A 71,508-nucleotide genomic window follows, 5' to 3' on the forward strand; every position below is an offset into this window, starting at 1 on the left:
AACCAACTGGAGTGCTTGATTGTGAACACAAGTGCCAACAAACAATTAACAAACCAGGATGCCTGGTAGTTAAGTAATTTTTAGTGATTTTTCTTTTTTCCATTAGTCAAACACGTAAGAATTTAATACAGCTGAACAAATTTTCTTTACATTACAGAGGGGAATGAATGTAAGAATGCTCATTAGAAACATGGTTAACTTTTTTTTTTGTTGCTTATGACTGGACTTAGATGGTAAACCAGATATCCTGAGATGTTAATATTTCTTAAATGTACTAAATAAAATTAAGCATATATTTGAGTGTGAGTCTCTTCCTTTCAGTACTGGGTTTGTGTGGCTGGCATGTTTGTGGGACTGGAAATAAATAATACAATTGTGACAATATGCATTTAATGTTTCATTCTCTCTGCCATGTGTATAGTGCATGTTTTTATAGCTGCTGGGAGCAAGACATAAGCGCTAGAAGAGCAATGTCACAGGCGTAGCGTGTTACTTCTGCAGTGAGGATACTCAGCCCTCGCTGTATGATGCAAGTAGAAATAACCAGCTGCGGAGGTGGTTTTGCTGTTGGCTACAACACTTCTTCCCATCCTCACAACCAGGAGGTTTCAAGCAGTTTTTAAGACGTGAACAATTCCTCTGCTCTCGTATTAAGGTTGTGGCTATAGCTGTGAGTGTGCCCTGTTTTACACGTCAACCTGAAAAATACCTTTGGATTAGAGACAGTCTAGAGGAACAAAAATGCTCTGGAGGTGGATGGGGAGAGGTCAGCCAGGGGAGCAGTGTGTGGCTGCGCTGTGGGAGTTACTCCTCTCCTCACTCGTTGCAACTTCATCCCGGAACAGGGATGTTGGCTTGGGCCAAGCGACACTTTGTGTCCTGGAACGCGGTAAACTCCTCTTAAATCGTACAAATTGAAATTCAGAGGAGACTGAGCAGCGATGTGATGTCTTTAGATATGTAGAAGGCTGTTTAGAAAAAGGGAGCGAATTACTCTGTTTGCTAGAGATAGAACAAAAAGAGACCTGTAAGTTGTAGCTGGAGGATTTATGGCAACTTTCTAATGACAAGGGTGGTTCAGCTCTAAATGGACCTTCCCTGGTAGTTACCAATGCATGCCCGTAAATCTGATTTGGAAGGGTTCCTCCTGCCCGGAGGCAGGGCTCTGGAAGTGCAGGGTGCTTCTCGCCCCATCAAAAGAACCCGATGTCCCTCCGGGGCTGCGGGGGGGTGAGGAGCGGGACTGCCTGTGGGGACGACTTGTCCACTCAGACCCCCTGAGCACCTCGGTGCCCAGGGAGGGCTGTACAAATCGGGCCTGGAGCCGGAGGGCATAAACAGGTTAAATATCTCTTGGTCAATACATCACCCGTGGCCTCGGAGATGACACTTCTCCCTGAGGAATGCCGTGAAGACATTGGCCCAGGGCTGCCAAAAAGCACCACCCGGCAGTGCAGGTCCCCCCCCGCCCGCCGCCGCCATGCTTTCCCTGCTAACCCAGGGAACAGCCACCCACAGGAAACTTTATTGCATCTGGTACGGATGAACCCAACCTCCAGACGCGCCGCGCAGTCCTCCCTCCCGGAGTGAGAGCGGGGCCGCCATGGCCGCCCCTCGGTCTCGCCGCCGGTGGGCAGACACCGCCTCTCCCGCCCTGCCCGCCATTTTCCCTCCCGCCGCCGCCGCCCGGGCCTACACTGTGCCCATAGCAACCCCTCCGCGGCGGCGGGTGTCGGGAAGGAGGAGGAGGAGGAGGAGGGTGCGGCGAATGAGGCAGGTTCCCCGGTGAAAGCGGCGGGCTCCCGGCCGCTTCTGCTGTGAGAGGCCGCCATACCGACGGCCGCCGCCACCGCGCCGCCTCCCCCTCCGGCCGGTGAGACTGGTTCGCCCGCGCTCCTTCTTCCCTCTTTCCCTCCCCTGGGGGCTGTGAGCAGCTCCGGCTGCCCCCCGAGCCCCGCCGTGGCGGCAGCGGGCCGTCGTTTCGCCCCCACAGCGGCACTTCTCCCGCCTGGGCCGCGAGGGGGAAAAAGCGCCGCGGGGCGGCGCCGCCATGGCGCGGAGCGGGACGGGGCCTTCCCGCGGCAGCGCTCCCTCAGCTTCGTATCTCTTGATTTATTCTGCCCGAATATTCTGTGACATTGGGCTCCGTCGGGATCCCCGCAAAATACCGAGATTGCTCAGTATTCGCCAACCATGCGGGAAAAAAGCGGCATAACGGCGGCAGGCGCCCCCAGCGTTGGCCAGCCGGGCCGGCGCTTCCCGAGCCGGCGGTCTGAGCCCTCAGGGCCCGGCAGCTCGGCCTCGGCCGGCAGCGGGACGTGGTGGGGGCTGACAGCCCTCCCTCGGCCCCAGGGGCCGCTGCCAAGGCGTCCTGCGCAGGACTGGGTTTGTCTGTTACAAAAAAAAAAAAAACAAACAACTAAGATTGCCCCTTTTCCCCTATTCTGAGCCACGTTCTTCTTCACTTGGAATCACAGAACGGTTAGAGTTGGAAGGGGCCTTCAAGATCAAATATTTCAACCCCCGTACCGTGGGCAGCGACACCTTCCACTAGACCAGGTTACTTAATTTCTTTAATTCAATCCTGGGTGGGTACTCATGTCAAAAGAGTCATCTCCTTTCTACAAATGAGTTTTCTCTTTGAACTTCCAATAAGCATTTGATAACAGTTTTGATTAAAAAAATTGCACTAAAATGATGGAACCCGTCCTTCACTGTCAAAAATCAACGTATTTTGTACAGAATTCATGTTAACAGCTGTTTACTGAACTTCAGCCCCAGGACAGCTGCCTTCGGCTTGTTTGTGGTGGCCTGCGCCAGGAAGCCGTGCAGCAGCACTCGGCATCGGCCTCGTGCAGTTGTAGGTCTCCAGAGGGAGAAAGGAGACAAAATTCACTCTGCTGGTGGGCCTTGTGTTTGCTTTTCTTCTGGATAAGAAAAAAAAAAAATATTACCTTGAACTTGCTGCACTGGAACATTGTGTTAAACACGTTAGTACTTTGGCAAGTGGTGTAATTGGCCAGATCTTCCTCTGATGTAAGTCTGTATAATTGTGCTGAAGTCTGTAACCCTCACTTGGCATAATGAGAAATGGCTCCCTTGTGGGAAAATTATGTCCTGGCGATATTGTCTCCTTAAAAAAACAACTCAAACCACAAAACATGGTTAAATATTCTTTGGAGACATGAACTAGATGACCTCCTGAGGCCCCTTCCAACCTGAGTTATTCTGTGCTTCTATGCTGCTGCTGTTTGTTCATACAGTATTTTGCAGGATGGAGTCCCAGTTCCTGACTGAGGCTGCATTGTGCAGGGCAGCGATACAGCCTGCTGAGCTGGGGGAGGTGGAACTGTGATACACAGCCACAAGATGAAGTGGAGTGTTAGAGCATAGGGTGTGTTACTGTCAGCCTGGATTATTGAAACAGCTTCAGCCTTCTTTTCCCCTCTGTGGCAACCCCAAATCTGCCAGAGCACTGCTATCACGCTACAGATTACATGGAACTGGACACTGGTAAGCTGTGAAGGCTGTTTTTCATCATATTTAGTGCTTTTTTTTTTTTTACACATATCACAAAGATTTTCATGGAACTTCTCATTTATATTCTTTAATATTTTTTATCTCAAATTGCTTAACAATTCTAACTACTACCATTTCTTCTCCACAGGCGGAGAAGCTGAAACACTAATACCTTAAGACCTACATTTTCCTGCTTGTTTGACTTGCAAAACAGCAGCCCACCTCTTATGAAACAGTGTTAGTGTATTTTGGTACTGGAATGATGACTACTCTAGAAGGTAATTACTAATTGTTTTAGATTCCTCTTATGCTTGACTATCTGAAGTTAGCCCCCTCAGCCATTAGATCTACTTGCATCACATATTTCTGTTTACAAGTTCTGGCAAGATACCAAGATGTAAGTCCCATTGTTTCCAGTCTCATAGTTAATTGGTGGAAAGGCCTGAAGGAGAACACAGGTTATTTGATCCCATGGCCTGGTGGTGGATTTTTTGGTTTTTGACCCCATTGCTTCTACATGAAGAGTTTGATTCTGTGCCACTGAGGTCAGTGAAAATATTATTGACTTTGGTGGGAGCAAAATATCAGGCTGCTAACAGTGAGCTGTGACAGAGCAATGCCATAGTTCTAGCAAGAGAACAGCACAGCATGAGTAACACATTGTATAAAGAACTGCTTTTCTACAGCAGCTTTAATTTTGACATCAGCTTGTCCTGAAACCGGTCTGTGTAGCTCAGTCAAGAACAATTGCATGATATGCTCACTTGGTAGAGGCTCTGGTGCCCTCCAGCGTGGTATGCCGTGCTATGCCAAGTCCTTAGGCAGCAGCAGCAGGAGCACAGCCATGTGGAGCACCTGGGAAGTGATGGCTGAGAGCTTGTTTGCTGAAGTGAGAAGACTCACTGGTGGTGTACTTGAAAATGTGATTAATGTAAGAGTTTGTGGTGCCCACATTTTGGAAGAGAGCCAGCGTTGGGGTGGACCTGCTCCTGCATTTGCATCCATAGATGGAGTAGCTGTGCTTCCTGCTCTTGCTGTGCTTCTTATCTTTCTTGTGGGTGTTACTGTTTTGGGCCCTTTTCTTGGGCTGGAGGGGGCATGGCTGTCTCAGGTTTTTGCATATTGCTCTGTTTCTGACAAACAGAAGTGACTTAGGATTCCTGCCGATATCAATCTCAATTTCATAGGTTACTCTGAACATTTTTGGTTGGCTCCTGTGAAGCTGACACCCTGATGTTTCTTTGATTCATCACTTATTTTCTAGCTCTTAAATGTTGCTGAACTGACTAATGCCCTTTAATTATTCCTCCCTAGCTGTCAAGAAGAAACAGAACTATACTAGTGTACATGAGGCAGTGAAAGCTGGTGATGTAGAACAGCTTGCGTCAATGATAAAAAGCGGAGCCAGTATTAATGAGGTGGATTTAGTTGACAAATTCACACCGTTGCACTGTGCTGCACACTCTGGAAGTCTGGAGGTAAAACATTATGTTAGTGTTCAGACACAGCAAGGTTTTTCTAGGTTAATATTTTTGTACTTTGGGAGAAGCTGGACACAAAATTGCTAGCTTTGATCAAGCTAAATCAATAATCTCTGCCTGTTTTTCTCATTAAATATATTCACCAAAAACAGAAGTACAAGATTTTAGGTTTTCATTTTTAGCATATTACACGTATCTTTCTGAAGCCCCAGGCAGTTTATTTAGTAAACATTGCCAGATTTTACAAAATCAGTGATTTTCTTACTCTGAGCAAAGTGTGCCCTATGGTCTCCTTTCCAGACTCATGACGTTCTTTTGTCCCTATTGTGTTTTTCCCTTCTCTTGGGACATCTAGAAAATCCTGTAAGATGTGTAAAATGTTCTGCAGGTGATTGAAACAGGTGAGAAGTGACATGAAAACATGTTCAGTCTATTTACCAATGTCCTGTCCTATGCCCCATTCTCTACATAAATAGTCATAATACATTTTATTTTAATAAATAAAACCATTGAATATTGATGGAGAAATCAGCAGGGGCTTGCATGAATATTTTGAACTTCCAGGAGGACCGAGCTGCTGTATTCAGCACATTCACCTTCTTGTCACAACGTCTTTGTACAATCTTTATAGCAATCTAACCTTGCAGCAACGAGGCCACGAGTAACCATATAAAAATTCATGTCCCAAAGGAAAGAATGTAAACTTCTTGCTAAACTCAAGAAATAATGAGTGCAGCGCTGTTACTGGAATGTACAGAAACTGTCAAGAAAATGCTGATCATCATGTTGTCCTAAAAACAGATTGCTTACCCACCTTTTTCTGCCTCTATCAATTCTGCCATTTTTCATTTGACTCTCCTACTTGGCAATCAGTGAATTAGACTTTATTGAATTATCTGTTATCTATTTGTCGCTCAGCTCCTTCGTGGAAACAGTGGAGGAACCAGAGCTGTAGGCTGGCCTAAAAGAAGATAATAAATCATAACAATATATAATAAAAAGTTTTAACTGGTCCTCTAGCTGTTTTTTGATAGTCCATAGAGCTTTCCATTGCAAGCAATAATATCTGCTGAAAGAAGGTGAATAAACCAAACAAAGCTGTGGAAGGATGAGAAGAGAGATGGGATTGTGTACACCTAAGGAGCCTAATAAATTAAATGAGGCTTTAAATTTGGTTCATTGTATTTTTCCTGACAGTAATTTTAGCTGGAATTCAAGTGAGCATGTTGGCATTGTTTTTTCCAACGCTTTCACATCATGCCACATGAATACTCTCACAGATTACTTTTTAAATCTGGAAGAGTAAAATTAAGAAGCCGTGCTGTAAAAATCAGTGCTAAGGTCTGAATTAGTAGATTATTTGCACTTTTTGTACTCTTGGGTGAAACCTGGAAAGTATAACTTACCTGTAACTTCCTAACGCATAAGCATCTTGCTAAGGCATGCTCTGGGGTGCCGTATTTCCATAATGAAGTATTCTAATACTGTTTTGAAATGTAACATTGACTGATAGATTATAGTTAAAATGTGCCTCAGACACATGATAAGAATAATTAAATAAAAAACTTTGGTTTTGGTTGAGCAGTGCCTTCACTGGTTGCTCTGGCATGGAGCTGATACAACACACGTAACTGTCAGAGGCTGGACAGCAGCTCACCTTGCGGCTATCCGAGGTCAGGATGCCTGCATGCAGGTACGTATAAATATTCACTCTCAAGCAAAAGTAAGTAGGGCAGACCTTCAGTTTCAACAAATTCATTATGAAGATCAGCTGAGCAAGCTCCAAATGGAGCTGTGAGTATTTCATCTTGATATCTTTACATCTGGAATCACGTCACTCTTGTTAAAACCAGTGCGCTGTCTGTGCAAACAGATTTATTTTGCGTAGAGTCATTGCCTTGAGGTCAGCCCAGAGTTGATCATCTGCTGATCATCTGAGGTCATCCTGCATCGTGGTTTAACCCCAGCCAGCAGCTAGGACCATGCAGTTGCTCGTGCAGTTTTCCCCCTTCCCCAAGAAGGGCAAGGAGAAGAGCGAGAAAAGGAGGGGAAAGAGAAAAGGAAAACAAACTTGTGGGTTGAAATAAAGACAATTTAATACAGCAATAACAGAAAAGGAATAATAATAATAGTGATAATAATATTAATAATAATGGTAAAAGAATATACAAGACACAAGTCACTCTCACCACCCGATAAATTGGTGAATTGGCAATGTCCCAAGCAGTGATTGCAAGTACCCCTTTTCCCCCCGGCTGACCCCATTTATGTACTGAGCATGACGTCTATGGTACAGAATATTCCATTGGCCGTTTCATTGTTCTATCTATGCTCCTTACCAGCTTCCATGGGAAGTTGAAAAAAGTCCTTGAAAAATATAAGCATCATCTGGCAACAACTCAAATGATATGCATTATTGACATTCCTTTCATACCAAATCTGAAACAGAGCAACCACTAGAAAAAAAATTAACTCTATCCCAGCTGCAGCCAGGACATCCTGCTAGGCAATGTTTGCTTTTTCAGCTTATGAACTGAACTTCTGCTTTGCATTTCTTTTAGGCTTTGTTAATAAATGGAGCAAACGCAGAAGCTCAAGATGATCGTGGGTGCACTCCGTCCCACTTAGCTGCAGCCCATGGGCAGTCTTACACCTTACAAACCATATTGCGAAGTGGAGCGGTGAGAGACTTTTACCCGCAGTTCCCTAGCACAGAGCCAAAGTCTGGTATCTTTTTCCAAACAAAACTCTCCCTAGATTAAACAGAGATTTAGGACTGTAGGTTGTTGGTATGTTCTTGTTGGTGAATTTATTTTTAGGGTAACTTTCCATTTTTTTATTGTAAGATACATTAGAGAAATGATCCAAAAATCTAGAGAGAATGAGTAATGTAGGTAAACCACATTCCACTGAGGATGTCATTAAATGAAGATCAGGTGCTGGGGCGGTTGTGATTTTTTGCAGTTGTACAAATCTTCCATAGAAAAGGAGACATAAAAAAATAATTCAGTTGCATATTTAAGGAATAATAACCAATGAAGTGAATTCTATGATTCTATGATTCTATGAATTAACCTGCTGCTTTCATTTTAGAATGTAAATGTTTCAGACAGGAATGACTGGAAGCCTGTTCATTATGCTGCGTTTCATGGTCGCTTGGGGTGTTTGCAGCTTCTTGTTAGATGGGGAGCATGTATAGATGATGTGGATAACAATGGAAACCTTCCAGGTATACCAGTATAAATCATATGTTTTTTTTAACTTTTGATTTACAGTTGTTTTGTGATATTATAATTGTAGAAAATTCTAAGTAATGCAGACCAGCAGCACTTCCTATTTGATTCCATGCAATCAACATAGTTATTCCATTTTTATAATGATGGGGGAATTTATAAAATCCAAAGTATTTATCTGTCGGTGACAGTATCCTATTCATCTGCTGCTGCTGCTGGCAAGGATCTGAGCTTATGGGTGCTGGCTGAGCCTGGTTGAGAGCGCTGTGTAGGTGGGCAGCGTATCATATGCATGTGATGGAGTGCATGTGCCAATGGAGGTCACAGGAGGAGAAAGGTAGGTGGAGCAGGAGGCAGTTTCAGCTGCGATATGCTCCTTTTTGAATTTGTGCCAGGCTTTAATGGCTGTGCCAGTGTGATCAGATTCTGGCACGTTCATATCGGTTTTTTGTATCCCACTATTTCTTAACTGATTTGGTAAAACCCTTGCTCTCAATTACTTGTGATTTCTTCATCTTGATTTCTGAAATACCGGTATTCTGTATTATCTGTAATCTGTACTCTTTGTAATCACGAGCATAGTTGCTTCAGCACAAAAAATGGGCAGTGTTTATTCCTTGCTCTTCATAGTTTCTCCAGTGTCCCTCTGCCTACCATGGCACTGCCTCAGTATCCTCTGTAAGTTGAATGGTATTGTTCATACCCCATGTTCACATTGGATCCTTTCCCTTTTAGCATTTTCCCTCTTATTTGTTCCAAATAGCATATTTCTTTTTCTCTATAACTTGTTTAGACTTATCTTTTTAAATCCCTTCTTAAAATTTTTTAACCTCTGTTAAGCATCACTTACCTAGTGAACCGATATCTATGTTCTGTTTTGCAAACCTGGGTCTTGTTAAAGGATGTGAGGCTCTTGCATCCCAGCAGGATGTCTGGTGTGTTAGCAATAAGGGGTCATAATGCTAGGCACCCTGGTGGCAGTGTAGAAGGTAGCTTTATTTGCATTTGGGAACACTTCCCTGATAACAGGCTTTTATGGAGAGGTGGCAAATGCCAGCGCAGTTCTACTTAAATGCTCTCTATATACTGGTTAGTAGAAAATTGTTTTTCTTGTTATTTTGACATCTACAGAAGCTCAATTCTTTAGTCTTCGTTCTGTTTCATTTGGTCATATTATCATCCAAAGGAAAGACAATGCTTTGGAACATTGCTAGTAAAAGATTGATAAAGTGGTGTGATGTACAGACCAGCTTTTCCTCAGCTTCTGAAACAGCGAAGTGAACTTAAATCATCTTTATGTATTTCAGCTTCAAGATTAGCTGGACAGTGCTATCATTTTTCCTAACAGTATACTGAAAGAAATTTACTGAGGTTGTGATGCCATACACCTAAAACTTGGCAGCACCTTTTGCATGTGTGTGTTATAGTAGAGGCTTTAATTACCTATAACATGCTAATTTTTGGGGAGAACTGTGGCTCATTCAGCGTACAGAATAGGCTGTGCTTATTAATTCAACATTTTGTTTTCTCTCTGTGTTTGGTTTTTGGCCATATCCATGTTTCATTTCTTGCTCGCTAGTTAAACCTGTTCTAAATGTAATATTAATTTAATCATAGCACAACATCTGAATTTTTCACAGTGTTTTTTCACTTGCCACTTTGAGAAGAGCAAATAGTGTTTGCCTGATTTTATAAAAGGCAAGATGAAACACAGAGAAGTTGGGATACCAACACCAACTATTCACTGCCTATTTGTGGTGCCTGAGACAAGGTTTTTCAAAGTTCTCAGCATTAAGCTGTGTATTTTGTGTTAACATCACAGTACCCTTTGGCTCAACTGCGAGTGCTCAGCATGCCTGCGGCTCACACGGCACAGTTATATGTTGGGCAGTAGCTACTGAGAAACACAGGTTCAAAGCCACCTATGAAAAGTTCCTTTATGTGTCTTCCACAGCATCCCACTGAAACTGCAAAAAGACATGGACAGAATACAACTCTTTTAATCTATTTTTCCCTTGCCATCTTTGCAGAAAACGTTGACCTTATCTTACCACTTTCTGCACTGGACAGACATCTGGTTCAAAAAAAAATTAATCCCTACTTTTCACTTCTCCCTGAGTAACTAACTCACTGAATAAAATTAAAACAATGGGAAAAACTGCCCTGATTGCAGTGAAGCTCAGATATTGTCACATTAAATTTTAGAAACTGTCTGTACCTAAGTGTTGTCATCTTGCCATAAAACCAGTATCCATCCCTTTTAGTGCAATTACGCCCTGGAAAGCTGTGGATGGTTTGTCATAGCGAACTTGCATGTGCCAAAAATTAAATTGGCTTTTTTTTTAGGTCCTGGGTATGTTGTTTATTAACTATGAAGATAATGAGATTCTTACCTGGAAACAAACTAATCTTTTTGCCTATAGAACATCAGCCAACTTTTACAGAGCATTTTCATGGAGTGATAACACATAATAAGCATTTATTTGACAACTTCTTCCTATTAATGGGACTGGAGAATTCTAATAATTTCAAAATAATAAGCGTGTGTTTTGTGCCTCTTACTTTGGTATAGGCCCAGCACTCTAGTAATATTAAATAACTAAACGTCAGCATAGCCTAAAGAACAGGGAGGAAACACTTGACCCCCACAGGGAAGCAGTCACTGCCATGGTGAGGTGGAGCAGCTCCCCCACACAGCAACTATCTGCAACAGCTGAAGGAAAGACATGTACGACAGAAGTTCTGTGAATAGAAGCCTCTGCCATGGGATATACCTTCAAATACCGTACCCAGTAAAGCAAATGTCACTGTCCTCATTTTATAGGTGGGGTAACTGAGGTGCAGATGTATGACAAAACTTGTTTGTGGTGGTACAGTAGAAGTGGGACTAAAGCAGAAATAGCCTCAACTCCTAATCGAGGACACCCCTTGCAGGCCTTATGTAATGAGTATCCCTAGGACAGCGAAGTCAGACAGCTACTGAGGAGTGAGATTTCTGTTTGTGGGGAAGATGAGACCACAGTGTCACACTCTCCTAGCTAGTGCTCAAAGGTCTTTTGGCAGCATTGTGTTGTCTCCTGCAATCAGCTCTGCCAGGGAATCTTCTTTGCAGATCCTATCCTTGACTATTTTACCTCCCTTCCATAGAGCTGGACTCTGTCCTGTGTAGGAGCTGAGCATCCCCTGTCCAACTGAGGCTGCTCCTACTTGTTGTGCCGTGTTGGATGGCTCAAGTGCTGGTAGGCGAGCTAGATCTAACTAGTGGTGGGAGCACTGCTTTCTTGGTATGCAGCAGTGCTCTGTTCTAACATACTTTGTTTCACCTTGTGCTATAGCTCATCTGGCAGCTGTGGAAGGACACCTGCATTGTTTTAAGTTCTTGGTCAGTAAGATGGCCAGTGTCATGCATGCACTGAAAGCCAGGAATGACCAAGGAGAGACTCCAAGGGACTTGGCTGAACGGTTCTATAAAGATAACATTCTGCAATATATTGACAGTGTGGAAAAAGAGGAGGAGCATCCAGAGACACAGGAGGGTGAGTACAGATCAAGATACTGTTAAAACAGGCGGTGTAATTCTATAGAAATGCTTGATTCTGAAAACTTATATGAGCAGAAGTGTAACATTTAAATTATCAATATAAGGAAGAGCTGTTCCTTTCAATAGTCACTACACTTACTGATACCTGAGACTGGGGCACTCAATGTGATCTTATAAATGTCTTGCCCATGATTGAAATAAAACCTGTCCAACTATGTTGCACTATGAATACCAAGTTATCCATGTTCTCGGACTCCAGTAGACATCCAGACGAGCTGTATAATTTTCATGAGTTTTCAGATTTGCCTGCTCAGAATCCCTTACTTGCACTGAATAGCAACTTAGCCTGAAAATGTTCCACTGAAATTAAGGTTACTTGATAACAAGCAATACTACTGCAGTCAGAACAGAAAAGGATGCAAGTATGGCAAGGTCTGTAAGGAGAACCTTCATCAGAGCAAGGATACGAGAACTGCACCTTCACCTCTCTACTTCTTCCAGCCACTTACTGTCCTTATCTGCTAGTCTTTTGTCATTATACATATATGTATCTATGTCAGCACTTCCTGTCTATAAAAAATAACTAGAAAAATCAATTTGTCTGTATGGGTAGTTTTTAAGCAAGAAGCAAAATAGTTTATATATTTGGTTAGACTATGGAACTCAAAATAGGCAAATGTCTCCAGTTACCACCAGTAATACATCATCAACCATAAAACAAAGGTATACTTGTTATTTCAGGTTTATGAAATTAATCTTTTAACTGTGTAAGATGCCTGTAGCCATAACCAAGACATGTTTAATAAGTCTATGATGAACAGTGCTAGTTATGCAGCTGCATTTTAACTGATTAAGGGTGCATTAACCTGGCTAACTACAGCTATGCAGTGCCCATGCATAAGTTGCTATGAGAGGGGCAGCCAGTGAGAGACAAATATGAGCATGTTTAGTGGAACTATTGGCAACTGTTTGGAAATGTGTGCGTTTCGTTTTCAGTTTTAGCTTTCCCAGCTCATGGCGCTGCTTTCAAAGGGGACTTGTTAGTGCTTAGAAGATTAGTGAGAAGTGGAGTAATCAATATTAATGAGCGGGATGATAAGGGATCCACTCTCATGCACAAAGGTCAGTAATTATGATCCGTGTTTCAGCTTGTTACTGTTTGTTGCTGACATGTTTACTTAGTTTTTCAAGTGGCTGCTCATCAGATAAACTTCATGAAAAATAGCATCTTGTTTCCCGAGGGTTTGAAAGGGCAACCCTGAAAAACAGATTTTGTGATATATGTGTATGTAGGTGTCACTTTAAAAACAAAATAACTAAGCTGAAGTCAAGAAAGAAGAGTTTATATTAAAGAGAAAACAACATCTAAACTTAAAACTAAATAGTTGTGGTGGTGGCTTTTTTTTTTTTTTTAATCAGGTAAGATGTGACTTTTAGAAACATTGGCTAGCTGGGTATAAGAATTACCTGTATTGTGGATTTACTGAACATATCAGCACTGCGGAGATGTGTTGTAAAAACCACAACAAAGTAATTTGCTCATACACTGTGAAGGAAGGTAAACTTCTGGTGTCTAACACCTTGATACGTAGCAGAGTGCTATCATTACAGATGAATGGTTCTTTTGTGTTTGAAGGTTTCATAGTAATGTCTGAAAGGATAGGAGAGGAAAGAAAGAGGGAGGTATTCTTGTAATATGCTTTTAACAGTATTTTCAACATTTCTTTTTGCGTGCATACAGATTGTAGAATTTTTAAAAACATAATTAAAGTTCTCATTATGAAAACTGATGTGTTTTGATTTTAAAAATGTTTTCTACATTCTTTCCCACCCTCTTCTCTTGGAATGGTGCTAACCTACAATTCTTTCATCCCCAATCTTTGCATGCAATGTTGGTGTTACGAAGAGATACTATGTCTCATTGTAATTTCATTTCCTTATCTCGGTAAGAAAACAAATATGGCAGACATCCAAAGGGAGTGCTATCAAGAAATGGATTTATTCTTCCTTGAGGAAAACAGCTTACAGGTTTCGGCTAGACATGCCAAATACCGTCTTCCATATGTGAGACATCATTCCTGGCACTACGTGGTATGAGCAGTAGCTGTGCTGGATCATATGACTAGGCAAAGCTGCAGCGGAGAAGTGTTGCCTTGGGTGTCTGGCCCAAGAAATGATGTACCTATAGCTCCAGCACAAAGCCCTGGCTTCTCTCCTTCTCCATGAGACAGCACCACACACCACAGCAACCAGCTGTGTCTGATGTCTGGGAGCCCAGAGCTGGAAGGAGGTGACACTGCTTTGCTGCACGTCTGTGACATACAGGCCTTACAGCAACAGAGTGCGAGGCAGTGTTATCAGTGTGTCTCATGCTCAGCACATGAGACTGGGCAAGTTTAGTTTAACTCGTGTCCAGGAAGAGTTGCCAGTAAATTTCTGGAACTAGAAAGAGGCACAGAACCACGTCACATGATCATCCCCAAAACTGCATGTACCTATGTGACTTGAGCATCTTGAAATACAGACTTCTGCTGAAATACTATCTCCCCTGTGGTGTGTTAGTGAACCCAACCTCTGGCATGTCAAATAATGACAAGAGGGGGATGTTTTAGGTTTGAAACACTTCAGTTGTATATAACGGACTTGTGCGCACCTTCCTTCCCTTAGCTGCTGGACGGGGGCATATCCATTGCTTACAGTGGTTGATCGAAATGGGAGCTGACTGTGACATTACAAATGATGCTGGAGAGACTCCAAAGGATGTAGCCAAGAGGTAGCAGTACATATCCTGTAGCTTTGTAATTTATTTACTTACTATTTATATATTAAAATCATGTCAGTTTTATTGGAATTAATCCTGATTTTCAGTGATGGAGCAAGAACAGATCAGGCCCATGAATTCCAGCTCTGTGTGATAAGCAAAGCTGTATTGTAGCTATAAGTGGTTTTAATTTTCACTTAATTTAATTTTTTTTTTAACAAGGTCAGACATAAAAGATGAAAACTAGCTGATCTGCAAAAGGAAAGTTGTGAGCCAGTATGCTCCAGCTGTACAAAGTAAATGAGAACTAGTGAAGGCCAGCTGATTTTTGCATTAATAAAAATAATACAGTTTCTGATGAGATTCAATTAAGAAAACCTGCAAAGGAAAAGATACCTCTGATGTGGGAATCATTGTCATAAGATTTCACTGAGGCAGAGCTCATGCCATCAGAATACTACAAAAAGCAGATTAGCCGCTCATAGTTTGTGTACCAGTGCTTCCTGTAATCCTGAGACCCCCTCCAAATAAATGGGAATATGAAGAGTTTCAGAGAGATTCTATCACGTGCAGGGAGCGTGGCTGCATTTTTCCAAATAATGGGGATATTTCAGTATAGGTTAATTGTTCTCTGTGCAGATTTGCCCAACTGGCAGCTGTGGAACTTTTGACACAAAGAACTGGAGACAGTAACTCTAGTGATGAAGAAGTAGATGCAAACAACATAAAGTTTTTTGAAAGACATGGTGTAGAAGGGAGTACAGATAGCAAAGAAGATTTAACCCTGGATAAAGCAGAGAAAAGGAACGCACGCAGTAAGCACTGTCTTTCCATTTCTCCTTATTTGAAAAAGTTGGTTTTAAGAACTTATAGTCCTAGTTGCACAGTTTCTGCCAACTCCTGTGACTTTTTGTTGTAAGACGAGACAGTTGACAGGATATCTGTGCCAGAGCATTCACACAAATAATGGAAAATTAGAAAGCATAGCAGAGGGCAACCAGAACGTAATCGTTGCACTGTTTTAATCCATGTTGGTGAAATCCTATTGGACTGCTGCTTGCTCTTGAGATCTGTCTGCTGTGTGGGTGTCAGGCATAGCTCAGCAAATACTGAGCAGTGTGATTTCTGCTCTGTGTTTGTGAGACTTTCTTCCAGCCTATTGAATTCCCGCATGACTGTCTTCTCCATGCATTTTACCTACCTGAAGAACTCTGTCTTACAGTAAGGGCCTATCGCAAGATTCAAGAACTTCAACATCTGCTAGAGATTGCCTACAGCAACTACAGACAGCTGGGAGGAATAACTGAGGAGGAGAAGAAGATGAAAAAAGAAGAAAGGGAACTTGAGAAGTAAGGTTAACTTTCCCCACTAATGTTTAACTCTGGGAGGCCCATTTTAAAGTGTTCTTTAAGTTTAACTTACACTCAAGTTGTTTTGGCCATTCTGTCCTTTCCACTTACCAACTTTTGTGAGGCCCAAAAGAAACAGACTTCAGCACTTTGACCATTTCTAAACTTCTACCACCAGGATCATCCCCACAGCACAAGACAAGTATTTGATGGGTCCAGACTTCTTGTGCAAGATTATCTGTTTGGCCTTCAGGTTTTCCTGCAGCATAAGTGCAGTTGTTTTGATAAGTCTGATAAGTCCTTGTTGTTTTGTTTGCATTGAGGATGCCAAATACATATATGCACTTTAATAAATCTGAAAAAAAGGCATTAGTCTTAGCATGACTTGAATGGAAGTGCATATACAGCAGAAATTATTCAATGACCTGCTACATTTCTGTGTCAAGGGCAATATATTTCTATGCTCCAGAAAGCATTAGCTCATATCCAGACCACAGAAAAATGAAATCTCAGCAAACCTGCCCTTGCACGTGAAGCACTTTTCATGTCTGTCTAATTCTCATTAGTCTCCATTAAATGAAAAGGTTCTGTTAGATTGGTCATGTGATTTGATGGGCAAGCTGTCTTAACTTTCAAAGAAAAGCCTTTCTGTCTATCAGAGATTTAGAGCTTAAACAATAACGCATCATCCAAAAGACAGCCCTATCTCCACCTCTACCTGTCAAAGGTTTGGCTACCCACTTTTTTCAGTCTCTGTAGATAACCACATCCATTATGTGTTTGGGCCACCCCAAATCACTGTCTCTATTTGGTCACTGAGAGGAGACTGTATCCAGAGGGCTTGTATGCCATCAAGACAACAGCAGACTTACCAGTCTGTGTAGATCTGGAGCAGGTAATAAGTGTCACAGATTGGAATTAAATAGTTCATTTTACAACCGTATATGAGCCAAGAAACTGAGGTCAGGATTTCTCTTGGTTGCAGGTCATCCTTTGACTCAGCCCAGTCCATCTTCCTTAACTTGATATGTCTGCAATGTGGATATCTGCATCCAAGTTAGTTACCTTGAACTCCTTTTTAGACACCTTGGAGAGATGTAGCCACTTTCAGGGTATAATTAGACATGTACTTCAGGATGAGATTCATCACTTCGAGGAGTGGCTCTCCTGACTTTAAAGGAGGAGGGTTACCAGCTCAGGTGTTGATGCCTATGTTGGAAGGTCAGAGCAATCTGTTTGCAATGATGGAGAAGTTATTGTTGACTAATTGTATCGTATGCCAGAAAACCTCATTATTTTAAAATATTTAATGGCACCACCATTTTGCTAGATGAAAGGCAGGAGTTGCCACTTGGGAAGGCTACTGTAGCAGATTTTGAAGATTCCTGCTTTAGTCTGTTTTCTGGCTGTAAGAGGCCTGTTGTGAACCACTGCGCAGTGCTTTGACCAGGCTACATTATGTGGAAAAAATCGCCACCATGTGCGTGCCACACAGTTTTAGAGCTGTGTCATACTAATCTGAAGCATGCAAGAAGTCAGCCTGTCCCCCTGAGCACTGATTTCCTGGCATTCTTTCAGTGTCAGTAAGGCTGATACAGCCTGGTAGCTTTGGGCTGCGTGAGTCAGAAATACTTCAGTCCGGGAAATGTGGTGGCTCTTGCTGAGAGCTTTCCTGCTGTGCTGTTTGAATCCACGGGGCAGATATCTCCCTTTTGCCTTTACCAATCTTCCATCTTTGTAGCTGTGCTAATTCATCCTGCTACAGAGGAGAGCCAGCTCAACTCAGATGACTCAATTGCTGAGGTCAATTGCTGTTACAATAAGAATATATGTGAATTATGTCTCAGCTAACTAGTTCCAGGAATCTCAATTAATTTAGGAGCCGTTGTGGGTGTGACCGATGAGATCTTGTGCAACTGTTTATCAGACAGCGCTTCAGTTTCCCTTTAGTAAGTGTCATCCAGGCTGTCATTTGAGTATTCCTCATCTGTGGCTAAGCCAATCAATAGGAAGGATATAGAGGCACACAAAGTAAACGCAAAAACTGGCCCTGACGCCTCCAGAGTCCCAGTTTTATGCTTTTTCTCTGTTTCATACAAACGTTTTTGCTCCTTGGGTACTTCTCCCTCTTCCGCAGCTGGAGATGGACCTGGGTTACAGCCTGCCCAAGACCCTCGCGTCTAGCTCAGTGTGTGGGAAGACGTCTCCATCTCGTGGTCAGATTGCGCTGAGCACAGCTGACAGCCACGAAGGAAATAAAGCTGTTCAGAGCTCGTACGAAGGGTCTTGAGCCAGGAGCACACTATAGCTCACCCCAGCACGGCTGGTGTGAGGAGTACTGCACTGCTTTCTGTTGTGACCGACCTGTTTCTTAGCAAAGGCACAGGACCACATGGAGTAGCCAGGGCAGGTTTGCATGTGCTTCATGCTCTGCTTGTCTCCTTTGCTTTTGGCAGGGCTGTGAGGGAGCTGGAGGCCCAGCTCGAATACGAGCGAGTCAGGCGGGAGAAGCTGGAGAGCCAGCTGGATGACTACCGAGCTGAGATAAGCCACCTTAGAAAGAGCCTGGAGAAAACTTGCCTCCCCCCTGCTCTCCCCCTGGTGAGTGCCACACAAATTCCCCCAGTGTGTGGGACAGAGGCTACTGCCCATTGCTTGTGCGTCTTTGTTCTCACTAAGATTCCCAGGAGTGGTGCTAGGAAATGCTGAAGTGTGCTAACAGCTTTTAGCTTGGGACACTGAAATGAGCAGTAGCCTTTGTTGCGTCCTGACAGTGTCTCTGCTGTGAAAGGATATCAGTTTCTCTTTGTACCCTGGCAGAGAAGCACCAATATTCTTCATCTTCATACTAACAAAAGTGAATGGGCTGATCGCCGAGTACTTCCATGCTGCATATGCAGTGACTGATAGTTCATCTTGGCTGGTAGGTGATACCTGGGACTGGACTGGTGCTTCAGGAGAGGTGTTGTCACCACCTAAAGGGTTACTTGGCCTGCAGGTGTGTAGAGATTACAGCCGTGGGTGTGTAGAGATTACAGCCGTGGGTTTGTAGGATTCTGTAATACACAGTGGCTTTTATCCTCTAAATTTATCTACTTTATTACAGTTTACCACAAATACCACAAAAATCACCACCAACAAGTATAGCTATGAATTATAAACTGAATATAAATATATATCAAGCTATTACAATATAGTAGCAATCAATAGTATGGTAGCAATCAATAGTCAAGCAACAATTAATAGTCATGGTTTGGGCTGGACTGGCTACTGAAATGAATGACAGATGGTCTCCCCCAACTCTCTCTCTGGGGAGAGGAGGGAGAAAGAGAAAGACCTATGCGTTTAGAAAAAACCTAAAATACTGTAATTAAAATCTTAATAAAATAATAAAATTAAAATAATGATATATATACAGTATATAAAAAACCATATCGAGCTCCTAGGATGATGATCACGTTACCGACTGACACTGGGTCAGTCCCAGGCTGGACTCAATGACGGATGGGCACTGGATTCCGGATCTGGATTCCGCATTGGGATCAAAGGCAGACAAACAGACAGAGTCCTCCTCAGACGCCGGCCATTGAAGAAAGAGAGCTGACCCTTTGATCCCTCAGCTTTTATACTGAGCATGAGGCGGATGGGATGGAATACCCTGTTGGTCAGTTTTGGGTCACCTGTCCTGTCCACTCCTCCCTGCAGATGGGACCCCTTTATGCTTTTCCGTGTCCAACCCTCCAACGGGGCAAATAACAGTGAGCTGCCCTTGGGGGTTATTGCAATAAGTATAAGCAAGAGCGTCTATGCACACCATGCCTTGGTATTATAAACAATCAGGTCTTATCACTCCGGGAGCAGAGTAGTCTTAAAAATACACTGTTAATTTCAGAGAGTTCTGTTAGTTAGAAGAGGCTTAACTGAAAAGTAAAATTACTGAACAGAAAATTGGTTCTATTTACCTCAAACTAGGACATATAGCAATAACCAAGTAGGTATATACTATTACAGTTTACTCCAGACTTGGCATTAGTGAAGCAAACTTATCAATAATATGAGAGCTGATATACTTGATTGATTACTTAAAAGGATATATAATATCAGTATGGAGTGAATTAGACAGATTTCAGATGGGGCCAAACCATCCCAGAGCGGAGGATAAACTGATCCCGGAGGGGGACCAAGAAAATAACAGTCTCACTTCAAAGATGATCCATGTCACAGAGACTGGAGTCAGACGGGCATCCCTGGTGAGAGTCCAAGATCTCATTACAAGTTTGTGTGGAGAATTCAGCCTGTTCAGGAAAGGACAAGTATGTGCAGCACAGGAAGTTCTCAGAGAGAGAGGCCCAATTTTGGATTAAAAATTAAGCCCGTTTTATATTGTAGAGACATAAGAGGGTGGAGGACACCACCACTGCAGGCAGCGAATAGATGCTGATGTTTCTATTTCTAATTTTCTACATTTCACCTGCAACAGCCAATAGATGATGAGGTTTCTATTTTTTTCAGACCACTTTATATTTTTCCAGACTATTTTCCACCTTTTCAGACAATAAGTTGCCGTTACAGTCTCTTGGTTTTGCACTTACTGGTGGTATCGCAGGATGCCTCTGGTTCTTAGGTACCACAGCTGTACTTCAGAGAGTCCAGTTGCACTTTTCAAGTATGTTCCTGGTTCCCGGACTCACAGTTCCCATGCTGTCAGTATTTTTCAGCAGGCAGTTTCTTCTGTTCAGTAATTTTCCCCTTCTAACCTTTCCCCTTTAACCGCCTTTCTGGCTGCTCACATCAGGTATCAGGTTCACCTGATGTGTCAACCCCTCACCCTCAGCTGGCATAATTTGTAGCAATCACGGTGCACACTGTCAGATATTTCTTTTGCTGCAGAACTCTCTTTTAGATCTGGTTTGTTTTCCTGCCTTTTACACCAGGCTGGGAAGTGAGTTGGTGGAGTACTGTAGTACACTACTGTATTGCTGTTTGCAGTAGCTGATTTCAATAAGCGTTCTCATGTGTCATCTGTCATTATCTTAATTATCAAGCCTGCGGACAGCAAAGAAGATGCAGATATGAACTATCAATGGGCTTAGCAGGCAAAGACTGTAGCTTTTTTAAAAATCAAATCTTGAGGATCGATCAGAAGTTCACATGCTAACTTTGGGGACAAGAGAGCTGGGATTTCAGACCTTTCCCTGCTACATAACTCCCACAAAATGATGGGACAGTCTAGACCCTGTTTTTCAGATCTTTTCCATCCAGTCCATAGGCAGCCTTGGGTGAGGCACCTAAATTTCTCCTGCTATGGGTTGTGGGAACTGGTGTGCAGTAACACTGCTGGTTCTTCCAAGGGTGCAGCCAGTGGAAAAGGCTCGTGGCCCCGTGAGCCTGGGCTGGTCATTGCTCTTCTTGGAGCTAGGCTTGACTTCCTTGGCTATTGCTCTGCCTTGACTGTGTAACTGTTTGTAGGGCTCTGCTATAACCAGTATAAAAGTTAGACAAGGACTCTAGTCACTGGCAACATGGGCGATTCGGGTTTAGCTCCTTCCTCTGCCTAGGGGAGCTGAGAAAACCCATCCCACAGAGATGTTCTAACCAGTGTGATGTCTGCTTTTCTGAGACGGAGCCATATTCATTCCCCTGCTTGCAGCTGTGCAGTGCAACCACTATATTTCAATATTCACTGGTCTAGCTGGAGTGAGTAAGATAAAACAGCTTTATAAGCTGATTATTAGGGCAATCATGCAGCAGGGGGGAGCTGGCCTGTGCTTCATGTGAAACATTTACGTATTTCTTGGAGGCAAAATTGGATTGCTGGATAAAAAGGGCAACATTGCTGCCTTCTTCAGACAGGTTTGAATGAGGGCCAGGTGCTTGGAATGTCCCTACTAGAAAATGATCCTTTTCTGAGTGTGATGGGGAAGAATGCTTGATGGATGGTCTGAGCAGGAAACAAGCATTTAGAGCTCAATTTTGTTACCATTTAAGCCGTGTGTGGATTCAGCCATTGAAATGTCTGGGGCATGTCAGGCCCCTGGAGAGCAGAGGGGATGCCACCCTTAGGCAGCTGGGAGCAGGAGCTGCCGACTACGCTGTGCTGCACATCCTTGGAGAAGGACAGAGAAATTTCTGTCCCAAGAACTTTAGTCCTTCTATTGCCATTGTTTGATCCTGGGCTAACGCGGCATGGCTGCGTGCGCAGCATGGCCAGATGGCATTCAATTGCCGCAACTCAAAGCGGCGAGGCCTTCAGGTCGCTACGGTGCCCGTGTCACATACCTGTGCAGGGTGCTGGCTTCACAGCTTACGCTCTCATACACCCGTGTGTGCCTGAGCACACCACGTTGCACAGTTCCTTTCATCTCCCTTCTATCTCCTTCCCCGCTTTCTTCCTCCTGCATCCCCTTGAAGGATTGTCCTCCTGGGCCTTTTTTCCCTTTTCTTTAGCTGGTGCCGGCTTTGCCTGCCACCACAGACAACCTGTGATGCTCCCACAGCTGTTTGCTTCCCATTGTGCCCTTGGGACTGATCTTTTCCATGCTCCTGAGACACTCAGGCCAACCAGGTGCCTCCACCTTTGAAAGAAAAGCCACTTTCTGTTTCCACAGCTCACTTTAAAGATGTTATCCTTTCTATCCCCTGGGAGGTTTAAAAATCTAGGCATAGAGTGCCCCATTTCTAGGGTGGAAGAGTGCCTGTAGTTAGTTTTTTCACCAGTAGCAACCTAAAAAAGTCCAGATGGGCATTAGGTTTACTAGCTGGGACTGGAGACAACTTCTATTGAGGCAGGTTTGTTTTCAAAAACTTCTGCTCCGAGTGAGTGCTACAAGCCAGGGTCCTTCAAATCTTACCCTGTTGTGACTGTCAGCCCCTGCCTGGGACTACACTCTGCCCTCAGCTTCAGTCTGAACACAATATTCCGTGCTTACTCAAGGCCATGTATTTTTAAATCCCGTCTTGGGAGGTAGCAGGTTTAAGCAATTGCTATTTAATGGCTGTGATGTCCTTTGTTTCAGGAAGCTGAGACCATCTCCAAGTCTTGCAAAGAGAAAAAGAAAGTAAAGAAGAAACCAGCAGGCAGCCCTGGAGGAGTGTTTGTGAGACTGCGCTGAGGAATGAACCTCTGACGAGGGGCAGGCAGACCGAGGAGGTACAATGGCAATATTCTACACAATGCAAAATGTTTGCATACCCAGCTCCACAGAGGAGTTGTGGTTCTCCACATTTCATTGAACTATTTTTTTAGTTCTATAGCTCTCTGGGACAAAAAGTATTTTTAAATCACAGCAGCAGCATTTTTTATTAAAAAAAAAACAACCCCAAACTAGAAAGACTTCTCTTCCCATCCAGATAGTAATTTAGCACCAGCTTTGCAAATTATAAGGTGATGTTTCAAGAGTTAACTACAGCAAAGGCATAGGCACTCCTAAGTCTGAGAACAGTATCCCAATTTGACTAGTACCTTAGGAGGGGAAAAAAAAAAAGCCAAACACCACCTTAATCATCAGTTAGGACCTTCAGTGTGGAACCAGAATACAGTTCCTGGGAGAAGTACTTCTCCGCTGCAGACAGGTGCCAGGCCCCTTGATTTTCATCTTCAAGTCGTTCCTAAATAAGCCAGGAAGTGACACCTTCACAAGGTGGCAGATGAACTGCAGCGGTGTGCCTCCGCATCTAACTTGGAGCTGAAGAGTACGCTAGGTTGTGGGGCATGTTGTGGTTAGAAAGGCAATACCAACCTCCCTTCCATGCCTAAAACACATTTCATGACTTTATATGTAAAGATTTTTCTCTCCTCTGTGTGCTATTGTGAAACTGTTTTCCCTTTGAAACCCTCATTGTGCATATTTTGAGTTTTGATTTCTTATAAATCCTTGCACTATCATTTGCTAGTGCTTGAATCCTGATCTGCCCTCTCCCTAGTTACCAAAGGAAGCTTAATCTCTGAGAATTTCAAAGGCATTAAAAATAAAACCTCAATTAGTTTTTGTGTGCACAGACTGAGGGAGAGGCACGCTGAGTAACAGTGTAAGCCTTGTATCAGAGCTAAAGAGGAGAAATCAGGAGAAATCCAGACTCTAGAGCCTGCTTCACAGTGTGTAGGGGATGATGGTGGTAAGCTGCTATTAGATGAGCTATTTCCTACATCACCATTGGTGCTAAGTTCTTGTGTAGGATCAGAGCAAAAGATCAACCTGACTCACTCTGTGTCCAAAGAAGATCAACAAAGCTGGTGAGGGGTTTGGAGCACAAGTCTTCTGAGGAGCAGCTGAGGGAACTGGGGTTGTTCAGCCTGGAGAAAAGGAGGCTGAGGGGAGACCATATCACCCTCTACAACTACCTGAAAGGAGGTTTTAGAGAGATGGGAGCTGACCTCTTCTCCCTGGTGACAAGTGATAGGACAAGAGGAAATGGGTTCAAGTTATGTCAGGGCAGGTTTAGATTGGATATTAGGAAGCATTTTTTCACTGAAAGGGTTATTAAACATTGGAATAGGCTGCCCAGAGAGGTGGTGGATTCACCATCCCTGGAGGTGTTTAAGAAAGGGGTAGATGAGGTGCTTAGGGACATGGTTTAGAAGTGGTGGTGTTTTTATCAGGGTAGGTTAATGGTTGGACTTGATGATCTTAAAGGTCCCTTCCAACCTCACTAATTCTATGATTCTATGACAAGAGAAAATGGTCTCAAGTTGCACCAGCCGAGGTTTAGATTGGATATTAGGATAAATGTCTTCACTGCAAGGGTTATCAAACATTGGAACAGGCTGCCCAGGGAAGTGGTTGAGTCACCATCCCTGGACGTATTTAAAAGACATGCAGATGTGGTGCTGAGGGACATGGTTTAGTGGTGGACTTGGCAGTGCTAGGTTAACGGTTGGACTCAGCGATCTTAAGGGTCTTTTCCAACCTAAATGATTCTATGATTCAGAGAACCTCAGAAATGGTTATAGCTTACCAGAAAATGGCTTTGTACACACAACTGTTGCAACAGACTCAAGCGGCTGCCAACCACCTGCTGAGATCCTTGCTGCCCACATCCATGCCTGTATGACAAACACACAGGCAACAGAAAAAGCAGCCCCAACTCCCAATATAGTAGCACTGTGCCTGTTTACAGTCTGGTAATCTGTATTCAAGTCCTTCAGATAGGTAGAAAATATAAGAAATTAATTTTATTTTCTTAAACAAAGATGATAAATAATTTAATCCACAGAATATAGCAAGTTCAGCTGTAAACAGCATAAAACTGCAATAAAAAAAATTGCCACTAATCAGTACTTAATACTCTTTAGCCCATAAAGGGCCTACTCTTACTTAAAAGTTTAACCCAGGAATTTTTTTTTAAACAATTACTTTATTAAAAGAATCAAACCAAGCATATGCATTTATACTCAACAAGGTGTAATCGCTTCAGTTTTGGAAGGTATCCACCTGCTATGTCCCATCTCTGCAAGAAGTTGTGAAGTCCTTGCAGAAGGTAGAGGGGTCATCACCAGAACTTCGGAGGGTCAGTGCGTCCCACAGGATTACAGAACAGTCCGGAGGAGTGTGGAGATGGGAGGAAGTTGATCAGTGTCACACTGGCACCACTGAGATGCTGAGTATTTCCATGTTACAAGCCAGATCCTATGCCCAGAAAATATGTGAGGATTTACTGGAAATACTTTGCCCTACTTGGAGGAGTTAAGAGCACTTATCTGCCCCAGGGCTGTACACAGGGAATAGAGGCATTTCCCCTTGGAAAGACAGAGAAGTTCTCCCATTCTGTTGACCTCTGGGGTTACAGAAATTGCAAGACACTAAAAAAATTAAATCTCTGGAGACATTTTAGTTCTACCTGAGATTTTAAATTTAAGTAAATCAATTTTCAAGAAAAACAAGGTTTCTTTAGTAAAGGCCTTGGAGTGTGTGTTTATATATAAATAAAAAAAAACAAACCCCAAAGGGCCAGGCTTCAATCCATCAGAAAAGAGAGGAACAGACTAAAGGCGAAAATCCAGAGCCTATATTTAAGATTAATTTACTTGGATCAGAGTGGATCTTTTGGAATCTGGCATTAGTATTCCCAATAAGGGAATAGGATTCCCATTTTAAGGGCCTATCAAATGTTTAATATTTCCATTACAAGATGAGCTGAGAGTGAGAATGTTCCGTTGAGAATGTTCCAAAAGAAAACAAAACTAATTCAAAAACACATTAGGAAACACTTTCTGATTTAGCCTAAGAAGTCCTTTGAAACAAATACAGTATTCAATAGATGACAACGAAATAATATTATTTCCCTACTTTCCTCCCAAGTTACTTTGATCTTTAGTGTTAAGTATTCAGAAAACATTTTTAGTGCACAGTAAGAATATCAAAACAAAAAGGTACCAAGGTTATCTACAGCGCAACCATGATCCTCGAACTGATGTTGCTTGGGTGGCCTTTTCTCCACCTGTATTTGACGCAGTCACTCCATTTAGAGCTATTTCCAGAACCTGTAAAATCCCAGTGCTATTGCTAAGCAAGTGAATACTGAAGCTGTTAAAAAAAAGAAAGGAAATAATTAGCTGAATCCTAAATTCTATCACCTTCTACATACAGGAAATTAACTGCAAAAGGATGGAAGAATAAAAACTGTAGAGCAGAGCCTCCTAAACTTCCCGAATTGCTGCAGGTGCGACAGAATAATTTTAGAAGACAATGACTTGTCTTAGATGTAATATCCTGCAGAGTAGCACTGCCCAGGTGGTGAGATAGGAGGTCAAATTCAGCAGCCTGAGGAACTGTTTCCAGGGTCACATCTAAATAACTACAACAGGCTACAGTAACTTTTCCTATTGTCACCCATCTATTGGAAGCTGTATTGCAGCAGAGATGGCTGTACCAGGTCTTGCAATAGACATAATTAAAATGATTTCCCACTGAACAAAATTACAATGAACTACCAATACACCTATCTGACACAACGTTAAGGTACCTAGGCAGTGCCCCTGAAGCCTGATAAGCTTTCAGATCTGTTAAGCTGCTGTTTCAGTTGGTGTTAGAATAAGGCTAATTAAGTTTCCCTTTGAACTTGTTCTCACTTCCAAATATGATACGTTACTTTCTTTCTATCCAGTGCCAATACAATAAAAGTTTCACTGGTTGTGTATCTATTGAGAAGACAATCTCAAATCAGACTGAAATCTGTTCTGCTTGGCAGAAGAAAGTACCAGTACTGCCACACTGAAACCATGTGTCTGTGGAGGACTGAATGGGAGGCAGAACTGGTCACTCTCAGACTAGTCCTGAATATCAGCAAACTTTCAGGGTAACTTAAATAAGTGCAGGCGAACTGTTGGAGCAACTCTGCCACATAAATGGCTGCCCTGCAGCAAGCAGAGGCACTATCAGACTAGACAAGGTAGTTAGGCTTCTTTCCTACCCTTAAAAAAAAATAATAATCATAATAATAAAATAATAATCATAATCACAGGCTGCCCAGAGAAGTTGTGGAGTCTCCCACTCTGGAGACATTCAAAACCTGCCTGGACACTGTCCTGTGCAACCTGTTGTAGGTGACCCTGCTCTGGCAGGGGGGTTGGACTAGATGATCTCCAGAGGTCCCTTCCAACCCTGACTATTCTGTGATTCTATGTCCATGTTCCTCCTAATCTGGGTGCAATCCTAGTCCAACTGCGGCAGTGTCCCACCTCTTCTGTGTTCTCTGTCACATTCTTTCAGTTGGGGAGGATTGCCCCCTGCTCAATCCCAGCTATCTGCTGCTACACAACAGGCTTCTTGAATTCACTTTGCGTATATTCCTGAATAAAATTTTGTACATCCAAAATACAATACTGGTACTCACATCCTTGCCTGTTACATACCTGCCAAATAACGTATTGTGTCGAGTTTATTTGATTCCATGAGTGTTTTTAAGGAGGCTATTTCAGTGTCTATTTTATTACTGATTTCTGAGATAACACTGTTGGTACTTGAATCCTGAAACATTAAAAGAAAGCATAAATTTGACAATGATCTCTAGCACTTTCATCTTTGAAAAACCAAATAAAAATACCATGCTACCAGCAACCAGAAAGAGGTACCAATTTCCAACCTATCACTGAAGTAAAATATGTAACTGGTAAGAGACCTTAGAAGACCCAGAGCACCATCTATTATGATCCAGAAAGAATAAAGAGGGAGATAGAAAAAGAGAACACTCAGATCATACAGGCTTTTGTCTCTGATAATGCCAGTGCCTCCTAAAGGAGGCATTCTACAGCGCATAGGTAGTAACCCTAAATTTTTGCAAAAGTTTGAGCATTCATCAGCCATATCCAGAAAAGAGGTATGATGGCACACATCCATCCTAGCCTTCAGGGTCTGCTACCAGCTTTGAGGACTTTCAGCCCTTGAAATATCTGCTTGGCTGTAGGCACCTGAACCATCCCTCTGGTACAGCTGATCAGCTCATCTGTTAATACTGGGGAGGGCAGCACGACAGCACCCGTCCCACCTCTAACAGCCTGCACATAAGATACTCCAGAAGCCAGAGACAAAGCTTGTATGCCTCCTTCTGCTTGAACAGTGATTAGTGCAAATCCCACATTCCTCGGCAACAAACACATACAACAGATGGCAGTGATACAGCCCAGCCAGCCTTTTCAAAAATCAAAATTCTATTAACTTTCACAACAATTTGGGGTTTACGTAACACACAACATGTAACTGTATCCTGCTCAACGGAAAATGATCTTTGTTCAATGCTTACTTTTTTATGAAACTCTGTAGTTGCTTCCATCAGTTTCCTCTCCTGATCTGTAAACTGTGGATAAATGATTAATCACAGCTGTAGTAACGGAAAACAAGACACAGCACTGATAAGGGTAACTTGATAGACCAGCTTACCATATCCGTCACTCTGCTTCTTTCCAGGTTTATGTCTAGCTTGCTGTCAGCTCGGATTTTACCGGTTTCATTCTTTAAAGCAAATAAAGATTATGAAAATAACTATCTACTTTCCCCAAGAGGAGTGTGTAGGTACTTGCTGTTTACTTACCATTAGCTGCTGTTTAACTTGATCTAATTCAATTTTCATTTTCTAGGTGCAGAGGAGGAAAAGAAAAAATGATTTTACAAATTCAGAAAACTGCTGACCAAGTTAATAAGTGATTTAAGTGTTACTACCACATGCATGCAATTACTCTTCCCTAATTTTTCTCCCAATGGAGCAATTTATTCTTCATTAAATATCCTAACTACTGTCTTCAATCTGTATGGCTACATATAATCTTCTGGGAATTCTCAAAATAAAGGAATTATTTTGTAACGATGATGATTGTGTTACTCTGAGACTAAAGACAGCAGAAAAATACCAAAACGCTATCAAGCAAAAGTGAAATCTGTCTCAGTCACCAGTTTATTATTATTATTAAATTGTTGCAAAGAAACAGCTGACTACTCTCCCTGCATTGTATGGTTAACAGTCACAAGACTCTACCAGAATCCCCTTAAATAAAAATACAGAAGACAATTCTAGAATTGTAAATTTTTTTTTTTCTTTACAGAAGAACTGAGCAAGTTTTATCACATGAAATATATTTTTATGGGATCACAGAAGTTGTAATCTACAAATACTTCAACTCTGACAAAAATATCCATCATTACTTTTATATTCATATTTTGTTCCACAAAAATGTACAAGAGGTATAACCCAACATATATTACAATTTAACTGCTTAATTAAAAAATATTTATTAGTACCTCATTCTCTGCTCTCAAGTTTGCAAATTCACTTTTCTCCAGGATGACCATATCTTTTCGAATGGAGTCCAAATGTGCCATTATCTGCTGTAAAGTTATTTCCTTAGAAACAATAAAACATGTCAATGGTTAAGTTGCAGACTTCCTGGTAAGTAAAGGAAAGATTTTTAGGTCTGAAATTATGAAATCAGCTACTGCAAAGCACAAAGACAGGGAGACTCTCCAACAAGAAAGTGACAGCAACACAGAATTCTATAGCTGCAGTTTGTTTGAAAAGCTCAAGAGGGTTTGGTTTTGTGCTTTTTCTGCTGCTTTAATACATTAACTCTGAATTTAAGCAAAAACCACAGAGGTATTAGTCCAAGTAGCTATGAAATGAAACAGACCCAAAACTTCAGGTTATTCCTTTGTCCTCTTTGATTTTCAATGAGCATTCAGTGGCCTGTGAAGGATTAATTGCTGGTTTGAATCCAGTTCCTAAGGCAGCACTTCCGTTTCTCGCCCACAAAGTCATCAAAAGCAAAAGACTTAATAATACGAATATCACATCGTCCTCTCAGCATTAAGTGTGAGACAGACTAGTAAAACATTGCTGAAAAACAATGAAAAAAGCCTTCCTGGTGTTGGGACTAACAACTTTGGAATTCAACTGCTATTTATAAACTACAGAGTAAAAAAAAAAAAAAAAAAGAAAAGAAAATACAGGAAGAAACTTGTATTTTAGAACCTCAAAAGCAATAGTCCTTTAGCTAGCATAAGGAAGTTATCCTGCTATTTAGCATGGAAAATGACATATCTCTGCAGGATTCTACTTTTAAAGCCGAGATCCAGCAGAACAAAGAGCTCTCATTCAGATTACAAGCAAACAGCATTTCTCAGATCTTATGCTGAACTAAATTTGTCAAAACATGCCCTGACCCAACTTCCACTGAAGTCTGACTACTTTGTTGAACAAAATGAAGTTTTTACAATTCCTGGGAGAACTTCAGTTGCCTTTACACTGAAGAGCTAATGATTGCCTCATCTCATCTTAAAACATTCAGCTTCAACACTGACTACACTATAAAAGCCAGTGTTCCTGCCTAACACAATTCCATGCAAATTATATTTGGGGTACTGACTTTCTTTACATATAATAGGATCTCCAAAATGAAAGATTTCCATTTTAAAGAAAATCAAATTGAGAGACAAAAGTTATTTTCTTCTGAGATTTACAGAAAAAAAGTTTGATAACTTTTATTAAGAATAAATGCCAGTAAGATAAAAATCTGTTGGACATAAGGCTCAGCAGTTTAAAAAAAACAGCAATGAATGCATAATTGCATTAACTCATTGAACAAGAATGGCACGTAATTTCAGCTTGCACAGCCTTCCTGAGTAATTATTAAAACCATTACTGTGCATCAGAGCTTTATTATCCTGGTCCAGCTGTCTAGCCTACGAGAAAAACTAAAGTTCTTTTTATTTTGACAATTTGTTAAACCAAAACTTGTCACCACTTCTATTACCAACAGAAAAAGCAACCATGCTGCTTAACTGATTCACTGCCTCCAGATATGTCCACAAACATGAACCTGAATATCTAAGCGAAGGAGACACCTCGATGCTTTGCTGGAGTGCAGGCTGAGGTGCTGACACGACCAGGGCAAACAGGGGGGTTTATACCAACAGCTCAGTAATTCAGAGCCCACTTCTGTCCCTGAGGACACACGACACACTATAGATTACGTCCAGATGGCTAAAATCTCTTCCTCCTAAATCAAGGTGGCTCTGTCCATTCTGTCTGGTGAGAATGGTTCTTGGCCCTACACTTCAAATTGTGCCCAGGTCAGGGCGACAGAGCTGGCAGAGGGCAAAATCAAACCAGGGCACTGCAGTGGCTCTGGACAACCGTGCGGTGCTGTGTGCCCACACCGTAGCCATGTTTAGCTTTTACTACAGATGTAGCCTTAGAGACTGCAATACAGAATAAAATAATGGAATAGCTTTAATAGTAGGTTTTAGTTTATGAATAGGAAAATAGGACAAATACAGTGTATCTCAGAATAGAGTTGACATCTTTACTGAAGTCCACTAAAAACACTGACAAGGGGTTTTGTTATCTTTCAGGAACCCCTCCTTGAATCTCTCTTCTGCCCTCAACCGCTGTAAAGCGGTTAAAAGTTTCATTTCACCTCAGAGCTTTTGAGCAGGAAATGAAGCAATCCCTGCGTTACATTTATATATTGTGGCTGCATTTAGGAAACACTCCTGTGAGATGAAAGGTGTAATATACAACTATTCTTAATACCCCCTTGAAACTTCAGAAAACCTACCATCTGGTTCCAACCCCCCTGCCGTGGGCAGGGACACCTCCCACTAGACCAGGTTGCTCCAAGCCCCATCCAGCCTGGCCTTGAACATCTCCAGGGATGGGGCAGCCACAGCTTCCCTGGGCAACCTGTTCCAGTGCCTTGCCACCCTCACAGTAAAGAACTTCTTCCTAATATCTAATCTATATCTACCCTCTTTTAGCTTAAAACCATTACCCCTTGTCCTATCACTACAATCGCTGATGGAGAGTCCCTCCCCAGTTTCCTGTAGCCCCTTTCGGTACTGGAAGGGGCTATAAGGTCTCCCCAGAGCCTCCTCTTCTCCAGGCTGAACAACCCCAACTCTCTCAGCCTGTCCTCATAGGAGAGGTGCTCCAGCCCTCCAATCATCTTCATGGCCTCCTCTAGACTTGCTCCAACAGGTCCATTTCCTTCTTTATTGGGGGCTCCCGAGCTGAACACAGCACTACAGGTGGGGTCTCACCAGAAAGGAGGGACAGAATCACTTCCCTCATCCTGCTGGCCACGCTGCTTTTGATGCAGCCCAGGACAGAGTTGGCTTTCTGGGCTGCAAGCGCACAATTGCCAGCTCATGTTGAGTTTCTCATCCACCAACACCCAAAAGTCCTTCTCCTCAGGGCTGCTCTCGATCCATTCTCCACACAGCCATTACAGCTACACAATGAGCCACAAATATGAGCCATTATCGCTACACAGTGCTGTATACGTACATTAGAGATTACTTTTTACCTGCTGAGCCTGTGTAACCATATCCTTATAGACTGTGTCTAAGCTGACATTTGACAGGGTTATTAATGCTGATACGATGGTCTCTGCTTGTTCCTTCCCAAAGCCTAGAAGACAGTTGAAGGATGACAAGTTAAGGTAATATTAGAAAGCTGGATGAAGAGAAGAGCAAGAGGTACATAATAAACTGGGACACTCAAGTGCTGTACCCAACTACAGTGGCAAATCGGAAGTCACACAGTTACTGAAAACTGAGAGTGAGGAGCCAGTCACTGTGATTTTTAATGAGAAAAAACACAGACTTAATGCTGCAGAAATCTGAAGCACATTAATTTTCAACATACTGAAATAGCCTATGCATGCAGCTAACAGGAGGACCAAATCTCCATACATTGTTTAACTGCTGACGCATTATAAAAATAATTCAGCAAAATTTTACTTTATAATGAACTTCTGCAAATTCTGTTAAAACCAAACTTACCTTGAGCTACAAGCATGAATCCTATAGAATAAAATTAAAAGGTAAGTCTGAGTATATTGAAATTGTTCTGCACAGATATGAACACACGCAAAACTGATTTTAAAAACTGCTAAATCCATTGTTTGCAGGATAAATTCAAACTGGGATTTTTACTTTCTGATGATAAAAATTGCACTTTGTCTATAGTTTGGTGCAATTTTGAAGCATTAAAGATGATGCGTGGCAAACAGTGGGGAAAAAAAATACAGCTGTTGTATTAGCCATGTCTGATCTACTGCCAAGTGCTTTCGCCCTAAGGATTTATTTCCAGCAGTCTCACTGATGTATTGTATTTCAATGGACCCATTTTATAAAGTGGGATCAATTAACTTTGTGTTGAAAAATGCCTTCATTTATCTTATTATGTAGAGAAATAGGTCTCTGCTCCCTTCTAAAATACTGGTACCGTCAAGCTGCGCCATTGGCTTACATTACTAAAAAGATCCATGCAGGCTTCACGTCAGTTTCTTTCCACTAAGAGGTGTGACAGTACTGCTTGAGTTCCTCTGAATTTTCAGGGTTGCTTAGGTTTTCACCAATTTAATATTTTGTTCTTTCTCCATAGCAGGAACTGATCTTATTGCACTGAAGTTTAGAAAACGTGGAGAAATTCATATAAGCAAGAGAATGGAGCCTAAAAACCACCTGCTGCAAGTTTGAAAAAACCTAAATACCTCTCTCTCACTTTTGTGATTTCTATAGGTCTTATCTACAGAGGCCTGTCACTTTAGAACTGAAGTATTTGCAGAAGTTATGGAACAAATTAAACTGAATAACAACACAGTATATCACTACCAGACAGACTTCACCCCATGAGTTCTAAAGGAACTCAAAGAAGAAATAGCTGAATTAGTACTGGGGACAAGTAATGTCTCACAAACTACCTCAGTTACCCAAGGACTGGGAAATGGCAAATGCAATGCCACTTTTTAATAACAGTTCCAGAAGAGATGTAGGGAACTACTGGCAGACAAGTCTGACATGCATGAAAAAAAAAAAACCAACATTGTTAGTACACTATTAGGAGTCTTCTAACTACTAATAAATATTATTATTGGATTCAAACAGTGGAAAAAATCGTAACCTCAGATTGTATAAAGTTCCTACTGCCATTCAGGAGAAAGACCTTGGTATTTCAAAAGCTAGTTGCTAGTCTGATGAAGCTCTCAGGTCAATGCTTAGTAAGGATCAATAAAGCTAACCAAACCCTTAGGAATTACTAAGAAAAGGAGCAGAGAACAAAACAGATGCAACATTATGTCACTGTTGATATCCATGGGACATTCAGTTGTCAAATAGTGCCAGCAGCTCTGTTCCCTCCCCTTTGAAACGGGAAAAGATTCATAGGAGGGCATCAGGAATGATCAAAAGTATGGGAAAGCTACTGGTCAAGGAAAAATTCAACAAGCTAGGACTCTTCTGTTTGGAAGAGAATGATGGAGGAATATAACAGAAGTTTACATAATCACGACTGACATGAGAGATCAAGTGGTCATTCCCTTTTCCCACAGAAGAGCTGAGTGGGCATCAAATTAAGACAGAAGCCAGGGTCTGAAACCCCATGAGAAAGGATGTTTTGGGTACTCATCAGTTTATAGTGGTTTAGGGACTGAATAAGCTTGTGAAAACAATTCCACTGAAAGTTACTAAAACTCACACCTGACCCAAAATACCTCCAGTGTGAAAACAGTTGGAGGCTTAGAAAGTACAAGAGGAGGTGTTACGTGCCCTGTTTTAACACTCATCTGCAGGCGCTGACTCACAGCTGCTGCCAGGAGACAGAACCCAGGGCTACATGGACCTTTCATCTGACTTCAGACAGCCACTCACAAAATGAAAGTGCAGGTATTAATAGTGTATCACAACACTATGCTGCTGCAAATATTTCTAGTTGGAGAAAAAACTCTTAATTTACTATTAGCAGGCTAGCAGAAGGAACTTCTATTAAAGCTTCATTTTTGCTAGCAAACAGTTCTTTAACTGGTATCGTTACTTTAAATTTGTTGAGTGAATTACATTCCTTGGCTGGAAGACACTATACCTTATTTGTAAGGCAAGTTTGTAAGTCTAATGTAACAGTTTATTTGTACTGTTACAGAAGGCATCAAACAGTATCAGATGCCTCTCCTTCACCAACCGCCTCAAGAGGCTGCCGGAACATTTTATACCACAAAGTATTGGTACTTCGGGAAAATGGATAGCACTCAAAGTTTTAGTACTTAAACTAAAAGTTTTTCTTTGAATTATTTATCAGATATCACTTACCATGGGTTTCCAGATCCTGCACTAAAGCATGGGTATCAAAAGTTACCTTCCTCTGCTCCAGGGGAGTGATATCAACTCTTCTGACATCATAGGACTTCTTAATGAGTGTGGCAGCAAAACCTGGAAGTGTTAACACGTGATTTAAACTTAACCTGAGTAGTTTATTATGCAATAAGATAATTTAAATTTCTTTCATTGTAGCAAAGCTGCATGGAATTTGCAACAAAAAGCCGTGTCCTTTTGATAGCTTGGTTACAGCAAATGTCAGGAACCATCAATCCCTTGTCCACAGGAAATCTATACTAACTAGGACTTGTATACTGATCATTCATGTACATTTGTGTAAATAGGAAGCCATGCATCCTGATATGCTAAAATTAAAACCACCACAAGTAATTGTTTTGTAATATTTGAGAAACATCATTTTGATCATGTTCCTACTTTTAAAACATCATTAGTTCTAACACACTGCTAACTTCTGCTGGTTACAATTATCATTCACAGAATCTCTCAACCATATTCGTTTTACACTTTCTTCTATTGCTATCCTTTCCAGCAAGGAGACTGCCATGTGTAAAGATAAAGCTACAATATTTTTGTTTTAGAAAGTTATGCAAACATAAGGTTCAGAATGAATTTGTTGGTTCACCAGGAAAGTAACGGGGAAACAAGACGATACAATGTTTGTACCCAGTACCTTAGAGAGCGGTATTAGTTAACGATCTACCCTATTTACTACGTGAATGCCTTCCCACAAGAAGCTTCACTGCTTCTCCTACTTGATTTCAAGTATATTTTTCCCTTCATCATGTTTTTGTGGGGCCTTGCATGCTATAGATTCTGTTCTGATAGATTCTTTATTATCTAAAAAGCCTTGCTACTTCTAAATCCATGCTTATTCAAAACCTTTCTCACTGCTGGCTCTCTGCTTTAACCAAAATGTGGTTCTGTATCTTATCTAGACCTTTACACAAAAGCTTTTTATCACTTAAACAGGGAAGTTAGATCATGCCACTGCTAGATAAATCAAGTCACGTGCTACCTTGTATCTACGCTAAAGAAGTGACTATAACTAAGCCAGGTGTAGTATCCAAACCACAGTCTGTCTAAGAGTTAAGATTAAAGAAACAAAGGAAAGATTTGTGTTTAAGTGCATGAGCACTAAATATTACACAGAAATAATTTAAATAACTCTAAAATTTACTGTGGAATAAATGTTCTTTTTTTCACTGAGCCATAACAGCTTTTAAACACACAGCTCTTTGCCCTCTAAATGCTTTAATGATTTTTTTTTTTCATTGGATTGAACATACATATTGTAGAGACATTCTCTCAGAAAAGCCAATATTACAACATGAATCTTTCAGTTGTCTAGACACGCTACTCTTTCTCCTATCACTTCATCCCTATATCCACTCAATCATAATTTTTTTAGGTTAGAAAAGACCTTTAAGATTACCAAGTCCAAATGTAAACCTAACACTGCCAAGTCAACCACTAAACCATGTCCCTCAGCACCATATCTACATGTCTTTTGAATGGTGACTCAACCACTTCCCTGGGCAGCCTGTTCCAATGCTTGAGAATGCTTTCGGTGAAGAAATTTCTCCTAATATCCAATGTAAACCTCCCCTAGGACAACTTGAGGCCATTCCCTCTCATCCTCTCGCCTGTCACTTGGAAGAAGAAACTGACCCCCATCTTGCTACAACCTCCTTTCAGGTAGTTGTAGAGAGCCATAAAGTCTCCCCTCAGCCTCCTTTTCTCCAGGCTAAACCCGAGTGCCTTCAGCTGCTCCTCATATATGTGTGCTAGACCCTTCACAGGCTTTGCTGCACATCTCTCAGCCTAAAGCTGTCCTCAAAGCTCACTGATGTTTTCACAGACCATATCTGAGACTCCATCTTGTGATAACTTTCCGCACCCCTTGCCCAACTCCCATTGCTCCTCCCGTCTCAAACAGTCAAGTCTCCACGACTGCTCTTGCCCATGCAGCACGCCCCTTGCCTGGGACTCGTTGCAGCCCCAAAGCAGGTGTGTTGCCCTCCCTCACGCACCGCACCGGGGACAGGCCCCCACGATCACTCTCAGGCAAGCAGCCCAGCTCGCCTAACGCCCTGTGCAGCCACCAACGCACCCCCAGAGGCGCCCAGGCCGAGGTTATCCCCACCACAGCAGGCGGCCCTGTGTGCCCTCTCCTGCCGCTTTCGCTTCTCGCCCCTCAGAGAGGCTGAGAGCCGCTTGCCTGCCCTGTGCTTGCACAGCGCCCAGCACAGCCCGGCGAAGGGGCTGCCGGCTAACTCGCCGGCTCCCTCAGGCGCCTCTCACCTCTCCGCGGAACCGGAGGCAGCAAGGCCCGAAGCGGGCCCGACCGGGACCCGCCGCCCCAGGCGAGGAGCGCGGCGCTGAGCGCAGCTCCCCTCATTGCGGCACGACTCCGCCGCTTCCGGCTCGCCCGCCGTCCCCACTACGCAAGCGCGGCCGCGATCTACTTCCGGTTTGTCCCCGCGGGGGATGCTGGGTATCGTAGTCTCCGGGCGAAAGCTTGAGAGCGACGGCGCTGCGCCGCCGTGCGGAGGGGAGGAGCGCCAGCGCTGGCTGCGCATGCGCACGCAGCGGCCTCTGCCCTGAGGCCGCGCATCCGCCGCTATGTTCCTTTTGAGCGAGAGGACCCCGGTCCATCCTCGTCGTTTATAAACTCAAATTGCTGTCAGCAGGCTGGCTGCTTCCGACCAGAAGCGTTTCTCATAGCTTGGCCAAGGCCTGGTGATGTGCAAGGGGCTGATCTGTAACAAATCCATCTGGGTCCGTTGGGGCTTTAGGCCAGCGATGGCAGCGAGTCTGGTGTCTGGCACTACAGCGTGTGTAAAAGGTGTTGGTGCCTGTTGAGAGCCGAGATGGACAGGCAGAGTCAAAACACCCACAGAGCACAGCGGGTAGAGGAGGAGATAGGAAAAAGATCTGCAGCCTGCTCTTGCTTGGCAAATGTACAGAGAAGGGTTTGTCCAGAGAGAGGCCTGTGTCAGTGGGCTGGTCCAAGGGCTCCAGATGTAAGCAATGCTCTGACAGCCCAAAAATGGAAAAACATCCTGGGTATCGTGCTGCAAATTAGAATAAAGGACACCTCGCTTTACTGCTGAACAGTGTGTGCACCTTGGGGAGTTTGTTGTAACAGGTCTGGCTGAAACAGCTCACGAAGGTGTGGTGGCTGTATCTGTGCTACAGTGTGGAGCAGCAGCTAGGCAGCCTTGGGGCCAGCTGACGTGCTTGTGTATGTTGTCAGTGTGATGGAGCATCCTTGAAGTGCCTGTGGGACTCAAGGAAAGTGTCCCCAGTGCTTAAAGCATTCCCCAGAGAGTGCTTAAACTGAAGTTTGAGTAGGACAGATTTCTTAATCTAGCCAAGCACAGGAGAGCTTGTCAAAGACCTTCCTTGCAAGAGCCCTGGTGTTGGCTGCTTTCAGGACAGTGGGATTTCTGAGCAGGCAGAGCCCAGGGAAAAAGTAGGTGACTTGCAATAGGCCGTACAGAGTTCAGAGCAATTCAGATCTGTATAGGTGCAGGTGTGGAGCATTGGAGCATTCAGCTCTGGAGACTGCAAACCTATTGACTAAAAATGCGGCTTCTAGTGACGTAAGGGCTAAGCATTCATTGCACATGCAGAATCCCAAGACAGACTTTGGGAAAAGAAAATGCCCCTGAATTTCTCTTATGTATGAACTGTCATGCCTGTATACAGAATTAGAATTAGATTTCTGATGGACAGGACTGTGGAGAGTCTAAGGGGCCCAATTCTCTCCCAGCTGTATTTTGATTATGCAAATTGCTTCTGATTTAGCCTGTTTTCCCCTTAATCTCTGTCCTGAACTTACTGTAGCTTCAGACAACTGCCATCCTCTCTAAGCCTGGTTCTGCCTATGTCCAAATATCCCCATCTTTAAATGCAAAACTAGCCATGGCTCTAGTTCTGAAAAATGAAACTGTAACTTGTGATTTTGAACTCTGAAGCTTTCAAACTGCAACCTGTTTTCATTTTACTCCCTATCAGAGCAAAAAACAGATTTCACAGCCTCAGAATATTTTTGCAAAATTGAATTCTTGCTTTTGAGTTTGTGCTAGTTACAATAAAATACATGAGGCTTTCTCAGACATCTGTTTCACTGTAGAAGTCCAGGGATGCTGAAGTTAAAATACAAGTGCAGTCCAAAAAGGAAGGTTGCTAGTGGTACTTTTTAGAAAAAGTTCTAACTGAAATAGTAAAGTTTGAGAGCTGTGATATAAGACATCTGTGAGTAAAAAAGATGCATTTTTCAGCAGTTACCAGCAGCTGCAGGTTGTCTGAATTCACCCGTCGTTGCTCTTCCCAGAGGCACACTTCTCACAGCTTGTATGCTGCAATGCTTTAAGCTGGGCACATAAAAAATCAGGCTTTCAGTTACGTGAGGGTCCCTTCTGCTGCCAGAAGGGACTTCATGAACTGCTTGTCTCCACTCTGTGGAAGGGCTGTTGTTCCAGTGGACTTGCTTACGTGGCACTTTGATCCTGCTTTATTTGCTTCTGTTCGCAAGAGCCAGTTGGGGGAATCTTAATTTGTTCAAAGGCATTTCCTCTTTTGAGGCATGGTTTTCATTCAGAGGACTTTGAGGATGAGAACGGAGGTGGAAGTAAGATGTGTGTGGGATACCTGGGGGGAAAAAGCACTGCTACCAGTGGCAGTTATCCGAATGAGGGTGATCAAGGCAGAAAGCAGCGAAGGAACTCACTAGAAGGGCATTAGCAGGAAAGCAAATGCCTGGTACCTGTGCTGAGGTTTAACTTCACAGTCCTGCCATGGTAACAGATGCAGGATTCAGCAGAAATGCTCGAACAAGCCTAGTCTTATTTAAAGCACTGAGTTTCCAAGTCAACAACTTCTATGTTGCCAAGATACAGACATTAGAAAAAAACCCCAACAATAGCAGCAAAAAGCTGTCACTAAGGGAGAAGAGCCCCGAATCCGCGCCCTCTCTGCAGGGACATCATTGTTCAGCACTAACAATGTCACAGGCAGGCTCAGGATGGCAATTGCTCCTTGAGCAGCGCGCAGTGCTTTCCAACCACAAAGGCTTCCCTCTCAGGACAGAAAGGCTGACTGCCGCAGGGTGCTCATTTTCTACTTCAGACAGACAGTGAGTTGGCAAACTGGGTGTTTGGAAGCTGTAATTTCTGACAGCCGGTACCAGCGACTGAACTTGGTTCATCTTAGTAATACAGGGAGCTGCTCTGGAGGTAAGGGCGGCTGTCCCAGCTTGCCGTAGGAGGGCAGCAGCCTACAGCCAGACAGGGTCTGTCGATGGGACTGTGTATTCTGATCAACTCCCCCTTCCGCTCTCTTTTGTTTATTGTCATTTATACAAATACGGTGGAGGGCAGCTATTCCTATGCTCCCAGCCAGCCATCCTACAGCTTTTGCATGCACGCAAGTAACACATCTCTATATTGTCTGTTCATCCATCTGGATGAGGGCCTGCAGCAGGGATTACTCGTGCTGCCATACTCTGCAAAGATGCTGTAGGGTAGAAGGCACTCCTCTCAAACAGATGAAAATAAGGAGGGCACGCAGATGTGGACCCCCAACAGAAAAATGTTGAAACCAATGAGGTGGTTGGAAAGAGGGAAACCAATGAGACAAGTTAACTAATTTTTTGAACTTCACCCCTGTTTTTCATGCAGTATGCATTTTTCACTATCTGGCATCCTTCATGGGAGCTCTCTGTTGTCTCCCTTGACTTCAGGATACAGATTAAAGTTTTAGTATTGTTGATGGTCATGCTCTCTAGTCATTGGTATTTGGGGCTGGAAAAAAACATCTGTCTTGAATCCGCTCCTGCAAACAACGAGCACGCATGCCTCCTTTTTATTTCCAGTTTTCTTTGAGATCTTTCCCAGCCTAAGGTTGATTTTCTCACTGAATCGCTAGCAAGTTCCTTTCTTGGGTTTAGATGAACCAAAGATTTTCAAAGCTAGGTATCCCTGAACTGCATTTAGAAACCTAAACTGCTGCTGGGATTTCAGAGCTGTTGAGTACTGAATGCCCTTTCTGCTCTCTCGTTTCTGACTATTTCTGAGTCTCCCATCATTAGAAGAGGCCTGGGCTATGGCAGCCTCTGTATTGGCCAAATGTTTTGAGTGGTCCCTCATCCTCTCCCAGCTCATCCTCTACCTGGTGTTGGGAGTGTCCGTCTTTCATCCCTGCCCCAATGTACACATGCATACCCACCCTCCCTACCCTTACCATGGGGTAAGAGGGGAGTATTGCTGGGGATTGTGCCACAGGAAGCAGAACTGGCTCTGACGCCTCCCTCACCGCACTGCTGAGACAAAGCCAAAGTGCAAGATACAGCTTGGGAGGCAAAGGTGAGTTAGGTCCAACAGCCTGGAGTGGGACACGAGACATCTGGTGTCTAGAATACACTGGCTATTAATCATAGTATTGTTCTCTAATCGTTTCAGCACTGGCTGGCACTGTATATATTTAGGAACACGAGACCTCTGCAGTGTAGAGCTATTTTTCCATCGCTGCTCAGGTGAAAATGTAGTGCTCTGGCTCTCTTCTGTGTTACAAAGGCAGGCTATACCACTGCTGGCCCCTCAACGGGCTCTTGTGCTTCCGCATTTTGCTAACAAACATATGGCAGAATTTCACTCTCGTTTGCCAAAGGTACCTTGCAGGCAGGATGTTGTTACCCAGTAGCTCTCCAGAGTCGCTTAAGCTCTTTATGGAAAACCCAGAAGAAAGGCCTTGTGCATTCTGCTCAGTTTTGAGCTGACTGGAGTTTAGGAGCTTAACCGTGCTTCAGAAATATATTGAGACAAAGGGCAGGGAGCGGGTGAATAATTTCAGTGCAGATCAGCAACAACAACAAAAGAGATTCTATATTCCTCGTATAAAGGAATTCACTGAGCCATGCTTTCTGGAAAGCTTTCTTCCTTCTGAAGTGCCTATCACAGTCTGCTTTCCAGCTAGAGGAGCACATTTGCAGTAAATTAGATTACCTTTGAAATAAACATGCAGGATGGGGCACAGGAGCCTGTGGTAGGAGAGGTCAGTGCTCTGCATGATTAATTTAGTTACATCAGGCTCAGATAAATCTTACCAAATTTAATTTAGATGGAGTATAGGCAGTGGACAGACTTTGAAGTTGTGGTTGGTATTAATGACGTTCTGTTGACTTTCGTCCTTGTCAGTGTCTTGAATAACATTGTTTGAGACTCCAGTGGTGAAGGAAAAAAATAGGATGCTGAAATAAAACGTGTGATCACAGATGTACTCGATTAAGTCTTGTCTAAGTCAGTGAGGTTGCTGTAGTCAGCGGAGCCATGCTGACTTGTATCAGCAGAAGGTGTTGCTTGTTCTTTGTAATCCTGTAGTACTGAGAAGTGCAAATCCTGTGTCAGCATGTCCCGATTGTGAAATCTCAAGATGTAGATTCCACATGTGGCTGAAGGCAATAAAATTCTAGTATGGAAATTAGGGAAAGAAGACTTCAGTGCTGGGTTCCCTGATGGTCCTTTTGCCTGTCTTTCTGAATTATCTTCTCTCTGCCCTCTGTAGCACTGTCATCTACCACCTGTGTGATAGCTTTAGTGGTCAGGTGTACCCCTCGATCATAAGCCCAGTCTGCATGTTGCATCTCTCCCTAGATGTCCTGATATTTCATGGGCTCACCAAACTTACGTTCCTAGTCTAGGTCACTCCAGAAATCCAGGTGGGTTCTGCTCCCTTGTACTCTGATGGCATTAGGCTACACTGTGCACCAGTGTCCACCAAAGCCTTCTACTCCTGTGGATCCCATGTGCTAGGCCATCAAATCCACACTGTCCAGTAAATCTGATTGTTCCTTTCCTCTGCCTGGCCAGAGACAGGGACTCTCTTTTTTTGGTTGGTGTATTCACTATCTCAGTTCTGTGGTCTCAGGCCAGAAGTTGCTTCACCAAGGCCAGGAGGAGAAGTGTTCTCAGCTCTTCTTCTGCATCTGGGGTGTTGCTGGTTGTCTTCCACTATCTTGGTGGTAGCTGGAGTGGAAGCCTTCTTGGATGGATGCTTCTTAGGGGTGGTCTTCCTTGCAGTTTATGTATGTGGGCTTCTAGATTTGAGGTGGGTATGTTGTCCCGCTTCTTCATGTCCTACTCCTGGTTGTGCGGGAGGAACCACAGGGTGGCATGGAGTGAGCCTGGCTTCTCCTTTCCCTCTGGCAGGGTGAAGCTGACTCCATGGGGCATCCCTGACAAACAAGATATAGGCCCTTGGTGGGGGGGAGGAGGGGACGATCTCTTTGAACCTCTGTAGCCATTGGAACAGTCACTCCACAGTTAATGGCTCAGTCTGGCCAGTATGTCAGCACCAGGGTGTTGGCATACGACACTGGTGAGTTACGTACCACCTTCTGCCACATGGACTGGGTGCAGTCCCACCATCTCTAGTTCCCTCAAGCATTGGATACCTACCTCAGTGGGGGTTCACTTACCCAGGAAGCATACCGGACCATCCCTGAGGGGGTAACTGGCTTTCATAGTCAACAGGAACCATGTCCAAAGGCTGTGGGTTCCAGTTCCCTTTCCAATCACTTTGTCAAGCCCAGTGTCCCTACTTAGGGATCCTAGCTGCCTGGCTCGCCTGCTGTCTAACTCCTGACATCAGTGCAGTATCCCAATATTGGAGCAGCCAGGCAGCAATCCGCTCACCTGGCTTATGGCCATAATTTTTTACTGATCTTGCAGCTCCTTTAAAAGCTTAGGATTTAGGGCCTGAGTGATCGCCCTCTCCTTGGTGACTTTGTCACTTCTTTATCCTGCTTCCTCTGATGGTGCTGGGCAGGCTCAGTAGGCACAGGCCAAACCCCAAAACATTGCTAGAAGTTTCTGGGTCTCGTTGGGTTAGCCAAGGCACCCTTCCTTCAAATGGTGTGCCAATTCAACAGGCTTATAGGCCTGTTCAGGTGTAAAATCGCAGGCTATTGGAGGTGATGACTGCGCTAGGCATCTGCCCAAATCCTCCCACAAACCCTGCCACCACCGACTGAGCACCTTGGGGCACGTTTCTTCGTCACCGCACCAACAAGTTGTTTACTCTTATGCCAGGACCAAGCCAGGTTCCACACACCCAACAACAATCCAACGATGTTAGATAAGATGAGCAAACAGCGATACATGAAGAAGTACAAAAAACTTGGGAGCCCGTGCAGCAGAGCTGGACATGTCCATCCCGGAGGAGCTGAAGGAGGTGTAATCCCTCATGCTCTCTGCAAGGTAGCTCACACAGCAGAAGAGCAGCAGGGCCATATGCCAGCCCTGGCGTGTGGCCATTGTTTTATCAAAATGCGTCCAGGCACAGTGGAGTAAAGTGATAAGGAGCACGGCAAACAGCAAAAGCAGCCACTGACAAGCCCTGGACTCTAATATACTGTAAAGCAGGCAAGCACTGTGACCAGCACAGGACCCTGCTGGCCAACAACTATAGCTACTTATAGCATGCTCAAATCAAAGCTGTTGTTATCTCCAGCCTCATGCTGTGCTTGAAAAAGACTGTTGTGGGTTGTCCCTGGCTAACAGCCAGACACCGACCCAGTTGCACCCTCACCCCCCTCTCTCGTGGGATGGGGGGAAAACAGAAGGTAGGTGAAGAGACTTGTGATTTGAGGTAATGACACGTTAATGGGGAGAGCAAAAGCTGCATGTACAGGCAAAGCGGAAAAAAAAAAAAGAATTTATTCACTGTTTCCCATTGGTGAGCAGATGTTTAGCCACTTCTCGGCAAGGAGGACCTTAGCATTTGTAACACTTGCTTGGGAGGACAAACACCATAACCACGAACATGCCCCCTGCCTCCTCCTTTCCCTAGAGCGTTTATTGCTGAGCAGGTATGGTATGGAATATCCCTTTGGTCAGCTGGGATCAGCTGTCCTGTCTGGGTCCCCTCCCAGCCCATTGCCCACCCTGTGCTTGCTTCCTGGGTGGGGTGGGCAGAATAGGAAAGAGAGAAAGCCTTGATGCTCTGTTCAGCAACAGACAAAACATCAGTGTGTTACCAACATAATTTCAGCCACAAACCAGAAGCATAGCTCCATATGGGCTGTTAGGAAGTAAGGTAACTCCATTCCAGCCAGACTTAGTACACCTGTCTAGCAAAGATCCTGAAGGACCCAGATGTACTGGAGAAGCTGGCACAAGTTCATAAACAAGTTCATAAAAGTCACGGCGATCTTAACGACAAGTTATTATGGAAATGGCTGACAGCTCCCAGGGAGAGAGTTTTTCACGGCTCCTGAAGTTGTTCAGAAATTCTGATGGAGTCCAAAATACTTTGCCTCGGATTACACAGTGCACTTTTAGTGTTTTGGGAGCACATAGACATTGGTGCATTTCCACGTAGGCACAAACGGCACCCACTTAACCACAGTGCTCTGTTTCATGGGAACAGCTTGCAGACCATTGTTTTCACAGATCTTCTTGCTTGAATAGGTTATACCAGGACTAAGAGCTTTTCACAAAGCGCTCAAGTATTTATGAGCCTGGAAACAGAGCAAATATATTTCTTTGCAAGTTAATATAAATCCAGCTGGGATCTTAAAAAATTTAACAGATGAGCTTCAGAAAGGTATACCGCTTGCTTCAAGACAAGAGGAGATGTGAAGACATCTCCATTTAGAGCTCCCTCAACACGCAGAGGGTACAGTCATCCTGGATTGCCGAGGCTGTGTCAAGGGAGACATGTCACTGTAGCAGCTGCTAATTTCTAGATGCTCATTTCATCCATCTGCCCTGCAAGCCATCGTGCTGTTAACTACATTTGCCTGTAAGGACATTTGTCTTCTCAGCAATGCAGTAATGGTTAGATACGCTACAGCCAACTGCAAAATGCCACAGACCTTCAGAAATGACTGCAACGAGTCATATGGGCTGTTGCATAACAGAGTTAAATGAGGTCATTTTTCTCCCCTGTTCCAGGTACAGCAGTTTACACTGAAGAGCTCTGTCATCTTACACAAATGTTAATTAAACATGAAGTGTCTAAACCACCAAAATAAGAGAGCCCACGCCTGACCTTCAGTCCCCAGGAGCCAGTCTTACTCAGTAGCTAACTGAATTATGGAGTTGCTGACTTTATGATGAGAACACATGCACATTTAGGTAAATTCAGTTCCCATTAGCATGGCTGTAAATTAGGAGTGGATTTACTGTGAAACTATTAGACACATTTGACACTGTTTCCCACAGCATTCTCCTGGAGAAACTGCCTGCTCATGGCCTGGACAGGTGTACTCTTCGCTGGGTAAAAGACTGGCTGGATGGCTGTGCCCAGAGAGTGGTGGTGAATGGAGCTAAATCCAGTTGGTGTCCAGTCACAAGTGGTGTCCCCCAGGGCTCGGTGCTGGCGCCGGTTCTCTTTAATATCTTTATCAACGACCTGGATGAGGGCATCGAATGCACCCTCAGTAAGTTCGCAGATGACACTAAGCTAGGCAGGCGTGTTGATCTGCTTGAGGGTGGGATGGCTCTGCAGAGGGATCTGGACAGGCTGGACCGATGGGCTGAGGCCAATGGTATGAGGTTCAACAAGGCCAAGTGCCGGGTCCTGCACTTGGGTCACAACAACCCCATGCAGCGCTACAGGGTTGGGGCGGAGTGGCTGGAAAGCTGCCCGTGAGAAAAGGACCCGGGAGTGTTGGTGGACAGCCGGCTGAATATGAGCCGGCAGTGTGCCCAGGTGGCCAAGAAGGCCAACGACATCCTGGCCTGTATCAGGAATAGTGTGGTGAGGAGGACTAGGGAAGTGATCATCCCCCTGTACTCGGCACTGGTGAGGACCCACCTCAAGTATTGTGTTCAGTTTTGGGCCCCTCACTACAAGAAGGACATTGAGGTGTTGGAGCGTGTCCAGAGAAGGGCTACAAAGCTGGTGAGGGGTCTGGAGAACAAATCTTACGAGGAACAACTGAGGGAACTGGGGTTGTTTAGCCTGGAGAAGAGGAGGCTGAGGGGAGATCTTATCACCCTCTACAACTACGTGAAAGGAGGTTGTAGAGAGTTGGGGCCTGACCTCTTCTCCCTGGTGACAAGTGATAGGACAAGAGGAAATGGTTCAAGTTATGTGAGGGGAGGATTGGATATTAGGAAACACTTTTTCACTGAAAGGGTTATTAAACATTGGAACAGGCTGCCCATGGAGGTGGTGGATTTGCCATCCCTGGAGGTGTTTAAAAAAAGGGTAGATGTGGTACTCGGGGACATGGTTTAGAAGTGGGTTTTATCAGGGTAGGTTAATGGTTGGACTTGATCTTAAAGGTCCCTTCCAACCTCAGCAATTCTATGATTCTATGATTCTGTGATTTGGTGGCGGTCTCCAACGTGCTTTATGCTAGTTGAAATTTGGTTGAAACCAAATCTCTGCTTTGTTACAATGCATGAAAAAAGTCTTTTGTTCCCAGCCAAGAGCACACAAACCGTGCGACCAAAGGCTTTCTGCATTGGTGATCTCCAGGTTGGTTTGCTGCAGTGATTGTAAATGGGGATGAATAAGCAAATACCGTAGACTTTGTTTTTATTCTGCTAAAGGAGCAGAAGTTCATTGCTCCAATGTTATGCTGATTCCCCAGCAATCGATCCAATTTAAGGTTATAATGCTCCTTTTTGACAGTTTTACTGACTTTAGGTAACTGATATGCAGAAAATGTAAGCCATCCCCTAATCAGGTTGTTCTGCAGTTTCTCACTTTAGGGGCAATACGTTTGTCCCAGCAAAGGATAAGATTTGTGGGAGCTAATGATAAGTCTTTTTAATAACCAAGTTTGGGCTATTTCAGCTTCCCTCTCCAGACCAAATTAAAGCTTGAGTGTTAGAAACTCTTGCAGTCATCTGCGCTTTCTGGTTCTTGGAGTTGTGTGATGTGTTTGCAATCTCAGCTTCTTCTAAAATGAAAAATAACAGTTTTTGGAGCTGTGAAGAAGTGCTTGAAGTCATGAAGCATATGGTAACTGCTGTCTCAATTTGCAGAATACATGAAGTGGTTACTTTGAGAAAGGTGTACAACAAATTCCATATCAACACCATCTATGTATGTGTAAGGACATGAAGAACATGTCTAAAGATGAAGAAACAGGTGTACCAGCCACCAGTACAAGGTTGGAGCTGAGTCAGAGTTTCAAACTCCCTTCAGATATCTCTATTCCCTTCCTCAGAAATTAAATGCTTCTCAGTATCTACAGGTGATGTACAAAACCAGACTCTATCCCACCACAATAGACAATTCTAATTAAAGTTTACATTAGGTGTTCATAGAATCATACACTTATAGAACGGTTTAGGTTGGAAAGGACCTTGACCTTGAAGATCATCGAGTTCCAACCCTCCTGCCATAGGCAGGGACACCTCCTACTAGACCAGGTTGCCCAAGGCCACATCCAGCCTGGCCTTGAACACCTCCAGGGATGGGGCCTCAACAACCTCTCTGGGCAACCTGTGCCAGTGCCTCACCATCCTCAAAGTGAAAACCTTCTTCCTAATGTTCAATCTGAGCCTGCCCTCTTCCAGTTTAAAGCCATTCCCCCTCATCCTATTGCTACATGCCCATGTAAAAAGTCCTTCCCCAGCTCTCCTGTAGGCCCCCAGGCCTACTTCATATTTGGAAGTGTTCAAGGTGAGGCTGAATAGGGCTTTGCGTGACCTGATCTAGTGAAAGATGTCCTTGCCCATGGCAGGAGAGGTTTGACTAGATGATCTTTAAAGGTCCCTTCCGACCCAAACCATTCTGTGATTCGATGATAAACCTCCGAGGTTTGACAGGGTGGTAGAGTTACTTCTGAGTAAATGTTTGGTACATCATCAGTTCCAGCCAAGGTCTATGAGAGGGGAAGTAATGCTCAAGATCAAAAGAGCAAAAAGATCAAATAAGGGAATGCCAAGGGAAAGCTGGCTTGGGGAGGGCTTGAGGTGGAATTCAAACTCCTTTACAGTAAAATCGGAACATCAGGAAGGAGAGAACATGGCTCTATAAAACCGCTGAGGTCTTTTGTCAGGAGTAGAGTGGAAGCACTGCCTGCTTGTACCATTTACAGAGAGAACAACTGAGGAAACAAGGGCATGACACTGCTCAGAGGTCCGTAGTTGCTCACTGGCAAAGATGAGGGTAGCACAGAGCCCTTCTGGTTGTGATGCCAGGGTCTAGTCACTTCTCAGTATAAAATCTTTTTCTTTACTACAGTTTAATCATTTGTGCTGAAATTTACCAAGTTGGAAATTCTGTTCATGGCTGAATTTGAAAACTGAAGGCAGAATGGTTCAGGTCTTTCTGAGCAGGCAGCTCTGATATTCCCACACCTTGAAGCAACATGGGAATTTTGGCAGGCTGTTAGCTTGGGTCAAACCCTTTGCTTTCTCCATTATCTCTATATTGTGTAATGGAGAGACTAGAAGATGCTGCAAGTTCATCACAGTTCTGCAAGTGGAGGGTTAACCCACACTTGTGTGAACCACAGAGGTACATACTTAAGCACTGAATGAACAGAGGTCTTAAGGAAAATAACATGGTATCATGTCATTTACAACCGAGTCATAGCACATGCACAACATGAGCATGGGTAACCTTAGATCTGGCATTATGATACTTGCGTATGCTCAGTTTTGCAGTTTTAATAGTATATGTGTAATATATATTTATGCATGTGTGTCTACATACACACAATATATATGTTGAAACTTTGCTGTTGAAAAGCAGCCAACCTCTGTTTCAATAGCAGTTGGAAACAAATTATACAGAACACTGCAATAAAGCTGCAGAAAGGATTGTTTTGATCTGAGGTATTATTTCTGTTCTGATTCCCCTTTTCTTTTCCTCCTTTGCTTTAATCAAAACTATTAATCCGAGATCATACCTTAGAGCTAAGACAAGCCCATGGGGAATTTCTGAAATATCCAGAAGGAGTGCAAAGAAGCAATTTTGCTTTATTTTTCGATGATTGTAGATGTTCTGTGCCAGGTCTAGTCTCTCCTGTATGCTCAGGAAAATGACACAATTCTAATTGATAAACACCAATTAACTGGCATAGGTAAACTAGCATTAGCGTACCATTTCCTCCATGCATGTGATGAACCACCCCCTGGAAAAGACCCCGCCTGGAAACTGTGCTGCTCTGGGAGTTGTAATAAAATGATTTGGGTTTCCACATTTTAAAGTAACTCTTCATCTCAGTGCTGATGTGTGGACGTGGCTAGCAGCAACAATCCCAGTTGTAATAGGATTAAATTAAGGAGTAATAGGATTAAGTTAAGGAATGGAAAATGAAAGTTCTATAACAAATTTCCTGATGATGGGAGTTGGATAACCTGACAAGTAAAGCTCATCACCTGACACTGAATCACTTAGGAAATATACAGTACAGAAATTTGATATGGGAAGGGATTAAATCTAATGCCTCTTCTCCATCTCAGAGTTTTAATGCTTCCTATCTTTGCAGACTCGTGTAATTTAGCATGAAGAAAACAATTAAAAAGAACAGACACTATTGCAAGTTTACTTTTATGAATCACCCCTCTGGAGAGAAAGTGGGCTTCTCCTGTCATTGACTCTGAACAAAATGATCATGATTTGAAAGAGAGATTGGAGCAAAGCGTGGTCCGAACGCTCATGTGAGTCACTCACATTTACAAAGGTGAGAAGAAGAGGTCCTAGACTTCAGGCTGCTATTCTGTAAGCCTGCTTTCAACCAAGACAAATCCATTTTATTTATTTCAAATGCCTTTGAAATACCTTTAGTTATTTGCACATGGCTTCCTTGAAAAACAGAAAAGATACATGTGTGTGGATGACTCAGCCGAAAAAAATCTTTGAAATGGTCATTCTCACATTCCTGATGCAGAGCTAGCATTTTGTTGCTATTGGTTTACATTACTGCAGTTCCAGCTAAAACTATCTCCCTCGGTAGGTAGACAAGATGCTCAGGAAAAGGCTAATCTGGGTCTAGGAATGTAAGTCCTAAGTCAGAATTGTACCCAGCTGGCAGTGCATGGGATATTTCCCTCCTGGCTGCCAGCTTTCTCCCTAGAGGAGCTAAAGACTGGGTTTACAGACAGCAGACAGAGGTGGAGAAGTTGAATAATTCCTTTTCTCTTCAGAAACACCTGGAGAGCAAGATAAAATGCAGGGTGCATCCCCACGTACGCACCGTGCTGTCTGCTTTTGCGTACGGTAGGTCGGCAGCCTGCGTCTCACAGAATGCCTTGGGCATAATGCCTATAGATGTGGAACGAGTTTGCTTGGCTAAATGGCTGATGTTGTAAAGATCAATTTGAAATTGAGGTGAAGGAGGAGGGAGTGAAAGACAAAAAGCATTAAAAAATTCCAGCAGCAACAACAAAACACATAAGAGGCACTCCCGAATGTATAACTGGGATGGAAAGCATAAAGCACGTCTTTGGTGTTGCTGGGTGTGATTCTCTTTCATTTTCTTTTGTTTGGGGATGGCTCATGTCTACTGGAGATACTCAGCTCCCCAGTAGGATGTGCATGGGCTTTCACTAACAAATAGACCAGGCTAAACCTTTTGTTTTGTTTTTTTTTTTCAGAAAGTGCTCAAAATCAATACCTGAGAGTGAATTTCATGTTGAAGTAGTTTGGATTCAAGGAGAGAACAGGCTCAGATTATCAGTTAGACACAGCCAGGATGGTTATGTGGCTTGAACAGAAATGTTTTAAAACCTGGACCAGTATCTTAACCAGAGAATATGTTTCCCATTTGGTTTGGTGGGATTTTATCCACCAGGGCCAAGAATCACATTATTCAGTGGTAGATGTATAAGCAGAACCTACTACAATTTTTACTAGCTTAAAGCTGTGACTATCTTTCCTTGGAATTGGGTTGGTGATGGGAGGGAGCATAGAGTTAACAGTTTTAGCTTCCTTTTTCTCGACTTGATCACCCTTTTGGGGAGGAAAGGAAGGGCCTCTTGTAGGCTGAAATTATCACCTGCCTTCTTCAGGAAGCCTTGGGTGCACTGGGGGCAGGAGAAGAGGCGTGTGGACATTGTCGTTTCTAGGAATGTGTTTGTGAGGCTGGATGTGAGAGCTGCTGCCTGGTCCTGGGGCAGATCAGCCGCACAGATGAGCTGTGAGTCTGATCAGCAGCAGCAAGAAGGCAGCTTTAGGAGACAGTGAGCAAGTCAAAAGGATAGGATGAACATCCTCATGCTGCTTTAGAGCCAAACATTTATTTAGCGGTTCCTGTGTTGGGCACAGACAATAGGTTTGAATAGGTGATGCAACATGGGCAAAATTGGTGTAAAACTTCCATTTCTCCATGAATCTGTCAGAAAACCCTTTCCAAAGTGTTTCCTAGCCTACGAAGTCTTGGTACCTTCTGGTCTCTGAGACCAGTACGTCAGCAGAGCCCTGTCTGCTTGACAAACAGACCTGATGTTATTTTAGTTTATATCAACTGAAGACCAAATACGTGTGTTCTAGCTTTGCGGATGTGAAGGCCAGCTAGGTTACTAGCTCAAATCAGAACAACTCTGCAGGCAGAATTGTAAGTGTTGCATCATAAAACAATTTCCTAAGCCACCGATAGCAGCAAAATTTGAACAGCCAAGCAAATCCAGGAAAGTAACATGGCAAGGCAGTGGAGCGAGAGAAAAATCAATTTTCATTTAACTCTGGTAGGAGTTAACTGGAGTGTGAAAATTCGGTGGTGAATTCCTGCTATAGAAGGAAACCGTTCTCTTTGTCCTGAGGGGCAGAATTGTGGAAACAGCTGGATTTTTGTATTCATAGTCAAAATGAAAAACACTAAAATTAATTTATTTGGGCTTGATCCAAAGCAAGAAACCCCAACAATAAAACCAAACAGATTTCACATAAATTGGAACAGTTCATTTTGTTTTTTAACAGTTGGAAAACTACATTCAGCTAAAACATAGGTCTCAACACTGCTTCCGTAACAGAAAATTCCAAATGTTCCATTAAAAAAAAAAGTGGATACAGGACTTGACACTTTTAGTAGCTGAGAGTATCTGAATTTGGAACTCATGACAATTAAGGTATCTGACCAAAACATTTCATACCAGTCTGCTCAAGATGTCCGATGGCAGAGCTACAAGCTGCACACGGGCATGTTTCTATGCCAGAGCAGACACAGTTAAACAATCCTTCCACCCCACAGGAGAAAACAAAAAATGTTCATGGAAGCAAAACAGTCCAGTACAAGGGAGACAGGGCCCTATAAAATATGAATGAGCACTGGTAGCGCGGTGCTTTCCTGGTGACGTCGGTAGTCCGTGCAGTGGTACTTGCAGGGAGGACTGAAGAGCAGGTCTGTCCCGCGGATGTCAGGTTTTGTCTTCATGTTTAAAGCAAGCTGACGTGAGTGGAGGGGCTCTCCTGGGTGTGGAGGGCTGTGGCTGTGCTGCATGAATCCCCAGCGTGGCCCCTGCCTGTAACAGAGGAGCCTGCAGGCAGTTCTCAGGTGGTACGGGTGATTACACCACCTGCGTGGCCTTTATTAAAAAGTGCAGCAAGAACTCCTCATGCAAACATCCTTCCAGTTTGACAGCAGAAATGGTGAATAGAGTTATTTCCTTGTGAGAAAATCCTAAAATAGCTCAGATGACCAAAACGGGAGAATCTCTTTTGTGGATGGGATCTGCGCAGTGTGCTGTGCATGGATTGGAGGGCTGTTTGATGCTACCGAGAGGGTGCTCAAACACTGGAACAGGCTTCCTAGAGAGCTGGTCGATGCCCCAAGCCTGTCAGTGTTTCAGAGGCATTTGGACAAAGCCCTTAACGGCAACGGCATGCTTTAACTTTTGGTCAGCCCTGAAGTGGTCACGCAGTTGGACTCTCCTCTCCTCTCCTCTCCTCTCCTCTCCTCTCCTCTCCTCTCCTCTCCTCTCCTCTCCTCTCCTCTCCTCTCCTCTCCTCTCCTCTCCTCTCCTCTCCTCTCCTCTCCTCTCCTCTCCTCTCCTCTCCTCTCCTCTCCTCTCCTCTCCTCTCCTCTCCTCTCCTCTCCTCTCCTCATCTATGTGCAGTTAGGTCAGTTCTGTAGCAGGAACTGCCTGGGAAGTCTCTGGAATGGCTGAGTTCACCCCCCAGGACGTGACTTGGCACTCTGTGACAAACAAATTGGTCTAGGCACAGACAGGAGCTGCCAAAAAGAGTCTCAGAGTTAGTCAAGAGTTTAGTTACAAGGGTCGCTAGGAGGGCAGTAAATCACCTTGTCTCAGGTTGTCTCATCCCTGCAGATAATGAGCTCCGGAGTTTCTGGACACCCAGGAACGCATCACGGGTTGTACTCTGTCTGGGTGCCAGTTACAAGTGGAGTTCCTCACGTGTTTATTATTTAATTATTTATATTTAGAATTTATATTTTAATTATTTAATACCTTTGTTGTCCTGACTTTGGATGGACCATTCTGTCCAGAGGAGGTTATCATAGAATGGTTTAGGTTGGAAAGGACCTTGAAGATCATCGAGTTCCAACCCCCCTGCCATAGGCAGGGACACCTCCCACTAGACCAGGTTGCCCAAGGCCATGTCCAGCCTGGCCTTGAACACCTCCAGGGACGGGGCCTCAACAACCTCTCTGGGCAACCTGTGCCAGTGCCTCACCACCCTCACAGTGAAAAACTTCTTCCTTATGTTCTATCTGAACCTGCCCTCTTCCAGTTTAAAGCCATTCCCCCTCATCCTATCGCTACATGCCCATGTAAAAATTCCTTCCCCAGCTCTCCTGTAGGCCCCCTTTAGGTACTGGAAGGCCGCAATAAGATCTCCTTGGAGCCTCGGAGCCTTATCCTTAAAGACTTGTCAGCACTCTTAAGCATCTTTGCCCTTCATTGAAGGACCTATCCCAGAAGGTCATTGACACTGTAGTAAAGGCATTTAAAGTGAGTAAAATGCTTCCAGCACTTCTCTTAATGAATAATTAGAGAGGCCAGTGTATTAGTCTAAAGTTAATGGAATTTCCTTTTTCGAATTTGCAGGTCACATGTAAACATTTTCTATTTGATCTCAGAAATAAAAAGCCCTCCTGGATTTACACAGTTCAGAGAGTTTTCTCCTGATGCTGTTGAAAGAAGATTTATCTGCTGTGCATGTCCAGAGGGAACTGGATTGGCTAATTTGAGTGAGGCATAGAATGGAGATTACCACCTCTGAAGCAAAGGGCAGGTCCCGCACTGAAGCTGCTCTGGCACAGTGATAACGAGAAAAGCAGAGTGCGTTCACAGAATTAAATCTTGCCAACTTTTTCATTTTCATTTCTCAGACGGAAGAGTCACTGTATCTGTATACCTTTGCTACCATGGGCTAACATAACTTGCACCGCATCTTATCCAGATACGTCATCAGGTCTTTTCCAGAAGTGGTTAGAGGCCACTAAAGAGCTCTAAAGAGCTCATCAGGAGCAGTGCAAGACAGGAGCTGAGGGAAGACACAATTATAAAGGTAATCACGCCACTTTTCTTCAGCCTTGTCTCCCTAACCTCCCCAGACAGTTACTGGTGAGATAGGGTCCTCCAAGTTTTTTTTCTGCTTGGTGTCAGTATCTTCCTACTTGCCTGTGAAGGAGGAGATGGGACCAGCTGCCCGAGCTGTGCTTTCTGAACACCTGATCCATCACTCCTCTCTGCAGAGCTCACCCCAAGGAATTCGCTGGTGTAGGGCTTGCAGGAAGAAAGGGAAGGTGTTAGCACCCAAGGAAAAGCAGAGAGCTTGGTAAAATAAACTGCCTCTTTCCCCAGTACTTCTCCTTCTCTTTGGGCTTAAATGCAGCAGATTCTGAAGGTCTCAAGGCAGAAGGAGAACAAGAGAAGAAAGGACTAGCGTGCACTCACTGAGTGCAGAGGTCCTTTCCCTTTCCATGCAGGTTCTTCGCCACTGGCTTCTATGAGAGATGGTCAGCAAAATTGCCTCTGTGGGTGTTCTAGCCAGTTCTGGGAAAATCTTCTGAAGAATGCAGCTTTAGTCATGATCAGCACCTTACAATTGTCTCTTCTGTTGTGATTATCATTGTTTGCCAATTAATTTATGTCAAAAGATGTTAGGAGATAACTTTTTCCGTAAAGAACTCAAGCCACCATATAGGACATTATTGTTTATTGTGCTTATATTTTACAGTATATCCAAAGCAATTGCTTTAGCAAATCACTGTGAAGTGAAGAAATAGGGATATTGGTGTTTCTGCCTCTCCCTTTTGTTCTTTCAGCTGCAAAGAGGTTCTTCTGGGGGGCAAAATCAAGAAGCATTTACTAAAACATTATAATCCAAGAGAAAACTGATCAGTAAGCTCCACTCTAGTAAGCAGATCAACAACAATAAATCTGTGTTGAAAAAGTCAGCAAGCTGGGCGATGAAAGCCCAGGCAGGTTAGATTTCATTGAATGTAAAACAATGGCAGCCTTCTGGAAAAAATATGCAACTTGTGAAATACTTTTTTTAAAAAAAAAAATCACAATTTAAACATCATGGACATTCGGACTGGAGCCTGTTTCTCCCATCAGAACGTGAGCAGAGCTGTGCAGCACCCAGGAGTGATGAGATCGGTGTCCCTGGCTCACTTGATACAGAATTACACTAAACTACTGAACCAAATAAAGGCAGGGAGTTCCAATTTCAAAAGCCCTAAATCTGGCTAATTTTAACAGCCTGACATGAGCATCCCGTTGCTCTTCCCTGAAGATATGTCGGTACCTAGGAATCATCTCGTTTTGGGATGTCTGAACTTGGCTGGTGGCTGCTCCAAGCTGACTCTGAAGTGGGTGCTGTGCAGAATGAATGAACTCAGCAGTGGTTAGGCTCACACTTGACAAGATACATTATGGCATGACAGTGTTCAGCTCCTGAAGTGGGAAAGAATGGCATTTTGCAGTAGGGAACGTGCGTTGCATCTTTTTTCCAGTGCCATCACTTTGGGACAAATGCACTTTGAATGTCGATTTGATAAGAATCAGTAATATCTATTCATAAATAGTTCCAACTCAGGTGTCACTATGTATGGGAGGAGAAAAAAATGTGCTTCTTGAACAGAGGATCTATTTCTTTCTATTGGAATAGAAAGCTGTCCCCCATTCCTGTGAGACTAGTTTTCTCAGATTCACTTTATATCACAATAACCACACAGTGCAAAAGGGACAGGCAGGTTCAAGGGCTTTGTATCTGAGTATTTGGCCATATAGAACATTTGGACTTTGTTCCTGAATAGATCTGAACACTGTAAACTATGCCTTTTCATGTGAAATAATAATTTTGCACTGTTCTGCTCAGAGGATTTGACTACAGGACCAGTGTGCCTGGCTCTGAGGTGCCAACAGAGGGTGCACATCAGAAACGATAGCAGTGCTCTCCTCGGGAGTCCCAGAACAACAACCTGGATTCTACCGCAGAAGACAACTGTCTTCCCTGTGTCTCACCATTCCCTCTTCTTCTTGCTTCTTCGGAGCTACTGGATGCTGTAATTTGTAGGAGTTTTCAGCCTTCAGTAAATTAACTGAGTGCACACCTGGTCGATAATTGTAGGATTACAAAAGTGACATTTAGACAATTTTCATTGTGTGCTCTTAGAATAAAGCTGAAGATTGGGTCTGCCTCCTCTGAGCCTGTGGGGACAATGTGACAGCACACCCCATACTTTTGCTGATTTAATATAGGTGCAGCTTGTAGCTGTCACCACTGCTTGATAATGTGGAGTAGAACGCAGCTTAAGCCTTTGTGCTGATTGCATCGAGGGCTTTCAAGGAGCAACTCTAAGATCAGCTGAGATCCTCATTAGCTGGCCCAGCAGTTTGCAGCAGGAGCAGCTCAGCAGCCTTTGTAACCATCGACTGGAAGGTTTCTTCCTGCTTGCAGGGAAGAATACAAAATAATATAAAATAATATTTTCCCATGTAAAAGCTAGATGTTTTTTCACATTATGAAGCTGTAAGTGTGACATAATTTAAGTCAGCCTCAGGAATGCTGATTAAATGCAAATAAAAGAGAGAGGGATCTGTTCTAAGCAAACCTTACTTGTATATATTGCTGGTACAGTTTGTGTTGAGAATTTCAATGCCAGAGTAGCTATGGTTCATCTACCAGCCATAACTTTAACCGTGATTGTAACTCACCCCTTGCAAATGTGTATATTGCTCATAAGCTGGAAGCATCTATGCTAAAGACCGTTAAATTGATGTGCTGATACACACAGACAACAGGTTCAAATTCCAGTTGCTGCATAATTGAAGTACTCATTATACATATACAGTCAGAGTTAGACGTAATGGCAAAGACTGCATTTATTGATGTATAACCATTGCATTACTATTCAACTTATGCCTTGACTCTGGGAGAAGCCTATAGATGTGGAACAAGTTTGCTTGGCTAAATGGCTGATGTTGTAAAGATTGATTTGAAATTGAGGTGAAGGAGGAGGGAGTGGAAAAAAAAAAAGCATTAAAAACATCCAGCAGCAACACCAAAACAGAGAAGATACACTCCCGAATGTATAACTGTGATGAAAAGTGTAAAGCACATCTTCAGTGTTGCTGGGTGTGATTCTCTTTCACTTTCTTTTGTTTGGGGATGGCTCATGGCTACTGGAGATATCCAGCTCCCCAGTAGAAGATTAGTATAGGGAAAAGGATGAAAAGGGCCGAGACAAATCTTCATAATATGCATGAATTTATCATTATCATAGTGGAGGGTTATCGCTACTAATTGTGGATTAGTCAGTATGATGTGTATCATTTGAGGTTCTCTATCTCATTCAAATCACAAAATTATTCAGGTTGGAAGAGACTTTGGGAAGTTGATGACTGCTGCTGTGGCTGTGGCATCAGCCAGTTCTCTCAGCCCCCTTGGACAAAGCCTGTCAGGTCTTTGCTGTCTCATGACAGTGATGGTTGGCATGCCTCAGAGGCAGGCGTGCCAATGATCACTGCACCCCCAACCAGTCCTTCCATGGCAGTGAGCAGAAGATCCAGCTGTGTGTGACCCCTGACTGGCCCATCCAGTACCTCTATGAAGAAGTTCTCCCTGACACACTCCAGGAATCTCCTGACCTGCTTGCATCCCACCATGTTGCGCTTCCAGCTGATATCAGGGAGGTTAAAGTCCCCAGTGGGAACAAGGGCATGTGATCCAGAGCTGTTTAGAGAAGGCCTGTCCACTTCCTTATTGTGATCAGGTGGTCCCACCACAATGTTGCTCTTACTGGCCTCTTTTCCACACCTGACCCATAGGCTCCCAACCTGACTGTGGTCTGTCTTGTAGAGAAGCTCCCTGCATGTGTCTGAGCTGCTCCTTCACATGGGGGCCCTCATCCTCAGTGCTCCTGCCCGTCCTTTCTGCAGAGCTTGTGTCCATCTGTGGCAGCAGCCCAGTTGTGTGAGCAGTCTCACCAAGTCTCCATTGCTCTTGCAGTGACATAGTTTTGTGACTGTGTGTGGAGCTGTAAATGCTTTGTTTACCAAAGTCACAGTGAAGCTTTGTGCACATAGATATCTTTATGATTTTTTCTTTTTCTTAAAAAATATAGCTACTTTTTTTCTTCAGGTGACTGATTCTGATGTATTCAGGTCATCTCCATTTCAGCTTAGGTTCCCACTCGAGCTGAGCCTCTGGGACATGCTGGGAACCAAAGGGTTTAATAGCAGAGAAAGAACAACAAAAAAATGAAATAAACAACCAAAATATCCCACCATAGTTCTGCGAATGCAAAAGGGTGCAAGGAGGTTTTTATTGATTCCTTCAGACTATGAACTTTATAGCATGTGTGAAAACAAGTTCTTTCTAAATGGTCGTTACTCCCATTTTTCTTTGTTGACAGCCAAAATGAGCAAGAGAAGCATATATATTTATCTGTTGGCCATAGCGCAGGAGTTACTGGGAAGGCACAGTGAGACGTCTGTGCATATAAATGACTTTCAGTGTAAGAGCTATTGCAAGGATGATCCTCCAGTAGTGATAAACAGATTAGCTTATCTCATATATTATAGAAGCAAGACACTGAGTAAGAACAATCAGATTCAATAGGACAGGAGATATTGAAATATTAGTCATATTTCTTTTCCCATAATGAACAAAGTCTAGGTGGTATTACAGAGGCTCCAGTTTTCCTTTTCTTCTTGGCCACTTTGCTAGAAATTAGTAGATAATAGATAAGCAATGGGATAATAATTTCTTTTAAATTAGGTTTGTCCTTAGCAGTCCTATGGCAATATGGAAAAAATAGGCACGTGCACAGTAGGATCTAGAAGCAGGTTTAGCACGAGCATCGAGTAAGCACATTAACCAAGTAAAATTCTTGCAGTTACTATTCCCACACTCCCAAATGACGAATATCAGAGATCTCAACAAGGCAAATAAGTTCTCTGTTTCTAAGCTTTTAAGAATATTGCTTTTATCCCTAAACCATACATTTTCCCATATAAATTTCTAGGGTACAGGGAATAGTTATATACAAAATTGTATAGTGCAGTCTGTTCTCTAAATCTCATATTGTGATAGCTATTAGTGTACTTACATTGATCCTTTGTTATCATCCTTAGCACCAGCCACAACTGCAAGTAGTTGTAAGATTTACTTTCTGGCGAGCACGTCTTAATCTAAAATACCCTTGTGATTTAGTATAGATATATTTTAAACCCTAACGTCTACAGTAATGCTGTTATTAACACTAATGGTCCTATTACTCGATTAAGAAAAATCTATGCTTTCTTATTACGCACTTATGCTCAAGGTCTTACATTTATTTTTTTTTTCTGCCAAAGTTTTGTGCGTGTGAGGTATACCTCCATAATCAGTAATAGGGAAAGAATTAGTCTTGTTAAAGAAGAGACATTGATGACCTTTCTTAGCATAGCTGAAAGCTTAATGAGGTTGCCCAGGATGTAGGAGGTCTGCGTTCGGGTCAGACAAAGGGTTGGAAAAACACACCTCCTGAGAGAGCGGGTTTCCCAGCCTAATCAGGGCAGGTGTTTTGGGGTCTCTCACCCCCCAGGTGAATGCAGTAACAAGACGCTGCTATATAAAAGGTAAGCGATAGGCTGACATTGTCCCTCCTTCCTCCTGTGCTTGAAGCAGTTACGCCTGTACTTTATGAGTAGGCTGCTGGAGGGCGCAGCACGTTGTGAGAGCACACCCTGGTCTGATCAGGCCTCTCAGGGGTCTGTGTGCTCCTTTGCCTAATTTTTGGGTCTGGCTTGGGAAGAAATAGGTGCCAAACTAGTGAGAGGGGGCCTACACAGATCTCTGTGCACCTGGGGAACTTCGCAATCCAAACAGACCAGATGAGCTGCATCACTCCGATGCAGTCATAATGAGAACTGCCCTGTTGGGAATTATAAGATGATTTGGGAAAGACAGCACTAACGCTGGTTGTAAACTGTTTCTCACTTCAGTTTTGCGGTGGGGATAGTCATTGCGCAGTATTGCTCACTACTGGATCATTGACATTTGCATTTATGAAATTTGACTGGAGTATCTCTTCTCTTGGAAGACATCGAAATGCCTCTTTTCAGCACTCAGGAACATAACTCTGAAGAGTGATCAGGGAGCAATACCAAGTTTATTGTCCAATAGTTGGTGGGAAAAAGCGTGCGTTGGTCTACCCTGAACGTTTCTAGAGATCTCAAGAGCAATTCTGAGAAGGAAAAACATCCCCGCTGTTGCGCTGCACTCTAGAAGGCTGCTGAAGACTATGTGTTACACCAAGGGTCCTCCTTAGGGTGGCTCTGGTGACAGGGAGTTCCCAAATCCAGCTCTTGAGGATTGCCTGGTAGCACAGCATACACTGAAAGGGTATGAGGGTTGTCTTGACACATGCTAGTGGGTGCTGGAGTCAGTCAGAAGTCCAGGATCCAGGTCATTGTGGTCTTTAGAGTCACGTATAAATTATAGGAGTCTGGTATGATGGGCAGGGAAGGACACTCCAAAGCCATTCTTCAAACTAAAATATCTCCTCACTGCTGTGCACAGCCAATAAATCATCACAGCTCTCACTAGCTATCGATGTACTGAAGAGGTCCACTAGCTTTTTAGAGGAAACACTGTTAAAGAGATTCTCCTGACCAGCAGCATGCTGGCCAGGCCTTAGTTGGGACCTGAGACTTCTTCTAACTCTGATGGACAGGTCTCATGTCTACTCCCCTTCTAGGGAAAAGTCCAAAGGGATTTCTCCTATATAAGCTGATTCAGAAACAGCATGAGAACATCTTTTTGAGGTCAAGGGCTAGCTGGCCATGGTCAAAAGCAAGTCTGTGCCAACATGTGTAGGCGATGTCATTGCACTGCCCACAGCTGATGTGGTCTTCATCCACGCAAAATACCTGAAGATAAGCAGAGATGTGCTGACTCTGAGACCAGACTAGAGGTCACGCAGCATAACTAACCCTGCCAGGGTAGCCAGGTTGTCTGCACATCACAGAGGTGCTTACACCACATCGTTTGCCTGAGGTGGAAGTTAAAATAACTCCTGCTTTTGCAGTAAGGGCACCTTCTCCATTTTGCGGCATGTGCAATGAAAGAAAGATCTTGTTGCTTCCATTTAGGGTTCTTGCTGAATCAAGCACTCCTTTGCACCCACAAAGGTGAAAGAAGTAGTGCGGTTGCCAGGTCTAATAGTAAAGGCAAGATGAAATGTTTTACAGAATTACAGGATAAGTCAGTGCAGTTACCTAATTTTCACTGAGAACAAGAGCTGTTAAGAGTTTACAGCTTCACCTGAAATTGAAGTTCCTTCTTAAATTCTCTCCTTAAATTTTAGCTGAATGTATTTTTCAGGCATTCATACTATGTTTTAACTAAAATTCAGGATTGTTGGACAAGCAGTTTATTCAATAATTAAATTTGCAGTTGTTCATTTTAGTGCAGTTACAGATAAAGAAACCTAACCCCCACCCTTGCTGACTCAGCAGATCTGTCCACCTTTACTGATGTATTTTAAGTTGGTAAATCAAGTCCTGAAGTTTAATTCTATTAATTTCCATGGAAAATTCATACGCTACAGGAGAATGCATTGCAATCTATTTTTGGTTTTGTATCACAAAATCATTATTGCTAGTGGGTGATTTGCAAATCAATAAAACCCAACCAACTTGACTTCCTGATCCTCTGCTGAATATGCTGTCAGTTAGGAGTAAAACCCAATTGATTTTACTTGCAAATTGGACAAATTTGATGTGGAGTCATTGATCAAGTACAGAGGCTCCAGGAGTTGGCTTTTTTTTTTAAGAGAGGAATTATATTTGAAAGTTAAAAATGGCTTTTAAAAGATGCACTCATCATTGCCTTGCAAAGTTTTTACTTGGGCATGTAGCAATAGGACGAGGGGGAATGGCTTCAAACTGGAAGAGGGCAGGTTCAGATTGAACATTCGGAAGAAGTTTTTCACTGTGAGGGTGGTGAGGCACTGGCACAGGTTGCCCAGAGAGGTTGTTGAGGCCCCATCCCTGGAGGTGTTCAAGGCCAGGCTGGAGGTGGCCTTGGGCAACCTGGTCTAGTGGGAGGTGTCCCTGCCCATGGCAGGGGGGTTGGAACTCGATGATCTTCAAGGTCCTTTCCAGTCTAAACCATTCTATGATTCTATGATTCTATGATTCTATGAATATATAAGCAACAGTAACGTTACTTGGATGTTTCTCATCTGAACACTTGGTAAATGAAAGATGGAAGAAGTGATTTTAAGAAATGCTCAGCAGAGATGCTGTGTTACACCCTGCCCAGCATGCAACACACGGCTGCTTATTTTCTGTGACTAAAACATCATTTTTGTACAGAAAGGGCTGTGTCTTTGCTGCAAGTGCATTATCTAGAAATCTGGCTTGCGGGTCGCTGCTGGCAGCAAGCTTCTGTTCTGTTCTGTTCTGATCACTGGTAGCTTAAGAGGCTGAGCTTAGTGAAAAACAACGGTGCTTAGCTGCACTGTGGACTCCAGGGAACTCTTAACATTAAGGCTTTCGTTGCTGGCAGCACAAAAGGAGTTGCTTTAATGAGCTTTAAAATCACATTAGAATGCAATAAAAATCAAACTTCTCGCAAAGCATTCTTAGCAAGATCTGCTCCCTGGATAGGCTCATGGTTAAGAAACTGCAGAATGGGTGTCAGGTAAAATATCTTTTATCCTAAAGTTCTTCAGTAATTATTTCCAATTTCCAACTACTCGTTCCTGGCACTATAATGGTGCTGAGTGAGAAATTAATCGAGAATGATTTATTCAGTGGACTTTACTGGTTTTAGGTGCTGGTTGCTCACAATTTTTTCAGAGTTCATTCCTTATTTAAAATTGGTAGATGAGTAATTCCAGAGTGATATTTGGTCTGTAATTAGTTGGCAAAGAGCTCATTGTGCCTCCTGGACGTGACTGATGGATGAGAGTTTAAACAGATGTGTATGGCATGTGGTTGGCTTCACTGGATGTATTTAATAGGATAATTGTGTTCCGGTATGAAAAATTGCATTTAATTTAAAGATTGTAGCAGAATCATCTGAATCTTAGCTACAGTGAGAAACATCCACATCAACGGGGTTGTGTCATGTGTGATTAAATTTGACTGTGCTACAAATAAATAGCCCCCCGGTTTCACATTTTCTGTTACCTTCACTTCAGGTGGGTCGAAACTTCACCGTTAGTCTTAAAATCAGAGGCGAATGAAAGACGAAGCCCCCGAGAGAGGGTGTCAGGGCTCTGCCCTTCCTCCCTCTTGCTCAGGAGGAAGAAATCAAGAGCGGAGGTTGCTGGCAGAGGGAGCTGACCTTGCACGCACGCCTTGCCGGCACCGAGGCGTGCTGGGGGAACTGCAGGAGAAACTTAATTTCAGAAGGCTTTTAGAAGTTGCACTTTGAGACTGCCGAGTTGACCTGCGTTGCCGCAGTGAATGGTGCATGGGCAGAAATGCCTCCCGTGAGAACACACTGTTTGCGGCTGCTATTTTTGAAAAAGTCAAAAACCATTGAGGAAGCGGCTCCTCCCAGCTGCTCCCTGAGCTGTTATTTTACATCCTGTAGTGCCCTGAGAAACCAGCTGCGGGGAGGCTGCAAACACCTCCACGGTGGAAGAAATGAACATTTTTGGCTTTTAAAATAATAAAGTAGGGAAGATAACACAACATTTCAGTTCCTTTTAAGAGGCCAGGACATGCCCCCATCTTGAAGCCATTACTGGTCTAAACAGCGTTGCTGATGCCAGGTTGCTGACATTGCACGTGGAGTAGAGGTGCTTGTTTTCCCTTGGACTCTACGTAATCTCCCTGCCTCCCCTTCTCCCGTGCCGTTCCCCCATCCCTCACACACACTCATGTGCATACACAGAGTAAATCAGCCAAGAATACCTGACTTGTAGCCTTGGCAATTTATGCAAAATAGTGAGTCGTCCCCACACCAAAGCCCAGGACAACATACAAACCTCTTAAATTGCATTTCAAGGATCTCAGATTGTGCATGGTTTTCCTGAGCTTCCTCCTGTGGAACAGACCCAGGATGACCCAACAGGGCAGACCTGTATCACATGGACTGAACCGGTGAGCTGTTGTTGGGGGTCTGTGATGATCCATGCTTTCAGGTAGCTGCTGGGACAGCAGAACAATGCCAAGGGAGAAAGAAGGTCCAAGTGGTAAGGTTGGGGCTGCAGAGCCGTGCCGTGCACTGTGGCTGCTTCAGTATCACGAAGATGAAATTTCATCTGCTCCTAATTCCCATTAATACATCATACCAGCCACAGTACACCTGACGTCATGACTGGCCAAGAAGGCAAATGGCATCCTGGGGCGTATCAAGAAGAGTGTGACCAGCAGGTCGAGGGAGGTCATTCTCCGCCTCTACTCTGCCCTGGTGAGGCTGCATCTGGAGTATTGTGTCCAGTTCTGGGCTCCCCAGTTCAAGAAGGACCAGGAACTGCTGGAGAGGGTCCAGCAAAGGGCTACTAAGATGATTGGGGGACCGGAGCATCTTTCTTATGAAGAAAGGCTGAGGGGCTTGGGTCTTTCTAGTCTGGAGAAGAGAAGACTGAGGGGGGATCTTATCAATGCTTATAGATATTTAAAGGGAGGGTGCCAGGGGGATGGGGACAGTCTTTTTTCAGTGGTGCCCAGTGATAGGACAAGAGGTAACAGGCACAAACGTGAGCATAGGAAGTTCCATCTAAACACGAGGAGGGACTTCTTTACTTTGAGGGTGGCAGAGCACTGGCACAGGCTGCCCAGAGAGATGGTGGAGTCTTCCACTCTGGAGACATTCAAAACCTGCCTGGACACTGTCCTGTGCAACTGCTGTAGGTGACCCTGCTCAGGCAGGGGGGTTGGACTAGATGATCTCCAGAGGTCCCTTCCAACCCTGACCGTTCTGTGATTCTGTGAATGCTGGGAGCCAGCCCGTGTTCCATTGTACTTTGCAGCCTGCTGATTTCGGCAGAGCCCAGTGAGTCCCGGGCAGCCTGGCCTGGCAGATACAGGAGTCAGAGCAGTCGGGGATGCTGTGTTCAGCAAGAGGACCACTTGCTGTGTTGGGAAGAGGAGGGTTTGCTGCTGAGGGGCTGCCTTGCCTGGGCTTGCCGGGCAGCATTGCGCTGAGTTCGTCCTCCAGACAGGAGGTGGTAGGTGCAGCCAGCAGCCAGGGACGCGGGCTAGATAGGAAAAGGAGATGAAGGGTATTGAATTCCCTGTAGAAAGAACATGAGCTGGGGCAAGTAAGGGGCAGTGAAAAAAGAAAAAAATGTTTTAAGTATCTAAATATGTAGACTGATGGTGAATAGTATTCTCAAGAACCCAACTCAGTGCTACTGAGTAGACTAGAAATTGGGACTTTCTATCTGTCATTATCTAAATACCTTAAAAACTCATTAACTAATCGAGTTGCCACTGTGCGTCAGGGTTGAATTCAATTCTTTGCCTTGAGATAAGTTTTCCTCCTGTTGTTTATGTGCCTGAAAACATTCAGCTCAACATGACATCAGCTCTCGTTCCCCAATGACTGCACTGATTTATGACAGTGTTTCCAGCAGCATGTTTCTCCTGCTATTAAAGAAGAGACAGAGAAGATGAGCACATCAAAGACATGCCCTCATCTAGCACAGGGCAACGAACTTTCCATAAAGCAGCACATCATTTTTGTCTTCCATTTGCCACTGATGTGTTCAGTAATGTGGCAGCAGCTGTGACAGGAGCAGTGAAGGTTCCTGACCCGTAACCTCCAGTCAGTGCTGGCGAATGCAGCAGAGAGGCTGTGGGACGATGGACATGCAGTCTCTTCAGGCAAAAAGTTATGCCCTAGAAAACCTTACTTACCAGGTTTAATTTGGCTGCATAGGCAAGGGACTTCCACGTCGCTGGGGTACTGCCAGCCGTCCTTCACTTGGGTGAAGGAGCGTCATTTACTTTGACAATGGTGTCTGATTCTCTAGTGTATCTTCCTTAGGTTTTTCCTCGTGCTGCCCCACAGCAGCTTGCTGATGCTCTCCTTCATCTTACCCTCTGCACTGGGTACCTGCAAGTTAAGTGACTTCACATATAGATCTTTTCAGCTGTACACAAAAGGTAAAATCCGTGTTCCAGATAGATGAGATCACTGCAATAGAGAACCCATTTGTCCCAAAGTGTGACTCTAGATAAGGAAAAAGTATTCAAATTCAGCGTTACAGGAATCAGAAAATAAGGATGGAGTGAGAGAGTTCCGTGCAAAGTCAACTCTAGTGGTGGTGGAGTTCCTAACTAAGTGAAGTCAAAGCAAACAATGAGGTCGTTAAGAAAAACCTCCAACCTTATATCCCGAAGCCCAGCAAGTCAAGGATACAGCAAATCATAGAATGGTTTAGGTTGGAAGGGACCTTAAAGATCATCTTGTTCCTAATGAGAGGAGAGAAGGAGGTATTTGAAGACAGTAAATAGAGATCGGGGGGGAAATTCAAAGACAGACTTCACGTCCTGCTGAAATAAGGGCGGCATAATTACTAAAGTTGGAAGAGGGCTGATGATCATGACTTGGTGGGGCTAACAAATGAGCACAATATGTTTCTTCTCATCTTTAAGAAAGCACAAGACCTCCTCAGCACAAAGCTGAGGCATTTGTAGGTGTGAGGGAAGAATGCCATCTTTTGAATCTAAACTACTGGTCCCACTAACTAGATCTGTCCGGCTCCTGATAAGATAAAGATTTTGGTTCACTAAACTCCTAAGCTATAACAAAGATCACACTCCAACATGATATGGCTTCATATTCAAGGAATAATTTGAACTACACTCTTAATCAGCACCCCACACAGGGCAGAGCTGTGGAATTCCCCAGTGATTGCCAGGGATCAAAGGGATCCAAACATATTTATTTCGTGATTCTTTTAGTACTTTTAGTTCTTTTACTTATTTACAGTGTTCTTTAAATCAAAGTCATCAGTTATTTCCACACACATGTCGAAAAAGTCTATCCATATTTAAATGCTTTGTCATCAAGCATCTTTCAGTTTACTGTGTTTTGGAAATGATGAAAAAGAAACACAACACATTTCAATATTAGGCATGTTATGACAATTATTCTTTCTTCCATATTCCCTATGACAGCTCTTCAGGCAAGCATCAATCAACAGATGTTTTCCAACTTCAAAGGCAGTGTTTGGCCTATGACATCTCAGAGTTGCTCATCAATCAAGATATATTTGGGAGACAAGGTAGCATTTAGATACTGTGACTGCCCTGGTAAGCACACTTGTTCAATAAACAATACAAGTAAATAGCGTCATGCTTGGAGCTTCCAAAAAGCCAAAACTATAAATTACTAGTCACCTTTGGCAAAGCTTAATTTATGCATTCTTCGTGCAACAATCATGTCTGACTGGATCTGTTTATGAGTGATCTCAGACTAATTTCTTCTTTAATTCCACTGGTGCATGCAGTAATACTCTATATTTTGGGTAGTGCATGTAGAAAGTGAATCAGCTCCACATTATTCTCAATCTTCCCTCCCACCCTTCAGTTAATTATGTACTAGAGGGAGATAAAGGTGGGAACTGGGACTGAACCGAAGCGTTTCATTCCCCGCTTTGGGTAGGGATAGTCTAACATGTGCCTTGAAAAGCAAATTGATACCACTTTTTCCTCACAAAGCTGCAAAAGATTAAAAGGAGAACTAATCACCCATGTTACTTCCTCCCAAGTTGTCTTTTCTGTGGAAAATTAATTGTTAGGACTTTTTAGAAAGGAAAAAATTAATGGAAGTTGGAGGCCCCTGCCAAGTTAAGCAGCTGGAGATCTTGGTGTCTACTTCCACAGTATCCCCAGGATAAGAGAAATCCAGGTAACAGTAAAACAAGATATATCTAAGAACCTTCCAGTGTGGGTCACGCAGGACTTTTCCTGTATAACTCTTCCAATTATCTCAATTGTAATCCATTTTAATCTTCCAATTAGTAGAATAAAGTGTGTCCTTTTACCCCAAATCTTAGCTGGATCAAACAAAGGGACGTGGTTAAAATATGGGAGCACCATTCCTAGCAAGAGGTGAAGATTGTTAGCAAGAGCGGGACAGCTCTGGGTGTGTTGAGTTTACCATTCCTTGGGTTTGCTGGATGCTCTTCAAGAGCACTGCGAGGGACAGACTGTAGGTTGGTGATCCGGTACCAAATCTGGGGCAAGAGTTTTCCTTTGTCATTTCTCATCTGTAACTCTTAGCTGGAGACTAGGGAGAAGAGAGGGAACTCTGGGATCACTCTGACTATGTCACACTGTGGCATATATTTGAACAGGGAAACCCTACAGAAAACTTCTAGGAGTTGTAAGATTTTGTCCTCTGCTGGTAATATAATTGCCGTAACTACTCTGGGTCTAACTGTGCAAGCCATTGAGGGAGTGATAATTTATAACTATATTTATTTCTACAATTTATAACATTGTAGAAACCCATGAAAAAAAGGCCTAAAATAGAAAGTCCATCTCCAGTGCCACATTTTAGGGTCAAAGTGTTAGAAGGAACTGATCAGTTCCCTGCTGGAGAGCTGGAATCTCATTTGTTCTGGTCCAGTAGAATCACGAGATATTAAACCTTATTTTGTCACTGATGCAGGACTTCTTCCTACATCCATTATCTCCAGGACAGTGTAAGAGGTGGCTGGGCTGGATCTTTGAGGTCACTCAGTAGTTTATAAAACTACTGGTGGCCAACAAAATCCTGAGGGAGTGCTTTTGTTTACACGGGAAGTACCTGAAGCTACGTGCTCATCACTGACTCTTACCCACTGAATTGCATTTTTGAACTATTCTAGGATTTGTAATCCTTTGGTCTTGGCTATTCTTGACCCTGGAATGGAATTGGGAAGGATGCAGCAAACCTCCCTTGCATCTTATTTTAGCATCTTGCCAGCTCTCTATTACAAGCAAGGCAGCAGATATGTACGCCTGGAGAAGTCGCATGGTGGGTTGGTGGAACAGACTGCCCAAACCTCCTTGTATTTGTACAGAGAAATGTTTTGACTGATACTTTGTGGTGAAGGACAACTTGGACCGCTCCCCATGTTAATGAGTTAGTCAGTGTTATAGTTCGCTACTGTTATTTCTCCACATTTCCCTTGCAAAAATAATATTAAAAGGTGGGCCTCATCTGACCAAGTGGAGACACCTACGCATATGATCTCATCATCTAATCTACTTTAATAATCAGTGGGAGAGTAATGGGCACTTCAGCTCATTCTAAAATAGATACTGAAAATATGCCACATGTGTCACAACTTACAACTGACAGTTTCTCCCTGCTGAAGAAGGAGAGCCTATGGAGAGTATTTCAGATCTAGATGTTGATACTGTGGATGTTTAAGGCTAGATTAAGACCCTAGGATGTGTCCTGGCAATGTTTGGCAAGACCTTTGGAATTGAGATTTGCTGCTTAGGTTTCTTTTCATGTTTTTCTTATGTGCTCTGAAATTGTTGTCATGAACTTTTCATAAAGGGATGCATTTTTTTTTTTTCCCAAAGGCAAAAGAGTTTAAAGCACTTTTGGCACAAAAGTTGCATAATACGAATATACTAATGGGTATAATAGTTTATAATTAACCTCTCCACTATGTACTTTCAATA

General features: G+C 43.5%; 2 protein-coding genes across 5 annotated transcripts; one reads left to right on the forward strand and one right to left on the reverse strand.

Moving 5' to 3' along the window:
- The first annotated feature begins 3,322 nt into the window (after window positions 1-3,322).
- On the forward strand, window positions 3,323-29,259 carry ANKRD42 (ankyrin repeat domain 42). The gene is given in 15 exon segments (XM_082483705.1): window positions 3,323-3,513; window positions 3,668-3,797; window positions 4,834-4,997; window positions 6,586-6,693; window positions 7,562-7,756; window positions 7,758-7,763; window positions 8,094-8,229; window positions 11,569-11,769; window positions 12,771-12,896; window positions 14,442-14,547; window positions 15,175-15,350; window positions 15,758-15,884; window positions 18,341-18,485; window positions 22,901-23,034; window positions 28,957-29,259. Coding segments are annotated over 13 exon segments (1,605 nt in total). The 5' UTR covers window positions 3,323-3,513; window positions 3,668-3,778; the 3' UTR covers window positions 22,997-23,034; window positions 28,957-29,259.
- Window positions 25,097-37,911, reverse strand: CCDC90B (coiled-coil domain containing 90B). Of its 4 annotated transcripts, XR_014269223.1 has the most exons (10): window positions 37,787-37,911; window positions 35,459-35,578; window positions 32,677-32,780; window positions 29,615-29,716; window positions 28,911-28,952; window positions 28,760-28,831; window positions 28,623-28,676; window positions 27,736-27,850; window positions 26,258-26,407; window positions 25,097-25,510 (listed from the first exon to the last, which is right to left on the reverse strand). XR_014269223.1 is itself a non-coding variant. In XM_082483671.1 (9 exons), exons 1-9 carry the CDS (start codon window positions 37,881-37,883, stop codon window positions 25,497-25,499), a joined length of 720 nt encoding a protein of 239 aa, XP_082339797.1. In that variant the 5' UTR covers window positions 37,884-37,911; the 3' UTR covers window positions 25,097-25,496. The 4 variants fall into 4 exon arrangements, 3 of the variants coding, with proteins under 3 accessions (XP_082339797.1, XP_082339796.1, XP_082339795.1); XM_082483671.1 differs by lacking the exon at window positions 26,258-26,407; XM_082483670.1 differs by having other exon boundaries at window positions 25,097-26,407.
- Window positions 37,912-71,508: the final 33,597 nt, after the last annotated feature.

The sequence above is a fragment of the Vanellus vanellus genome (assembly GCF_965231255.1).
Source record: "Vanellus vanellus genome assembly, chromosome: 1".
NCBI lineage: Eukaryota > Metazoa > Chordata > Aves > Charadriiformes > Charadriidae > Vanellus > Vanellus vanellus.

What these genes read in the sequence shown, in the direction of transcription:
- CCDC90B (XM_082483669.1), bottom strand. Translation starts at nt 37,883, where the DNA reads ATGAGGGGAGCTGCGCTCAGCGCCGCGCTCCTCGCCTGGGGCGGCGGG. An exon ending in GCCTCCGGTTCCGCGGAGAG is followed by an intron (nt 35,579 to 37,786) that starts GTGAGAGGCGCC and finishes TAACACTTCCAG; the next exon opens with GTTTTGCTGCCACACTCATT. An exon ending in TGGTTACACAGGCTCAGCAG is followed by an intron (nt 29,717 to 32,676) that starts GTAAAAAGTAAT and finishes ATTGTTTCTAAG; the next exon opens with GAAATAACTTTACAGCAGAT.